The 72,089-nt window shown below is 33.7% G+C and overlaps 1 protein-coding gene and 1 pseudogene across 1 annotated transcript; both read left to right on the forward strand.

Annotated features, from left to right (window-relative positions):
- Window positions 1–5,656: 5,656 nt before the first annotated feature.
- Window positions 5,657–42,272, forward strand: LOC149578394 (3-hydroxyisobutyryl-CoA hydrolase-like protein 1, mitochondrial). Its single transcript, XM_089800285.1, is given in 2 exon segments — window positions 5,657–5,999; window positions 41,641–42,272. Coding segments are annotated over 2 exon segments (975 nt in total).
- A 4,978-nt stretch (window positions 42,273–47,250) lies between these two features.
- LOC149578395 (3-hydroxyisobutyryl-CoA hydrolase-like protein 1, mitochondrial pseudogene) lies at window positions 47,251–55,751 on the forward strand (annotated as a pseudogene).
- The last annotated feature ends 16,338 nt before the right edge of the window (window positions 55,752–72,089 follow it).

A 72,089-nucleotide genomic window follows, 5' to 3' on the forward strand; every position in this document is an offset into this window, starting at 1 on the left:
TAAAAAGTGATGAAGGTATATTCAAAGTTACAAGAGTAAAGCATACAAATGTTTGAATCTTGTTACTCACAAGGTTATAGAGAGTGTACATCTAAAAGTTAACAAGTTTGTAGAAAAGAGTGAAGAAAAAAGTACTAAGGGACCCGAAGACTACAAAATTTTTTTTTACTTTGAGCTTGGTACTTTACCAAAGATACAATCAAATGTGATTGGGCAACATTATATTGCACAACTACAACATATTATACTACATGAATCATCTAATTCTATAGTACAACATGACTGGCAGCTAGTACAACATGAGTTCAACCAGAGCAACCTGAGTTGGAGATAGTTCTAATAGAGTCTTAGATAGAGGAACCTAAGTCATAGACTAAGGGAACCAAGTCTCCATGAGTGGGAATAGAGTAGAGTTTAGAAATTTGTAGAACCATTGAGCATGGTGAACCAAGTGAATCAAGTCCAGAATGTAGAAGATAGGTACATGTACTAGCTAGATATGTTAGAAGGCATCATACAATTAAACAAATAGTTGGAGATCATATATGAGGCATAATGACAAGGAATAAACTAAAAGGTACATATTTGATTCCTAAATTTGAACCTACAGTTGCTAAAGATGTATTGAATAATGAAAGTTGGATAAAGGCATTGAATGAAGAGACTAAAAAAATTGAAAGGAACAATATTTGGACTCTTGTTCCTAGACCCAAGGATAAAAATATAATTGACACAAAGTGGGTATTTAGAAAAAAATTGAATGAAAATGGTGAAGTATCAAGGAATAAGGCAATGCTAGTGTACAAAGGATATGCTCAAGAAAAAGGAATAGAATATGAGGAAATATTTTCTCCTATTACTAGACTTGAAGGTGTTACAACACTGCTTGCATATGCTATATTTAAAGGATTCAAAGTATATCAAATGTATGTAAAATCAGCTTTCTTGAATGAAATTCTAGAAGAGGAAGTTTACATTGATCAACCTAAAGGTTTCATTGATCCAAATAAAATGGACATGGTCTGCAAGTCACACAAATGTTCATATGGTCTGAAACAAGCTCTGAGTGCATTTATAAAAGGCTACATGGATATCTGGTGAAGATTGGCTTTCAAAGAACCAATGATAATAGTAGTCTATATATTAAAGGACCAAAAAATAAGATATTGTTGGCACAAATATTTGTGGATAATATAATATTCACAAGTTGTGATGACTTATGTAAATCATTCTCTGAAGAAATGAGGAAAGAATTTTAAATGTCAATGTTGGAGAGATAAAATTCTTTGCTAGTTTTCAAGTTCATCAAATACTTAGAAAAAATATATCAAGGAGATATTGAAGATCTTTGGAATGGAAGATTCCAAACTATTTGTAACACCTATGTCTACTGGACATTAAATATCCAAGAATGATGATTCAAAGGAGGTAAATCATACTACCTACATATCTATGATTGGGAAACTTCAGTATGTTGTTCATACAAGACCTGATATAGCATTAGTAGTTGTTATAGTTGCAAGGTTTTTTGTAATTCCAAAAGAAAATTGTACAATGGCAATCAAAATAATCATGAGATATCTAAAAGATACTCAAGACTATGGTATATGGAACAAGAAAGGAGGAAACTTTGAGTTGAAATCCTTTACTAATGCAGATTGGGCTAGAAGCATTGATGACAAGAAGAGCACCAGTGGAGGAGCATTCTTTCTTGGAAAAAGGTTAGTATCATGTACAAGAAAAAAGAAAAATTACATCTCTCAATCTATAGCAGAAGTATAATATGTTGATGCAACAGTTAATTATTCCAACATAATTTGGATCAAGCAACTATTGTCAAGAATGAAGGAAGAAATCAAGGATCTAGTGATCATCTACTATGATAACACAAGTGCAATCAATATATCTAAGAATCCAATGATGCACACCAAGACCAAACACATTGCAATCAAGTATCATTTTCTAAGAGAATTAGTTCAAGATAAAGAGGTAAGACTAGAATATGTGAACATAAAGGAGCATGTTTCTAACATATTCACCAAACCACTACCTAAGGATGCATTTTTGTATCTCAGAGGAAAGCTAGGGATCATTCCCCTATTTGATGCTCACTAGACTATAGATTAGTGATACATCAACCAAACTACATTGAAGATCTATAAAGTTGATGCGAAGAAGTTAGAGCTCACTGCATATGAATTAGTACATCAGATACATTATAAAATCAGTGTATCAAGTCTTTGGCATTTGATATCAAAAGAATTGAAGGAGAGTTTGATGAATTAGAGGGATAAATTTGTATAATAGCAAGAGGGAGAAATTGATTAGATGGAATCTAGAGATAAGATGTTAGAGGGGGAATCTAAAAGGGAGTTCTCATGATTGAAGAATTAAAATGAAACTAAGCATATTATAAATCATTTTATTTGCTCTAAGTTTTCCTTTCTTATTGCACAGTAGAAATGTGTCACACTCTAAACCCTTCTATCCAAACAATTCCATGAGTTGGAATGTTCGGATACCGGCTTAGAGCTCCCTATCCATGGAGTGCAAGAAGCTAGTATTCAAGCATGAAGGCTCTCATCCAAACATTAGAAAAGTGCTTCTTGCTAGTAAACCATGCAACAAGAGGTTCTTTGAGACAAGAGCAAGAGTGCAAATATCTTCAAGGAATCCCTCAAGTATGCAATGCAAGATGGAAGACTAAACTAGAATGGAAATGCAAGATGCAACTATGCTAGAATATGAATGAGAGTGTTACAATACTGTTATTTAAACTATGTCAGATTATTACAAGAATGAAAGCTAAAATAACATGAAACGATGCTAAGAATGCCATATGATCTTATGCTAATATGATGGAATGAGAGAATGTAGAAAAGGAGTGAGAAGTTCTCCACAAAGCTCCCAAGAAACCTATTAGAAAACTTGCAGCATAACAATATTCAAAAGATGGATCCTTTTAGGGGGAAAGCTCTCTCCTTTTTAAAGTCGTACGGATAGTAGAGATCAAGATGAAGATGGTGGATGATCAATGGTGGAATTCAAAAATAGGTATGATCCATGTGTACACACAAGTCAACCAATAGAATATAAGTTGACTTGTCATATAAGACAAAAGTCACAAAGCCTTTTCTTTTAATTGCAAAATAGAAAAAGGACTTTATGTGTGCACTTTAAGTGGGTTAGAAGAATGGGGACTTTTATTTAATTAAAATTGGACATGTTCTTTTAATCAAATAATGAACTTAAGATAGCATACTCAAACTATAGGTTATAATCAAATAAATTGATTATAAGCAATTTGGTCTAGGTAAATGATTAAATTAATTTAGCCAAAATGCTGAGAAGGGGGCTAATAGTCTAGATGACTATTTTTAGGTGATTACATTTTCCCCTCTTTGACTAATGTGTGATCGATCTGGGAACACATTATGTCAAAGAAAATCGAAGCCAAGTAAGCGGTGATAGATATAGATATCTGATTCCAAAGAATGAAATGCAGAAATAGATAGCAAGTCCTGAATACACAGCTTGATAGCAGTAGTACTGAACACTAGGAAAATGATGTTAGGATCCAAAAAAAATTCTAACACCTAGCAAAGCGAATAGATCGAGAGCAAGTGATAAAGTCAAACAAATGCTCCTAAGAAATAGATAGTTGTAACAATCAGCAATAGAGTATTTCTACCCCCTTGGGATTGAAATTGAAATGAGGTAAGAGGAAGAAAAAACTAGCTAGACATGAGAAAATCAAGATATAGCAATGTCTGATATGACAGATAAATGATTAGAACCCAAGAATGACTATAGAAAATTGATAAAATGCCCCAGTTTGACTAGAGTTGACCTTGAAGGATATAGCATAAAAATTAGGTCAAATCTAGTAAAAAGATGATTTAGATGTGAAAAGGTGACTAGAAGTAGATATGAAGCATAGAAATGATGAAGACATGAACAAATGAAGATGCCGCAGTGATGACTTAAAGATTAGACCTCAAACGGTCAGCTAACTGCTCAAAAGAAGGTAAAATTTTAAAATGTGATTTTGACCATCAAGATGAACTCAAATTTTGATTTCAATCCTGAAAATGGATCTAGGATGTCGAAATTAGCTAGGGGTGCAATTTTTGTGCAATTCTAAGGAGTTTGAAAATTAAGTCAAAATGAGGTTGCAGGCTATAAAAGGGGTCCAAGTGTCATTTTCACTATTCATTTGTCTTTTTGTGATTTGAGAGATTTTGTGTGGTCCACATAGCATTTGGGCTAAAGCGAACATTCCTCTTCATCGACACCATTTCGAGCACAGCCAGTTGCACAACTAGCCAAAGCGATATGGGGCGCTAGTAAGTAACTACCTTTTTGTCTCTTTTTTGAGCTTTTTGTGAGCTTTTTTGCACATTTTAAGGTTTTTTGAAAAAAATTCATGCGATACTTTTAAAGTATCACACGAGCATGAAAAAACTATCACGTGACACTTTTTTTCAAAAAATACATCGCACCGTTTAGAAAAATGTGTCGCCTCGGCTATACTCGAATGTCGCACAACATGGTGCGAAATGTCACACGACATAAAAATGTCACACATCTTTAGAAAAAGTATTGCACGACACTATTTAAGCAAAATGTGTCACACTCTTTATGTAAAAAGTGTCACACAGATAGTTTTGTTTTTTTTCTTAATGTTTTTTTTTCGTCATGTGACTATTACTGATGATTGCTTGTTTTACCTGGATAGGAGGTATTCTCGGCATTACAGATTAGAGCTCCCAGGGTGGTTGGTTTACACATTGTGGAGCATTTGAATGATGAGGATTAGACTGTGCTAGTGGCTATGGGCTTGCATTGGGTTGTACAGATGCCCCATATTCGAGAAAACCATGGTTTTCTGTCTACACTGGCAGAGAGGTGGCATAGCGAGCATAACACCTTTCACTTACCGATCGACGAGGGATCTATTACTTTATAAGATGTATATCACATTCTACAAGTGCCATGCCATGGCAAGCTGGTAAGTTTCTTGATTAGTAGTTTGTTGATTTAACAATTTCAATGTTGGATGCCAGGTGTACTGATGTCAAGTTTGATGATGGCACAGGTGTACTATGATATGACCCCAACAGAGGGGCAAGCATGAGTGCAGGAGCTATTCCAGGATGTGACCATTCTGGACCATCACCTGAGTTGGGAGAGATTGATGATTGAGTATGGATATGATTATCCTTTTCCCAGCTTGTTATGCTCTTTGGTAGCCTAGGCCCTGGTGATAGACCAAGGCCAGAAGGGCTTCCCACTAGGATGGGGTTGACTAGTGTATAATCTGACCTCCCAACCATGTAGGATGGCATGGGGGCCTACCATACTAGTAGAGATGTACCATGAGCTCCATGAGATAGTATAACATGAGGGTGGGTCATGGGCATGTAGAGCAGTGTTAGCACAGATCTGGGCTTGGGAGCACATCGATGTGATCCTACCACGAGTGCAGCCACAAGAGCGCAGCCAACCTTATATTTTTTGCTATAGAGGTTTCATCCCACAGAGGCATAGTGGAGATGTGACCTATTATCGATGCATTTTTGATGAGGTGATGGCATTCACATGGTGACCATACTGGGAGTTTTAGCGATGGTCAGATTGATGGGAGTTAGACTACATGTGGTATAGCAGATTGCTAGTGGGTCAGAGCACAGACATTGTGGAGCAGTTTTTGATCAGTCACATATGGTGGCAGTTTACAGAGTGGCAGGTGGTATCAGTGAAGACCACTACCTATGCTTGGATGTGCATAGATGAGGGATTGGGATGGCTACCGATGTTGGACTATCAGACAACAGTTCGAGATACAACAGTGCTAGTGGTGACTCCTTGGGATTATTGCCTAGATGTGGCAGATGTAGGGGCTGATCTAGGGTATCTATATGAGATGCAGAGACACCCGTTCCCTCGATTCACACATCCAGATGCTGCACCTATAGGAGTGGGAGGTGGAGGCAGAGGTGGAGGAGGAGGAGGTGAAGGGAGAGGGAGGGGGAGATGTGGTAGGCAGATGGAGGGGGAGAGTTCCCGAGCAGCGCAGAGGAGGATGCAAGCGTAGGCAATGCAGGAGGTGAAGGAGTCATTAGAGTCTGATGGTGATGATGGTGGGGAGGAGGAGGTGCCCTTGAGGAGATGGTGAGTTGTGAGGGTAAAGGCACCTGCAAAGTAGCCATCAAGAGGAGAGGAGCAGGGTGCGATGATCCATGCCTTGGAGGTAGCTCAGGTGACCATTGTAGTACGGGATCAGTAGTTGATGGATGAGCGAGCACGAGTAGATGAGCTGCATCGAGAGTGGGATACTGCGAGGTGAGAGGCAACACATCATGGTGCATGAGCTTCATATTATTATGCCACCTATAGGAGTTTGGTACCACCAGGACAAGGTCTTCCTAATTATTCAGAGTGAGTGGGTAGATCAGAGGGTGTAGTGCAGGCACCGAATAGGAGACAGGCTCCTCCACCAGGGCTAGCACCAGCCATAGAAGGTGGCAGTCAGACATGACATCGAGTGATAGTTGATCTTTGATTTTACCTCATGTATTTTTGAGACATATATCTAGATTTTGGATCTCACATTTGTATATGTACCATAACACATTTGATATATATATATATATATATATGAGATACTGAGTTTATTGATATTCTTGTGTACTTGTCTCAAAATGTATGTTTCAGCTTTCATGTGGTGTTTCAATTTTTGTTTTCAGCTCATGTATGTGTATATGCTAATGTATATTGATTTTGATCTCTCATATGGATGGTAAATACTTAAATGTTTTTATGTGAAAATATGTGACACTTGGATAGATCATATGTGATGATTTTGGATTAACCCCTTGTGATGATAGGATAGCAAAGAAATGTAGCGAAAGATTAAGGATGTGAAAAGACATGAAGAAGCAAAAGGTGAAAGCAGCTAGTGTATATGTCTGCAAAAAGGATAAAGAGAGAGAACTCTTCCCACATGTAGGAATGTGCACCTAGATTAAAAATGACATGAATTTAAAATGCAAGCTACTATGCAAAGTGGTTTACCAGCAAGAAGTGCATAACATTTAGACTCTTAATTTCATTATTGAGCGTTGATTAGGGACATCATGAGATCATACATCCATCACTAGTATAACTATGAGGATATGAATATGATCGATATTAGATAGGTATGTGGAAATCCAATCTAAGCATCATAGACATGTAAGTCAAGATAACTATGCGATTAGATTCCCTAAGTTTAATCTGGCAATATTACACCTGTATCAAGGCATAAGCACCAAGATAACCCCCGAGTGTGGTCTTGCGAAATAGTCAAGGATGATACATTTGTAAGTCAACATGTTGGATAGGACAAGCATAAATGCTTACAACACTATAGACAAACAAAGTATACCCACAAGTAGAAATCAAGAAAGTATGTCCCATGCCCCTAGTCTTCTAGTCAACGACATCCTCGAAAGACTATTAGGGAGGGAACACATGGCAAAGAAACCATCATAGATAGCACACAAAGTAGATAAAGATCAGCATAGCTCAGTTGTTTAAATGTTAAAGTGCGTTTGTGTAAGTCACTTGGCCATTTCTTCAAGACTTGATTCTAATAGTGACAAATATTGTGACATTGGAGACCGTAGGTAAACTATCTGAAAAGTGTTGAGAAACACTTGATGTCAAAGTGGGTGGGGGTAGTGTTGAGAAACACTATTTTGTGAGTTGTCAAAGAAACCCTAATGCACAAGAATACCTCAAAAGGCTAAGTAGATGCCCTCAAGACAAGGACAAGAAACAATTCCAAGCCAGGAAATGTGTAGCAAAGTGGATGATTGAGACTGATAGACATAGGTGCGAGGGTTTCAAATAGCGCATGTTTCCAAGTTTTCACTACTTAACAGTTTTTTTTTTTTTTTTTGAATTTTGAATTTTGAATTTTTGAATTTTTTTGGTGATACATCAAAGTGCCTATTGCTAGATTTTCACTAAGATGATCATTTTTTCAGGGCATTTTCTGATTTTTAGGATTTTTTTCAGGATCATAGATATATACAAGATAGTTGAGTAGAAAGCCTCTAAGTATAGAAATTCTTCAAGTGTAGGATGTTGATAGGCTCTGCAAGTTCTTCACCCTCTGAAGTAGACAATTGATAAGCACCAGACCTGAATGTTGTTGTGATAATGTAAGGACCCAACCAATTAGGTTCAAATTTCCCTTTATGCTCTCGATGTTGCTGATTTTTTGGATTCTCTCTAAGCACGAGTTCACCAACTTGGAACTCATGGGGGTGAACCTTCTTGTTATATTGTGTAGACATGTGCTTTTGATAAGCTCTCATGTGATCAAAAGTAGCCTTGCAACGTTCATCTAGAGTTTCCAATTCTTGTACTCGCATAGCTCTATGATCTTCATCGGTTATTAACCCATGTAAGGAGACACACAAGGAAGGTATCTCAACTTCTAATGGGAGAACAGCCTCAAAGCCATAGAATAGAGAAAAGGGTGTAGCCCCTATAGGAGTACGAATGGTGGTCCTATAGGCCCAAAGTGCCGAATTTATTTGCAACTGCCAATCTTTCCCAGACTTGTGAACTGTGCAGTGTAGGATTTTCAGTAGTGTTTTATTAGAGGCCTCAGCTTGGCCATTCCCTTGGGGATAGTTAATAGAGGACCAGTGTTGCTTGATTTGAAACTTTTTGCATAGCTACTTTAAGTCCTTATTCTTGAACTGCCCTCCATTATCTGTAACAATAGAGGATGGGATACCATATCAGAAAATGATGTGATTCAGTATAAATAGGGCAACATGTTTGCCTGTAGTAGAAGATAATGGTATAGCTTCAACCCATTTAGTGAAATAATCCATTGTTGTGATGATGAATTTATGACCGCTAGATGAGCTTGGATGAATCTTTCCTACCAAGTCAAAGGCCCATTGCTGAAATGGCCAATATTTCACAGAAGGGATTAACTCTCGGTCGGGAGCATGTATCAAGTTGCCATGGAGCTAACATTTCTGATAGGACTTTGCATAGCACATAGCATCAGCTTGCATGGTGGGCTAGTGCTTGCATGGTGGGCTAGTAATAACCTGTCCTAAGTAGTTTTTGGGCAAGTGCAGGGCCATTAGAATGTACCCCACAAATGCCATCGTGGACTTCGGCAAGTGCCTTCTCAGACTCTTCTAGCTCTAAACACCTAAGCAACGTTCCGTCTAGACCCTTCCTATACAAGTCACTAGAGACCAAAATGTAGTGTGAGGCATTACAAAGGAGTTGGCATTTTTGGTTGCGTGTGAGGGTTTTGGGAATAAGCTAATCATGTAGGTAGGAGAAAATAGCCACATAGCGGGAGGAATCATGACCCACAATAGTGTAGATCACCTAGTTATCTGAGGAATCATAGGCTGGATGACGTAGTTCTTCCACCAGGAACTCAAATTGCAATTCATGTTCTTGCAGTTGGAGGATAGATGCTAAGGTGGCCATAGCATCAGCAGCCTTGTTTTCTACTCTAGGAATCTATTGGAATGTTACAAAGGTAAACTAATTCCTTAAAGCATCGATCAACTTTTTATAAGGGATCAACTTGTCATCCTTTGTTTGATATTCATTATTCACTTGGTTCACAACCAGTTGAGAATCCCCATAAATGTGTAGCTCAATTATTCACCATTCAAGGGCCATTTTGATCCCATTTGTTAATGCTTCATACTCTGCAATATTGTTTGTACATGGGAACAATAGTTTGTAGGACTTTGGAATTGTATAATCATGAGGGGAAACAAACAAAATCCCTGCTCCAGCTCCATTTTGTGTGTGGGATCCATCAAAAAACATCTTCCATGTTTTTTCAGTAATGTACATGATCAAGGCATCTGGAAACTCAATTTGCATAGGTGCTACATCTCCAAGTGGGAAGTCAGCCAATTGGTTAGCTATGGCCTGTCCTTTGATTGCCTTATGTTCGACATACTGAATGTCAAATTCAGAAAGAATCATCATCCATTTAGCAAGACGACCAGTAACTATAGCTTTACTTAACAAATATTTCAAAGGGTCTATCTTAGCAACCAAGTGAACTGTATGGGTCAACATATAATGCCAGAGTTTTTGGGAGGCAAAAACTACAGCAAGGCATGCCTTCTCTATACTTGTATAATTTAGTTCATAACCAACCAAAGTTTGACTGATATAGTATATGGCTCTTTCTTTACCCATCTCATCACTTTGGACTAAGAGTGCTCTTAGAGAAGAATTCGTAGCTGAAATGTATAGGATCAAAGGTTTTCCTAGAATGGGTGGCATCAAAACTAGAAGTTTTACCAAGTAGCCTTTGATTTGATCTAAACTTTGTTGACAGTCACTGCTCCAAATATGGGTAGATCCTTTATGCAGATTTTTATTGAAAGGTTGAGCCTTATCAGCTAATTGAGAGATAAATCTTCTTATGGATTCTAGCCATCCTTGCAAACCTCTAAGCTGACTGATAGTTTTTGGTGGAGGCATATCCATGATAGCTTGGACCCTTTCAGGGTCAACCTCAATACCTTTTGCCGAAATGATATAACCTAGCAATTTTCCAGAAGTGACACCAAAGGCACATTTTTTTGGATTTGGCCTAAGTTGGAATTGTTCCATATAGTCCAATATCAAACTAAGGTCTTTGAGATGTGTGTCTCATTTCCTTGATTTTGCCAATGTGTCATCAACATAGTCTTCCATGTTTTTATGCATCATATCATGAAAGATGGTTGTCATTGCTCTTTGATATGTAGCGCCGACATTTTTAAGCCCAAAAGGCATGACATTCCAGAAAAAGGTACCCCATGCACATGTAAAAGCTATCTTTTCATGGTCTGCTAGAGCTATCTTTATTTGGTTATACCCAGAAAATCCATCCATGAGCGAGTAGATCTCATAACCCGCAATCATGTCCACTATCATATCAATGTTTGGTAGTGGAAAGTCATCCTTGGGGCATGCTTTATTGAGATCTCTAAAATTAGTACAAACTCGTATGGATTTGTCATGCTTGGAGATAGGTACAATGTTGGAAATCCACTCTGCATAATCAATAGCCCTAATGAAGTTTGCATTCAATAGTTTTTCTAACTCTGTCTTGACCAGTAGGGCCACATGTGGATGCATTTTTCTCAACTTCTATTTGACAGGCTTGACATCTAGTGAGATTGATAAGTGATGCATGATGAGATCTGTATCAAGCCTTGACATATCAGAGTATGTCCATGCAAAGTTGACCTTCTTATCTTGAAAGAATTGAGTAAACTATGTCTTTTCTTTGTTTGACAAAGATTGAGCTACATGGATAATCTGAGGACATTCTTCTATACCCAAATTGATAGGCTGTGTAGTTTCAATGAGAACCAAAGATCTATCTTGGAAATAGCTTGGCAGACTACCAAGTACCTCATCTGCAGGTGCCTCAGAGAGGTTTTCACCATTAGATATGCCTTTATTTTTACTTTTTTGAGGATCAGACACCACCATAATGTGGTTTTCGCCATCTAATCGCTTATTTTTCCTTTTAATTTTTTGACTGAGGTACATGATATTTGATTCTGTCATGTTAACTGTGTGTTTCCTGGTGGAAGAAATGACAGGTTCAATTGTGTTTAGATAACAAGCGATCTCATAGTCATTTTGGAAAGACAATATTTTAGGTCTTTGATTTTGGATAGACCAATCTATGAGATTTGGGTGAATTAGCGAGAGTGAGGGGGAAGTTTCAATGTGATTGACATAGAAGGAGTCATCTTTGGTGACCTGTGAAGTTAAGCCTATAGAAAATGTCGCAAAGGAGTCTAGCTTAGGAATAATCCTAGAGGAACTAGCATGATTCATTGAGACATGTTGTGAGTCAAAATCATCTGACCCCATACTAGATCGTTCAACTACATTGGGTTGGGTTGTATAGGCATGAATAACATCCACCCCTAGTTCACAAGATGCATCAGAGAGGCTTTCCCACTCATACTCATGAGAATCTGTACTTTGATCCCTAGCTATGAGATGAGCAATATTCTGCCTAATTCGTCCTCTATTTATGTCCTCAGAAGTAGACCCTTATTTTTCCTATTGTTAGGAGGTAGAAGCTTTTTCATTATTAGCAGTCAATATTTCTTCTCCCCAAAGGAGAGAAGTGAGAGGAACAAAGTCTTCATCTTGTGAAGTGGTAGCAAATACTAGAGGGTCATCATCCCCTGATTACCTAGACATGAGCAATCTTCGATCATAGGTTGGTATATCATTGTTTAGCCCAAAGCCTAGACTAGTGGTGTCTCGAGTATCACGACCATGAGTGTGACTTAAAGGTTCAACTAGAGCATTCTTACAACCAGTTAAGGACCCGTGGCCCCGGTAGCCCATTTTTGTCAGAAATTTATAGCCTTTTCCATATCTTTTGGGAGAAATAGGAGTAGTCACTGTAACCTCCTCATCTTCCTCTTCTTTGTAGATCTAGTCCCTAATGACCTGTTCTTCCTTTTCTGCTTCTAGAGGTATGGAAGATTGCATAAAAGTTCCAAAAAGTGTCATAGCAGAAGCAGAAGAGTTCTTTGCAATAGTTGGTTTCCTATAGGACCAAGGGGAAATTGGTAAGGCAGAAATATAGTCCAAAGTGTACTCACCCATACCAAGGCTCATCATTTTCAGTTTTTGTTCGCATTCTATGAAAGATGGTGCTAGTTCATGAGAAGAGTGATTGTGTGGGACTAGTGTTTCAGCAACAGATAATGTGTTGATAGACATGGAGTTGTCACTGGGGACAACTACTTCAGTACCATTAAAAGGGAACTTAATGCACTGATGGTACATAAAGGGTACTACTTGCATATTGTGAATCCATGGTCATCTCAACAACAAATTGTATGCAAGTGGTATGTCTAAGACTTGGAAAATGGCATTCTTCTCAACTAGACCAACTCTGATTGGAAGTACAATTAGACCTTTAGAAGGCTTTTCGACCTCATCATAGGCCTTTATAGTGATCTTGCGATTAGGATCAATGGCAAATTCAAACATGCCCAACTGTTGGATTAAATTGAATGAAATGATATATAACCTTTCACCATTGTCTATCAGGACTTGGTGGACATGGGTACGAAATATTTGAACTCCGACGTGAAGAGCAAGGTTATGGGGATGACTGAGAGCTCGGTCATCTTCTTTAGAAAAGGTGAGATAGAGAGGTGAGGAGATGTGGTTCACCATAGCTTGGAATTTTTCTACATCAATATCTATGGGAACATTGGCAGAATGTAAAGCTTTCTCAAGGATATCCCTATGCAAAGGAGATAACTCTAGCAATTCAAAAATGGAGATTTGTGCTTGTGTGCATTGCAATTGGCTAACAAGATCATAGTTGGAGATTTTGGAAGTAATTGGTTTCTTAGATGATGAAGCATTTTTAGGATTATTAGCAACTTTTAGGACAACCTTAGATTGCCCCCTAGTGACAGCGTTAAGTGGTTCACCCTAAGAAGATGAAGACTCAACCACTCGGAGTACCACCTTAGGTCTAGTATTAGTATGATCTTGAGGAGTGGATCATGTCCTTAAGACCACTCTTGGTTGTTCATCTTCAGTGTCATAATTTGGCCAGTTTTCATTGTTGGAGCTTGTCATACATATGTATTCAACGGGCTCAAGCATGCCTATAACATAATCAGTGTTAGTGTAAGCATAAATGATTTTGGCATCATGATTCTTTTTGGCAGCTACCCTTGAGGTCTCACCCTTTTCGTATTCAAGTAATGGTTTTTGGAAAGCCTTATGATCAGCATTATTAGGAAGGCCATTTGTAACAACTTTGCCAGCTTTGATGAGGTCTTGAATTACATCTTTGAGTTTGAAGCAATTTTCTGTGTTATGTCCTTTACTTCGGTGATAGCTACAAGTATGATCTTCTCTCCACCATGGAGGTCTAACAGGTGGATCATAAGGACATGAGTTGTCTGGTAAGGTAACCAATTTGTTTGCAATTAAGGTTTTTAAAACCACTTCATAAGGTTTGACCATAGGTGTGTAAACACGTCGCTTCCTCACAAATTTAGAGCCTTTGTCAAAGGGTTGCACAGCTTTGAACCTTCTTGTTGTTTTGTTGCATAGATGGCATTGGAAAGGTTAAATGTAGGCTCCTTGGTCTTAGGAGTGTCCACTACTCTGTCATTGACAACATACTTGTTTTTGTTCCAAGGTTTTCCTTTGTCTTTACCATTTCCATTGTTAACTCTATCCTTGTTTATGGCAATGTCACCTCTTTTGATAGCAACATCTTCTATGTGATATGTACTTTCGACCATGGTGTTGAAGGATTTGAATAACTATTTTCTTAGATCAAAGTATAATTCGGTACCAGCATATTGACAAAAATGTCAATTTTTTCAGCCTCAGGCACTTACCGAGGATATCGAGAGTATAAAGATCTCCATTGTTGAAGGTATATTGCAAAAGTTCTCCTAGTTTTTGTTTGATGTTGAATAAGTCTAGCATAATCACAAGATGTTGAATGTTGTATGAATATTGCTGGATAAAGTGTTGTGCAAGTTCATCAAACATCTTGAGAGGGGGACTCAATTTGGTAAACCATTCCATGGCTTGTCCTCTCAAACTTCTGGGGAACAGACGCATAAGAAAGGTGTCTTCATGTATAAAGTCCATGCTAATAGCATAGAAATGTCTTACACGGTCATGAGGGTCACCATTTCCATCATATTTGTCATACTTAGGAACCTCTATATCCTTAGGAAATGGTAGCATGTATAGACTCCTATCAAATGGAAGAGCGCAAATTGATTCAACAAATGATGTTTTAGGTGGCTCTTTTGAAGTTTGTAGTTGTGCAAATTATTTCCTTAGTTCTTGTATTTCTTCTCTTAAGATTTCAGCCTCAGTGGGATCTCATTTTGGAATAATATGCTCAACATTAAAACCTTGAGGGACTTTTCATCCCCTAGCTGCCATGTATCAAAAGTATTGGTCTCTATTTTCCTCTAAAGCTCTGAGCATTAGTTTTTGGGCAAAGCCATCTTGTTGAAATTTGATCACGTCTTCGCTAGTTACTTCTTCATCACTATCATGATGAGATGGTTTAGGTGAAGGACATGTGCTAGTGGCAGCTCTTGGAGTCCTTGGAGGCATGTGATTACTATCATTGTTCTCAAAAGGATTTCGAGGACAAGTTCCTTTATATCCTTCATAGCACACCTGATTGTCAGTTTCAACTTATTGGTTTTCTCTCTCCATAGCGTATATAGCCTCCAAAGTCTTTTGGTTTTCACATGCTTGTTCTTCTAATCACATTTAATTTCATCAAGGTGCACCATAGTGACTATACCACTCATATCTTTAGGTGTCTCAAAGGGTGTACCAAACAGATTTTCAAAACTATAAAGTGGGTTGTGCCAAATGTTGGCCGTTTGTGTTTGAGCAAATTCAAGATTCTTATCACAAGGTTGCTTATGAGGATGTTTGGGTGGTGTTTCCAATTGCTTAAAAATGAAAGGCGTGTGGCTACTATTACCAACTTGATATCTAGTTGTGACCAGCATGTAAAGAGTTGTCTTTGCTTAGTAGGACAAGAAAAGTGAGCCGAATTTGAAGCTTTTACGATCAAGACTAGTCACTTGTCAAAATGTGATAGATGGCTTATCAAATAGTGCTCAAGATCTTACAACACGGGTGACTCGAGCTGAGCGGACAAGCAAGAAGCTCAATAGTGGATAGCTAGAATAAAATAATAGCTGAATTTTGACAAGTGATTCATCAAGACATTTCAAGACTTACATTCGACAAACTAAACCCATCTTTTCAACCTAGGATGAATTCTTCACACACTGATACGTAGCCAGGATCAAGGGTGACCAACGTGACGCTCCTTAGACCAAATAAATCCAATTGCAAACTCTATTTTTCACCCAAAATGACTCTAGGTGATACTTTCTCAAAAGGAGGGAGGCATAAGTTCAGTAAATAGTGCCGCATGACAGAATTTTAACAAGGGTGCTACACTTTTTTTCTAAGTGACAGATATTTGAACTGAGTGCGAGAGAATTTTAATGACAGTGCGACAAAATTTACTATCGACATTCGGTAGACTTTTGTGTAAAAATATGTCGTGCGATATTTCTCATGAAAGCGTGTGATAGAGTGCCAGTTTTGTGCAAAAAAAAGGTCAATTTTTGGTTTGAAGTTCATTTCAATTTGTCAATCAGATAGTTGTTTCAATCAGACAGTGTTTCGTTTCAGTTTGTATTAGTAAATAGCAAGGTTTGCAAACAGTAAGTGTTTTAACCTTGTCAACATGCATTTGGGATATCAGAACGACCTTCCTAACAACTTTTTATTAGAATGTTTATGTTGCAAGGACATTAACACTGGTCAAAACATAAAAAACAATAGCCAAATAATCTACCTTAGAGTAAAGGTTCATTACTCAACAACTTGGCCCATGCTTGATGCTCCTTTGCCTCACACCAAGTGGTTTTCCACAAGAGATATTGGATTTGTCATGGAAGTTCCATAAGCACAACCAAGGGAACACATATGGTGAGTGTAAATCTTGGGGTGATCTGGGTAGTCCACTAGGATCGATCCTTGACCAAGAAGTTGAGCGACTAAAAAGGGTAGTTACTAACTTAGGGTTTTTAGATCAGGCTTTTGTTCATAGTGTTCCTCTTGCTCCCAATTATGGGACACCTCACCTTGTGATGAGTAACCGATCTTGCAACCACAAGAGTACCTTAAGCATTCTTGCCTAGTGATCTCCCTATGGTCGAAATCCCATAAGTGATCACACTAGGTGAAGACAAACACTACCTCTACCAAAGTTTTGTGTCCTTGGTAGCCTTGAGTTTATAGTGGGTTGTAGAGCCAGGTAATCGGCTTGTCCCCACTTGGGTCATTCCTCTCATGTTGTCTGAGAGCAGGCTCTCTAAAGGATTCTAACTACACAGAGTGGATCAACTTTCGGAAGTCCAGATTTCTGGTTCACCACAAGGGTGAAGAGCATACTCTCCTATTCCAATTGTTTTCTCCCAAACATGCCAAGAAGATTTAGTTACCCCTTTCTTTTGAAACCAAATGGCAAGTCAAGATTTCTAATTCACCACGAGGGTGAAGAGCATACTCTCCTATTACCAAAAGACTCCAATCACAAGTTTTATGTGCCTATAAAATGAACAATTATTCAATGCCGCACATGGAAATAAAAAATCAAGCAAATTTGGGTTTTATGCTTTGGGTAGCCCTGCAAACAATGTTAGTAGCCCTTGCGCATTTGAAGCTTTGAATGCGTTCTTTTGTATGCAAGGTTTCAATTTTTCTTCACAAAGAGGGCAACCTGCAATCACAACTCGTTAGCCCACAAGTTAGCACAAAATAATCACAAAAACTGTGAATTAATCCTCTGTATAATAGCCTAGAAATCTGCTTAAAAACAACAATCAACCAGCTAAGAAGAAATTTGATCAAATCCCTCAAGGAACGAGCAAAAAAATTTCCAAGCGTTAATTTTTTTGTTGAACAAATGTCGTACAATACTTTACAGCATACCAGGGCAATACTTTATGTTCAAGCGATACTTTTTTCTCAGTCATGCGACAGAGTTTTGCACAGAGGGTGACAGAATGCAGGTTCAAGTGTGACCTTATTTCCAAAAAATGTGTCGCATGACAGTATTGTGAACTGTCACACAATACTGGAAAAATGTTGCCCAACACTACGACTGTAAAAAAAAAAGAAAAATGTAGAGCAGTAAGGGAAATGCAAACAAAAATAGGAAAATGCAGGGCAAAACATACAGTCCAGCCCCACGATGGGCACCAAAAATGTACACTAGAAATGTCACACTCTAAACCCTTCTATCCAAATGATTCCATGAGTTGGAATGTTTGGATACCAACTTAGAGCTCCCTATCCATGGAGTGCAAGAAGCTAGTATTCAAGAATGAAGGCTCTCAGCCAAGCCTTAGAAAAGTTCTTCTTTCTAGTAAACCATGCAACAGGAGGTTCTTTGAGACAAGAGAAAGAGTGCAAATATCTTCAAGGAATCCCTCAAGTATGCAATGCAAGATGGAAGACTAAACTAGAATGGAAATGCAAGATGTAGCTATGCTAGAATATTAATGAGAGTGTTACAATACTATTATTTAAACTATGTGAGATTATTACAAGAATGAAAGCTAAACTAACATGCAACTATGCTAAGAATTCCATATGATCTTATGCTAATATGATGGAATGAGAGAATGTAGACAAGGAGTGAGAAGTTCTCCACAAAGCTCCCAAGAAACCTATTAGAAAACTTGTAGCATAATAATATTCAAAAGATGGATCCTTTGAGGGGGAAAGCTCTCTCCCTTTTAAAGTCGTACGGACAATAGAGATCAAGATGAAGATGGTGGATGATCAATGGTGGAATTCAAAAATAGGTATGATCCATGTGTACACACAAGTCAACCAATAGAATATAAGTTGACTTGTCATATAAGACAAAAATCACAAAGCCTTTTCTTTTAAATGCAAAATAGAAAAAGGACTTTATGTGTGCACTTTAAGTGGGTTAGAAGAATGGGGTCTTTTATTTAATTAAAAGGGGACATGTTCTTTTAATCAAATAATGAACTTAGGATAGCATAGTAAAACTATAGTTTATAATCAAATAAATTGATTATTAGCAATTTGGTCTAGGTAAATGATTAAATTAATTTAGCCAAAATGCTGAGAAGGGGGCTAATAGTCTAGATGACTATTTTTAGGTGATTACACTTATGACATGTTGTGTTGTCATCAATGCCAAAGAGGGAGATTGTAATAATTATTCAATTGTATATTGTCATTGATGTTACATAAATATTACACTCTAACCAAGAACTACCTATAGTAATCAAGCTTAGAAGACTTTAGCATTAGTTGAGAAGAAGTTCAGTATAAGCCAAGTTTAGTGATGTAGTATAAGCTGAGCTAGGTCAGTCATTGAAGGATTCTTGTGTAAACTGAGTTAGGTCGGTTACCAAAGAATTTGAAGCATAACTCCAACCAATTTTAACATTAAATTTTATTAACTTAGGATAATGGTCCATGATAGGTCCACAATAATAAGATAATCTTTTGGAATTTGAAAAGGAAAAACAAGTATTCTACAAATAAAATTATTAGATAGATAACTAGAAAATATAAACAAAGAAAATGTATTTGTCGGTGATGCAATATTTCTAACAGCCCAAGGATTCTCCTAAATCAATCTCACAAGAAAATTTTATTCATGATGGTACCTTCAGATAGTCCATTATTCCTCTTAATGATGAATATAAAGAAAAGGCTACTTTGGCATGGTTGTATAGAGGAGTAGATGAAGGACAAGAGGTGAAACATTGTGAAATCTCACCTAAAAAGTATGGAAAAAGATACAAACTAATGTAGAAAATGAAATTCAAAGGAAAGGTTCATGTTTAAGAAAATGATGAAGGATTAGTGGAACTCATTAAAGCTAAATTCAAGAATCTTGAGGAAATAACATGTCTAGGTTTTAGGATAGTGTCATTTTACTTAAGAGGAATTATGAGGAAAGCTCATATGAGAAATATCTATTTCTTTATCCTAAGAAAATCTCCAATTTACTTCATGACCATATGGAAAAACCCTAATAGGTAAATAAAACTAAAAGATATGGTAGTTCTAAAGGGATAACTTTATTTATATAAATTACACCAAAACAACTACATGTCATACAAATGACTAATCTAAAATACCAAGGGGAACTCTATGCACCTCTACACTTTCAAAAGGGTGAATCTAGTCAAGAACAAGTGATGGAAGGAATTGAATAGACTAATGAGAAATATCAAGAAGATGATGAAAGTGGAGAATGGGTACTAGGACTATAGGTGGTACTTCAATTGGCCTCTAGATAGTCGAATGGATTCCTAAGTATATTAGTTGGGTCACTATTTGAAGCAACTATAGAAAAGGATATAGATGTTTTTCATAGCTATGAGAACAAACAAAAGTAAGAGAAGGGTTTGGTATTAGATGAGATGAGTTAGATTATAATGATATTGATGTGTCCTTCTCTAACAACGCTAGATTTTATGGTGATTTTTACCTTTGGATGAAATTTCTCTAGGAATAAACTTGCTATTCCAAGATTTTGGTGATCTTACCATGAACTAACTCAAATCAATCAATTCCTCACCCCTTATGCACCCTAAGCTAATTGATGGAAAACCCAATGATGAATCCATTAAAGTCCCTATGTTCTAAAATGAATATACTATAGAGTGTTACCTTAACACTATAAAAAATGTAACACCTTCCACTAGTGAACCAACAATGAATATGGTAGAGGAAGAAAACAAATATATTACTCTCAAAATAAAAAATAAAAAGAATAAGTAGTTTGATAGCAAAAATCATATTGTGTCAGTATCAAGACATAAAATAATAAGAATATATATATATATATATATATATATATATATATATATAAAGGTAAAAACCTCCTTGAGCCATCTAATGATGAGATGTTTGATGTCCTCATGAGTCACTACCAAGAGGGATCACAATTATAATAGAACCAATAGAGCCATACACTAGGAGCATAAGATAATCCACATATTATACACATAGCTCAATCCATGTTAGAGGAAGAGAAGAAAGAATTCATATATTTCTTCAAAGAGAAAAAAACAACATTTCCATGGGTATATTCTGATATGTTGGGTTTAGACCCTAATCTAATCATGCACCACTTGTTTTTTTCACTTGGAGTCAAACCCATGAAGCAAAAGCTAAGAAAGATGCACCCTCATGTAGAATTGTTGATCAAGGAAGGACTAGAAAAATATTGAAGGTATCATTCATAATAGTTATATATTATGTTGAGTAGATCTCTAACATTGTATCAGTATCAAAGTTAGATAAATCAATAAAGGTATGTACAGACTTTAGAGACATGAACACAACATGTTTGAAAGATGATTTTTTGCTCCTAAATATTTATATGATAGTGGATATGACTTTAAGTTATGAGATTTATTCGATAATGGATGAATTTTATAGATATAATTAAATAAAGATAGCATATAAGATCAAGAAAATATCACTTTCACTTGTTCTTGGGGAACATCTTGTTGGAATATCATGCTCTTTGGTTTGAAAAAAATAGAGTCAACATATTAGCATGCTATGATGACTATTTTTCATTATATGATATACAAAATTATGGAGGTATAATGTCTCATTAGGGAAGCCAAAAAAAATTAACCCATTGTGTAACAATGATTACAAAACACTATGTTTTCTTAAAATTCTATGCAACGCCAAGATAACAATGTGGAAGCATATAACTCATACATGTAAAATACACATTGATTATTACAAATATAATTTCCATTTCTCAAAGGTTCTGTCACATTGAATCATATTTGAATAATTATTTTTAATTAGTTGAACTAGAAGTACAATGTACACATCAATAAATGAATAGCATAACATAATATTATAGTGAATACATAAGTAAAAATGATACAATGAAGTACATCTAAATACACATCCACTGCACATTTTGCAAGATATGTATGATAACCAAATACAATACATCATCACATAGGATCTCAAGATACAAATGCATGGTACATATATAACATTTGAATAGAAAGTCACCAAGAAATAGGAATAAAATTGATACAACTACCACAATATATCATCTAACATTGGTGCCAATCTATGGAGGACCCCAATGGTAAGAGAGTCACTTCCTCCCAACCTCGTAATAACCTAATTAGGTGTACTTCCACCATATATAAAATCCACACACAAATATCAAATTAGGAAAGGGATCCTAAAAGATCTCTCTAGCTCAAGGGTACCACAAATTACTAATAAAGAAAAGGTAGCAAATATTTAAACAATAAAATCAATCAAAACCAAACCCACATACCAAATTAAACAACCAAATATGAACTCCAAAGAAAATACTAAAACCAATGAAGAACAACCACTAAAAGAATAGAAACTTTCACGTCAAAATATAGATCACAAAAATAATAATAACCAATGAATAAATATTAACAACCAATATATACCAACCACCAATAATAAATAAAACCCAACAAAAGTAACATTTACCTAAGTCAAATAAAAAATCTATGGAGGAGACTTGTGCTACATATTAGGAGTTTCATCATATGGTCAAAGTACTTGAGTTACCCTAGACTAGTCTCTTTGATGAAGGGTATTCCACTCAACAACATAAACATATAATAGAAATAGAGAGATAACAAGTTGTGAGAACATAAAGTTGGGTTCATATTATCTCCAAAAGTATGAAATTACAAATTTTAGAAACACAACAGGCAAAGAAAATAATCTTTATTCTATAGTGACCACCAAAAACCCTAGACTTCCCTAGACAACCCTATGAGCCTTCTTTATATAGACAATTTTCCACTTCCCAAGAAGGTTCTAGAATTTTAGCCCAAGACCCTTAGCCCAACCGACCATACATTATTATAATTTTTCATATTTTATTAGAATAGAGTCAATCCAAATAATTTCATTTTTTATAATTTTAGGTGGCACAACTTTCAAAGACCAATAATCATCAATCATTACTTTGATTGAATATTATTACCCATTTTAAGAAATGACACCTCCTAAACTACAATCCATATCTCATGCAAGCTCTAGTTAGCTATAGTTGGACCCCTTTTTAGAGCCTTTAATGTTAGAAATAGATAATACTAAGAGGGGGGTGAATCAGTATTCTATAAAATTTTGCCCACGACTAAACATTGTTACTTACTTTATAACATTAATATGAAAGTAAACCAACAATACTCAATAGTAAATATAACCATACACATAGGGAACTCATAACACCATTATTTTTTAACTAGGGAAACCCTGGCCAAGGGGAAACCATAGTGGGGATGATACCCATAAGATGATTCACTAAGCAATAGGATCCTATTAAGGATATTGGCCCTATTAGGAGTCTATGAAATACATATAGTGTCTCAAGTCCCTATTAGGATACTATGCCTTGTTAGAAGCCTCAAGCCTATTAGGAGTTGGTAGAACAAATATAATGTATGCAAGAAGAGCCCACTACCCTAACATGCAATTATACAATTCAATTCTTCACAAGATAGATATGCATACAATACTTTCTTTACTACTATAACTCACACTTGCTCTGATCATACATTAGATCTTGCATCACATAAGGCTTGCATAATATTTCACATCACATCAACAAAATCTCATGAGTTCTTACAACTAAACAATAACTATACAATATAAGATCTCTACTTATACCTTGCACATTCACAAATTACTACACGATCAGCTTCCATGTCTTCACTTACTTGACATAATATAAAATAACTTATGGATTATTATCCACATAGTTGGGTCATCATAACTTAGCAATTATTTTGTAACCAAAATAATTCCTTAAGTCGTACATCTTTGTTTACTGATATGCTATGTTATGCTCTATTAAATACTTGCACTGGTATTTTAACCATAACTTGTGTTGTACTATACATACACATCTAAACACTTAATAAAATCATCATGATATTGTCATGGAAATTACCTTAACTATTCATAAGCTAACTCTCAACGAGTTGCCCAAACTCTTAAGATCTATTCACTATACTGCTACAAATTGTCTAAAACTTAGACAATTTTCTATCTCTAAAAGCATAAATGAAATGCTGACTAAATGTTTCCATAAATGAAAACCATCAAGACATCTATCTAATCATATTTCCAATAATCTCCCCCTTTTGCATTGATGGAAACATTTGGGAAAATTGGTGAAGTCCCAAAATTATTTCATACATGTCAAAAAAACAAAAATAAAGTAACTACAAAATTGCTTTCAAAACATAACAATTTTATTATGTTTAGATGAATCATTATATTCCTTATCACTTCTTTACATTGATACATACATAAGCTCCCCTTACATATACATTTAAATATATACAATATTCTCTACATAATACTCCCCCTTTGACATCAATGACAAAGGTGTCAAAAACTAGATAACAAAATTTGCTACCTATTGATGATCAACTTGTCATTCTAGATATATAATCTGCAAAATCAAACTTCATCCTATCTATATCCTTCTTCCAGTTGCCTTGGATTGTATCTAATATACTAATGAGTGCACAAAGTGCATAAGATGCCGCTTTAACTGCACTCAAGTCAGTATAGAAAAATTTGTCATAGGTTGTCTTCATTGCAAGATATTCCTCCAACTGCTTCTACAAAATGACAACTTTGGGTGTCAAATATTCTCTAAAAATAGAGAATCTCCTTGATACCTTCTCCTTTTCAAACTCAATGTTTCTGAGAGCATTGTGAATCTTCTCAATTTCAGTTTTAGAATCTTCAATTCTAACCTCTAGTTATTGCAATCTAGTAGTGAGTATCTAAAGCTCACTCATATGGCCTTTGATCTTTGCATCAAAATCTAATAAGTAATTGTAAGACACCACACACTATTTATACAACTTCTTACCCTCATCTAAGCTCTCCCTTGGTTCCTTTATACATAAATCTAAGATTTTCATATCATTTCTAACATTTGTGCATACCATGTCAAACATTGATGCATCATGTTGTGTCTATGCTTACACAATTACTACTCCAACTAAAGTTGTGAACTCCTTGTCAAAGGTCTTCATGAAATTGTTTGCCTTAACTTGCAAGTCTAGATTTGCTACAATTGTGGAAACTATCTTTTGCATCTACTCTAAGATATCAGCTAGAATCTTCTCCAAAGATTTTATTGATTTTTTTTCCTCAAACAACTTGCTCAAGGTGCCCATTAGCTCTTTCTAATCTTCATCATCAGATGGACGAGGTATTTTTGTTTATGTTCTAGCTATTGATACCACTGAAGGTATAGTATCCTTTATCTTTTTTTCCTCTTCTTTCTTCCTCTTCTTTTCCTCTTCTTCTTTTCTCTTCTTCTCCTCTTCTTCTTTCTTCTTCTTCTCCTCTACTTCTTTCTTCTTCCTTTGTTCATCTTCTCTCTGTTTATTTTCCTCTATTTCTTTTCTTTTTTGTTATTCTACTTCTTATTTCCTCTCTTCTTATTCTTCCTTCCTCTTATTATCTTCCTCATCATCTGAGTTGATTTATGCAATAATATTGCCAACAATAGATTGGACAAATGTTACAAAGGGATTTTCTTTGACATCTACTATTATGTGTGTACTATCCACTTGCATGGATTCAATACCCATAACAATGTGAGGTGGTGAAGGTGTCTATTGTGTCTCCTCTACTTCTTCCTCATCACTGGAAGGTGTATCTACTTGTGCATACACTGGACTATTAGCCTTAGACTGTGCACTCACCTTAGGTACCAAGGACATCAATTTTACTATAGCCTCCTTTGCCTCTTGCCTAACTTCCTCATAATTGCCTCTCATAAGAATAATTTCTCTTAATTTTATTCCTCTGCAACTTTTAGCTTCTCAAACTTTACTTCACACTTCAATTCACTATCAAATTGCTTTTCAATTCACTGAAGACACTTTGCATGAACAAATGGTACACTCAATCTTTGTTTCACTCCTTAAATCATTTCAAATTGGACTGTGCATTAAATGCATATCTACCAAAAATTTGAAATATCATCTTTGTTTACTAGTGAGCTTGATTTATGAATCTCTTCTTGCTCTAATCATATCAAGTTTTGTACACTTGACCATAGCTTCCTCTCTATGTTTTCTACCTTCTGTTAACTATGCAACTTCCAACTCTCTCTTTCTAATATTAGTTTTGACCAATTGATGGTCTACTACTACTAGAGCTACTTAATTCAGGTAGGATGAGCCACAAATAATCTATGACTTCAACTTTCCATCAGGTGCATCAAATTATTGTTCTTCCAATATTATATGTGAACTCTGTAGATTACAAGATTTCATAAATACTTCCTTGAACTCATCAACATGTTCCTTAACTACTTTCTAACTGTTATCACTTTCATTCTCATTATTTATATTATCTTTTTTATTGTTCCTTCTATGATTAGGATTCCCATTAAATTTCCTTCTATCCATTCTACACAATCTTGTTGTGTGTCCAAAGTTGTTGCATAAATTACATATAGGTGCATTCCTCCTTTGATTGGTTGCATTCTAACTTTCTAGTGCTCTACAATTTCTTGCAATATGTCCAAGATTGTTACATTTGTAACAAACAATCTGCTTTCTTTCACCATTAGGTTTTTCTCTATCATCAAATCTATTTTGAGATCTCCCTCTTCCATTACTTATAGGGTTATTATTCCTAAAAATTCTATTATTCTCATTGTTACCATCAAATTTAGGTTTCTTACAATCTATTGATCTATTTCCATAACCATGATAATTCTAACAATAGAGATTTTTAATGGGTTTGAAGGACTTACCTATGAAATCTCTCTTCATGTGTCCAACTTCATTACAAGTGAAACACCTACCTTTGAATTCATCTCTTACTTCCTTGGATGGTTCATCTACTTGCTCTAGTTTCTTAGGTTCATTAGGTTTAACTGTCAAATCAATAACTCAACTTCCTTTGATACTGCAGTAGATGTTCTTGATTCTACCTTACTTAGATCACATTCCTTAGGGGATTCAATAACTAGATTTGTCTCTCTTCTAATTTCAACTTTCTTGGTTGATTTCTCACCAATTAGATATCCAAGTCCTATCTTTTCATAAGAAGGTCTCTGATGAAATATCTACTAATCTATCTTTTCACTACTAGAATAAAGTTTCTCTAACTATTTTTTAGCTTGTTTCAATTCTCCTTTAACAATAATGTTGTTCTTTTCTAACTCAGCATGTTCAATCTTGATAGTATCTAATTCAAATGTAACTTGACTTAACTATGACCTAAGCTTTGCATTCTCATTTTTATGTCCTAGTTCACTAATGCCACCATTTTTCTTAAGACTTAACTTGAGGTCAACTATTTTCACTTCATGTTTCAAGATCTCATTTTCCTTCTAAGATCTCCTATTACATCAATGTCACTGGTATGTGCAATTGGTTCCTTGCCAGATTCTAAATTGTTAATCTTGGCTTTTAACTTGCCAATGTAAACTTTTGCATCTTCATACCTATCTTTTAGGTTATCTCTTTCTTCAATAAGAAGATCAATCTATTCAAGAGCTTCTTCTAGTTTTTTCTTTAAATGTTCCATATTCATTGGGATCTTACTTAAGCTTTCAAAATTCTCCAAAGTAACTGGGCTCTGATACCAATTGTTAGAAATAAATAATACTAAGAGGAGGGTGAATTAGTATTCTACAAACTTTTGCACACAACTGAATTTTGTTAGATTCTTTATGACATGCATATGAAAGTAAACCAACAATGCTCAATATTAAATATAACCATACACATAGAGAACTCAAAATACCATTATTTGTAAACTAGAGAAACCCTAACCAAGGAAAAACCTTAGTGGGGATGATACCCACAAGATAATTCACTAAGCAATAGGATCATGTCAAGGATATTGACCCTGCTAGGAGTCTATGAAATACATAGTGTCTTGAGTCCCTATTAGGAGACTAGGCCTTGTTAGAATCCTCAACCCTATTAGGAGTTGGTAGAACAAATATAGTGTATGTAAGAAGAACCCATTTCCCTAACATGCAATTATACAATTCAGTTCTTCATCATATAGGTATACATACAATACTTGTTTTACTGTTATAACTCACACTTTCTCAGATCATACATTAGATCTTGCATCACATAAGGCTTGCATAATAGTTTGCATCACATCAACAAAATCTCACAAATTCTTACAACTTTACAATAACTATGCAATATAAGATCTCTACGTATATCTTGCACATTCACAAATTACTACACAATAGGCTTCCATGTCTTTACATGCTTAACATAATATTAAATAACTTCTGGATTATTATCCACATAGTCAGCTCATCATAACTTAGTAATTATTTTTTAACCAAAATAATTACTCAAGTTGTACAGCTTTGTTTACTGATATGCTATGTTATGCTCTATTAAATACCTACGCTGGTATTTTAATCATAACTTGCACTACATTGTCCATACACATCTGTCCACTTAACCACATCATCATTATAGTGTCATAAAGCTTTCATTAACTATGCATAAGCTAACTCTCAATGAGTCATCTATACTCTTAAGATTTGTTCATTGTACTACTATAAACTATCTAACATTTAGACAATTTTCTATCTCTAAAAGAATAAATGAAATGCTAAATACATGTTGCCATAAATGACAACCATCAAGACATCTATGTAACCATATTGCCAACATTTAATGCCTTCAAAACTAAGTTCAAATTTTTTGTACTAAAAAGTCTCAATAACTTCATAAATACACTTGGTATTGCAATGGATCTTTACAAGTAAGTTGATTATAAGACTATAAGATACTAGAAATATGATGAAGAAGGAGAAGTGAGTAGTGAATAGGAAATGAGGAATTCAAAATTCAAATACCAAGGGAAGCAAGAAGATACAAGATGGATCTAGATTATTTGAAAATGGTGGCCAACAAGGAATAACTGATGGGGTCTATCAACAAGGGATGGATCTTTATGGTGTCGATGCCTAGGGACTCAGGGTGGGACCCAGTCATGCATTCTTTGATCTGTTTCAGATAGTCTATGCAAAATATTGGTCAGGTCTATTTGGTGTCAAACTAGCCATTAAGTCCACTCTACCCCCCATGAAAAAAATTTCAATGTTGAGCTAGCCTTTTTTGGGTTAGAGAACCCAGACCAAATCATTGACTTGAATATCTCTCAAATGGATAACATGCTCATTTGGTAGTTCTTGAGAGCTAGACCAAATATTGAGATTGCAAAGACCTTTGTAAAGAGAAAATGGGTTTTAAAAGGGCAAGTTGATGTGGCTATATGTCAAAAGGAAGTTTATCTTTCTATTTCTCATGTGATGAAGATCGTAGAAATATATTTTGTAGTGGACCTTGGCTAATTGGGAAGAACACCATGATCCTACATAAATGGGGACCTCATCTAAGCCTTTAGGATGAAATGACAGGTCAAGCACTGGTTTGGATGAAACTACTAGGTATGCCCTTGGAATTTTGGGTGGAAGATGTTTTTGAGGAATCACAAACACTTTTAAAGAGCTTTTTATGGGCCTAGTTATGGTGTTGAGGAAACAACTTACATATGGAAGAAATTGTGTTGGTATTTTTCAAGGTATGGATATCCCTAAATACATTGTGCTATAGTCAAAATGAGGGACATGGGTGTAGAAGATTGAATATGAGTCCATCCCATTTACATGTTTCCATTACAAAAAAGTTGGACACTGCTCAAAGAAATGGCCTAGTAGCACAAGTATCCCTAAGAATTTAAAGAAAGAATGGGTCAAAAAGGGCATCAAGGATTCTGATCCTAAGGGCCAGACTCTAACAAATAATGAGATAAAAAGTGATTCTAGCAATAATTAATAGAAGTTGGAGGAGAAAAAGAGTGATTCTAGTAGTAATGATTAGAAGTTGGAAGAGCCGAAGAAAAATGATAATGATAATGAAGACCCATCCTTGATAATAGATCAAGATTTGGGTTTAGATAGGGAGTCTTCTCTGACAACCTCTCAGATTGTGAAGGATTCCTATGAAGAGGAAGTCCAAATCAAAATAGAAAATACATTAGTTGATAAAGTAATCTATGATGTGAGTATTATTAAGAGAGAAATGTTAGGGGCTAGCTATGAAAATCATGTTACTAGTACTGAGATGGACTTTCAGAATGCCCAAAAGTGTATTGTTCTTGGGGCTAGACTTTTTGAGTGCTCTTGGACTAATTCCAAGATTAGAATGAAGTCACCCCAAAAGGTTGGAATGCCAAATATTTAAAAAGTTAGTACCCCCAAATGGGGGGACCCAAAAGATATTGATCTAGATTTATAAGGATAGGATGAAAGTAATGGAAATGGTTGGACAATCATTGTAGAAAAGAAAAGAAATAAAAAAAAGAAGAGAAGATAATTAGAAGATCAAAAAGGAGAATGTGGTAGTTGTTATAAATACCAGGAGTAATAAAATAGTGGATGTTGGTTATACTTACACCCTGCTAGGAAGGCATTCAAATTTTAAAAAAAAGAACTATGGGGGTGAGTAGGAATATAGTAGATGGTAGTCAAAGAACCATCCTAGAGCTGGGATCATTCCAAAAGTAATGAATATCATCTCATCAAATGTTAGAGGGTTGGATAACCCTCATAAGAAAGATATGGTCAGGAATATGATAAGGGACAATAAACCAGATATGGTGCTTCTTCAAGAAACTAAGATGCCTAAAGACAAAGTTAAAAATCTAAATTTTTTAGTAATAGTAAAACCATAGGGGTTGATGCTGATAGGGATTTTGGAGGTATAGATGCGATCTGGAATTATAATAATATCAAGGGGGAGATTATATCACAGAGCAATAATATGGTGAATGTTAGATGTTGGAATACAAATGATGGTACTTCTTGAGTCTAAACTAATATCTATGCTCCTAATATGAAGTGGGGAAGAAAAGTTTTTTGGTCTAAAATATCTAATCAAAGGAGGGACTTTTTTGATGAGGGATGGGTTATTGTGGGAGATTTAGATACTCCTTTGAAATAAAATGAGAATATGGGAGGAAGCTAGCCTAATCTGGACAACTGAATTGATCTCGAGGATTTTATTGATGAACACCCACTTCATGATATTGATTTACAAGGTATAAACTAAACTTGGACAAATAGAGATCATGAAATTATATCATACAAGTTAGACTTGATAGGTCCCTAATAAGAAATGATTGGTTTCAAAATTACACATGCCCTTTATTAGCTAATGTGAGAGCAGGGTCTAATCACTATTCTATTTCTCTTTTGGTTGATCTTGTCTCTATGAAAAGGAATTTTCCCTTTCATTTTGAAAAAATGTGAACCTTACATCCTAGCTTGGAAAATCTTAAAAAGGAATGGTGCATTATTAAGGTTGAGGGGACAACAATGTTTAAAGTCATGAAGAAGTTGAGAAATGTTAAAGATGACATTAAAAGATGGAATAAAGAAACTTTTGGTAACATTTTTTACTACAAAAGGAAGATTTTGGAGGAGCTAAAAGAGATACAAGATAGTATCTAGATGAATGGTTATGAGAATGTGGCTAAGGAGGAGGAGGAGGATGCAAAATTGGTGGATTTACATGACAATATCACTAAAGAAGAGACTTTCTGGAGGCAACATTCGAGAAAGATCTTTTTAAAAAAAGGGGATGGAAATACAAAGAGCTTTCACATGACCACAATGAAATATAGAATGGCTAATAGAATTTCTAGAATAAATTTGGTTGAGGTTATTACTAAGGAAGAAGAAGACTTCAGAGGTGAAGCTACCAATTATTTCAGTGAGTTATTGAAAAAGGATATCCATCTTGATAGGAATAAGTAGAAAGATATCCTAGACTGTATTCTTAAAATATTGAATGAAGATCATAATAGAGCCCTTTTTGTTATTCTTTCCAAGGAGGAAATTTGAAAGGTTGTCTTTTCTTTTAAAGGGGACAAAACATTAGGCCCTGGTTTTCCCTTTCTTTTCTTTCATACCTATTGGCATGTCATACAAGAAGATGTTATTAATGGTGTCAAGGTGTTTTTTGCATCTAGGAAACTTTTGAAAGAGTTGAAGACACATTCATTACTCTGATACCCAAAAAGCAGGGGTCATATAGTATGGATTAGTTCAAACCTATAAGTCCCTATAACTCTTTTTATAAGATTATTTCTAAAGTTCCTACTTTAAGGATTATGATTTGTCTCCCTTCTTTGATCTCGAGATAGCAGAATAGCTTTGGACTAGGAGGATAAATCCTAGATTCTATTATTTATGTCCATGAGATTATCCACTCTTTGATGAAATCTAACAAAGAAGGGTTCCTGCTAAAACTAGATTTGTCTAACCTATGATGGGGTGGACTAGGACTTTCTAAGATTAGGTATGTAAACTTTCAGTTTCAATGATAGATTCTTAGATCTCATTCATATTTTGGTCTTTTTGCCACTTTCTTGATGTTGGTTAATGGGTCCCTAACTCCTTTCTTTTGAGCCTCACGTGTTTTAAGACAAGGTGACCCTTTATCTCCTATTTTATTTATCTTAATGGCATCATGTTTAAGTAGATACATTGATAAAATGGTCCAAAAAGGTGACTTGTTAGTCTTAGACCCTCATCGAAGGATCAAATTTGTTCTCACAAGAAATTTTTGGATGATTCTATTGTGATGGGTGAAGCTATGGTGAAAAATGATAGAAATTTTAGGAAGGCTCTTGATAAATATGGGGATGCTACTAGTCATCTTTTTAATTGGATTAAAAGTTATATCTACTTCATAAATGTGCATGAGAATAGGAAAGAAAAGATCAAGAGAATTATGGTTTGTGAGGTTGGTAGTCTCCCAGTGTGTCATCTTTGTCTGCCCCTTTGCCTTGATCCCCTTGATTCCTTTTGGAGATCCTTGATAGATAAAATTTATAACAAGCTTGTGGTTTGGAAAGGATCTCTTCTTAGCTAGGCTAGTAAGATTATCATGTTAAAAATTACTATTTAGAACATCCCTCTATATTCTCTCAGTTTATTTAAGATTCCTAGGAAATATGTTGATATTATTGAGAGAATCCAAAAAAAAATCCTATGGAAAGCCATGAAAAAAAAGAGAGTAGCTCTCATAGCCTATGAGAAGATTTGCAAGCCTATTAGAAAAGGGGATTTGGAGCTAAGAAGAATTAGTAAAATGAATGATTATTTGTTGACTAAACTTATTTGGAGATTTTTTTATGATGATGGAGAATGAAAGAATATTTGGAATAACAAATATAATATGGATAATGGGAGTCTTCACTATTTTCTTAATAATGACAATGCTTGATGTGGATCCACAATTGGGGAAAATGCTCAAAAAAACAAATAGATGGTCAATAACAGGGTGATATGAAAAGTGGACAATAGTGAGACTGTCCAATTTTGGGATGATATATGTGTGTTGGATCTTCCTCTTAGTACTTATAAACATTGGAATGGCTATATGATGTCATGTAAGATGGCTTTTGGTACGTATGTTTCTAATTATTGGGAAGATGGTAAATGGGTGGAATTTACTAGAGTGGATTTATCTCTCAAGGATCTAAACATTATGTTGAATGTTGTCTTTTTAATTGAAGAGGAGGATGTTGGACTACCCACCACCAGTCTTCCCATTTGGGATTCATGACATGGCTTAACTTAACCACCTCCTATGTTCTATAAGTCTAGTGGTTGTATTAGGCATTAATAGGTCAATCTTTTGGTGCAATGGTAACTATAGCTTGTAACAAGTGGTATCAAATCTTGGTCATAGGTTTGAATCCCCTTAGGTAACACTAAGGGGGGAATTTTTGGACTAACCACCAGCCTTCCCCTTTGGGATTTGTGACATGGCTTAACCACCTCCTGTGTTCTATAAGTCTAGTGGTTGTATTAGTCATTAACAAGTCAATCTTTTTGTGTGATGACAACTCTAGCTTGTAGCAAAGGATTCTCTTATTTGGAAGCTTAACCCCAATGGACTATTCTCAATTTCCTCTCTATATGTTCAAAAAAATTAATCTTGTCATGAACCTTGTTGCGTGAAAGCCTAGTTCAAGTGCACGACCCTTAAAGTTAACATCTTTTTTTGGATTTTTCTGCAAGATAAAATTCTCAGCATGGACAATTTAAAGAATAAAGGTTTATGCCTTTTTAATAGAAGCTACCTTTGTAAGGAGGAAGAGGAATTTTTTGACCATATAACTTTACATTGTTTGTATGTCAAAAAGTTGTGGGATAAGTTTCTTAGACTCTTGCGTATTGAGTGGGTCTTTCCTAACAATATCCAAGATTTTTTTACAGCTTGGAAGTCTCCTCACAATATTATTATTATCAATATTTGGAACTTTATCCTACCTAATTTCATTTGGGATTTGAAAAGAAAGGAATGATAGGGTCTTTAGAGGTAAGGAGTCAAATTCCAACCAATTTTTTTGCAAGATCACGAGGGCGGTGACTGAGAATGTTAGGATGAGTGGTAAAGATCAAGAGCCTAAACGTGACTGGGAGACTATCATCATCAAGAAGAGGAAGGTGGATGGCCCTCATCATCTTCACATGGAGCAAAACCTTAGAAGAAATGCTAGATTGGACTGTCCTCCTAAGGGGTGGTATAAAATCAATTTTAATGTTGCTTCAAAGGAAAACCCAGGGATTAAAAGATATGGGATCATTATTATAGATGAAAATGGTTATAGTAATGAGGATATGGAGATCCCTATAATTAATCAAGAAAATCATATAGAAGAGGTTGGTGTTGCATTACATGGTCTCTTGTTTTCTAAGAGTAAGAATCTTGAGAAATATGGCTTGAAGGGGACTCTTTAAACATCATCAACTATCTTAATAAGGTCACTACCCCTTCATGGACTATTCATAATATTATGTACAAATCCATAAATCTGATTAATTTCATTGATGAATTTTTTATTACTCATAACTATAGAGAAGCTAACATGGCAGTTGATTGGGCCACTAACATGGCTTGTAAAAGTCACATGAAGATTATATGCTATAATGGTAGTTACATCCCTATTGAAGGCCCATCTCTAATGGAGTATGATTAGATGGGTAGCAAAAAAAAAATTCAAAAAATGATTAATTTTACAATGAGGTATAATTATGAGGTTAGTTGGAAAAAGAATTTTTGGTTGGGATACATTTATGATGTGATCACTTACTTTTTGTCACACAGTTTATGGGTGCTTTTGGAGAACCAAAGAGATAGTTGTTTCTTTGAGGCTATGATTGTGAATTTCTTTTCTTTTTCTAAGGAGATAGGTAATTTTAGCAAGAACAAAGATATGGGTGGTAGGAAGAAGAGATGTAAGCCTAGTAATTTCTTGGAGTGGAAATAGAAACTAGATGTCTAGACCATTCTGGAAAGGGGCAAGATTATGGACCACCTTGAAAAGCTTAAGGGTAATAGTCCCTCCATCACTAGATAATTTCTCAAAACCTAGAAGAGTGGAAGAATTCTTGTGGGGAATCAATGCATGGAGATTATTGAGGATGTTATTACTGAAGCTACGGGTTTGGAAATGGAGGGGATCAATTTCTTCAAGGATAGAAAAGTTTCAGACAGATTTTTTGATGCAAATACAAAGTCAAACTAGGAAAGAAAAAGGTTGGTTAAAATTAGTAACTCTTACTTTAGCCCTAAAAGTATTTCTAGACCTTGGAGATTTCTTTTATTTGTTTTGATTGAGTACATTACCCAAGATGGGCACTATTCCAAAATTTATGGTCATCATTTAATGTTGGTGAGCCATTTTAGGCATGGGGTTAGGATTAATTTCCCTTTTTACCTCATGCAATCCCTAGACAACACTATTCTAAGCTAACCAATTGACCCAGATGGGGACATTTCCTGTCATGAAGGTCTTATAGTTTTAATCATGAATTTGTTTAAAATGAAGAAAATGGAAAAGCCTTGTATGTACGAGAATACTTTTGAGGATTATGAAATGGAAGGGAGTGAGTCTAAAGATTTTTATAAGGATGAAATAAATGAGGAGGAATTTTAGCTAGTAAAGAATAAGAGGAAGAAATTTTCTCACCATGGTTTTTCTTGTAAGAATGAGAAAAGGAACAATGATGAGGTGGATTATGAAATTGATTTGGGTACTAATGAGGAGATTATGGAGAAAAAAGGTAAGAAAGGCAAAAGGGAAAAAATTATGGAAATTAGTGGTATAAGAACTAAATTCATAAATAAAAAGAAGAATACTAGTAGTTGTATGGATATTTCCTTGAATGAGGAACCTTTGTCCTATAAGGGGGCTATGAACATTAAGGGTAAGAAGAAGAAGCCCAAAAGGGATCTCAATTTAAACTTGGAAGATAACACTGACAATGTTAATTTTAAACCAGGGGAGGAAAATATGAGATAGAGCTTTGATACTAAAGATCATGGGAATGTGACTGGTGTATTTGGCAACCTAGGTCGAATGAGGAGGGATATTGATTTAATTAAGGACCAAATCTAGGATATCTAGAGGGAGTTTGAGCATCTCAGTCAAACCAATAGGGGGGAGAGAACTTTGGCACCTGAATAGACTTACTGATCTTATTGGCACTACTAAGAATGTTACAAATATAATGAAAATAGTGCACCCCTAGAGGAGACAGTCAAAAATATGGACAAAATGGTGAAAGATTTGTAGAAAATGGTTGATAAGTTGAATAGCAGAGTCATGGATATTGAGAATGCAATGAAAAAAATTATTGAAGAGAGTTACTCAATTTTAAAGGCCAATGCTGAAAACATTGAGATTCTCTTGGAGAAGCTAGAATAGGGGAGAAAGGATCATGGTAATAAGGAGCTAAGGCATGATCAAGGACCTAGTAAATGTACTAGGGAAAGTTCAAAGAAGATTGAGGCTATAGAAGATAAAGAGCTTGACAAGCTAAGGGCTTCTATAATTAAAATGAATATTCTGGCTGATCAGGTTGCAGACCTATTAAAGACTTTCTAGCTATTCTTTTGATATCTTTCTTTGGGTTTTTTGTTTTCTTTGTCATTTTCCCTCTTGTTGAGGGTTCTTGGTTTTGGTGGCTACTATTTTGGGTGTTGATGCATAGTTCCATTTGGACTTTTAATGCTTATATACTTTTCTATTTGTAAAAGGTTTTGAGTCCTATCAAAATATATTTTTACTTAATTAAAATTTTACCTCCATAGATGATATTAGAAAATTATGATCTCAAATGACCAACTTGCTAAGTAAGCTTCCAGAAATAGAAAATATACACTGAAATAACCCTTATTGAAAAGATAAAACATAGATATTTTTGGGTGATGTAAGATTTTCTTTACACCTAGGATGCTCCTACATCACTCTCACTAGACCTAGACCCTCAAGCATTGAGCTACCCTTTAATGGTCACTCTAGAACCCAGGCTCTCAATATGACCCATGCAAAACTAGAATGCCCTCTCAAGAAGAAGAGAAATACTAGTCATACATATTAGTAGGTATCATCTCATTGTCATCCTTAGCCTATAAAAGCACTCAAGGTATGGGTAAAGTAACATCTCTATGTATATTTTTAATGTTTTTCTAAATATTTTAAATTACTATGTTATCACTCATTACACAACTCATAATAGGTTACCCTGGAACTAGGCATTCTAGGCCTTAGACCTCTATTGTAATTTGTATGAGTGAATGTTAATACCTATAGCTTGACACAACACTTCAATAATTCATTAAATGAAAGGATAGATCAATCAAATAATTCAAATAGATAAACATGATTAACCAAAAAAGATGGCCTATTGCCTTTTATCTAATGAGTATAAATTCTGTCAAATTTTTATAGTTTTTCAATGATTATATATGACTATAATGAAGGATTTATTATGAATGCAAGTTATTCTATTTTTGTATTTTTGTATGAAAATAATAGGAATTTAATCTAAATGATAAATAATGATCTATTATGTAAGATTAATCTAAATGATCTCTATAAATCAATTATCTTCAAAGGTTATGCACAATATCTCTAAAGAAAATCCAACATGGCTTCACTCTTTAATTGCACATGATAAATAAAAGATTAGAAACCTAGATTTATAGGTCCAAAGGTTGAGTTAGAGTTGATTTTGAAACAAAGCACCTCTTGTTGATCAGATGCTTTGGGAGGTGGAAGTAAAGTTATACTTTTGATTTTGAGTAATTTTAGAAGATAGGGTTGTTAACTAATCTATCTAGTCTATTAAGATTTGTTAACAACTTATGGATATTTAGAATTTTCTAATGATTCAATTAACTTTCTTTTTTTATTTAGGCATAGTTGAGTTGATTTTTTAATTTTATTTTTGGATTAAACTTAGCTTTTCACTCAAATTTTGTTTATATCTTTTTTTTGGTCAATTTTGATAATATTTGTGAAGAAATTGAATATTTTTCTCAATTTTTAAATATTTAATTCAATAATTGATATTTTTAGAGATTTAGTTCAATTTAGAGATGAAATTGAATTCAAGCTTGATTTGATGAAGATTGATTAATGACAAAGATAACTAACTTTGGCCTTGACAGAAGAAATATTGATTGAAAAATATATCAAAATATTTAGTTTGATATGGATTATGATGAAACTAAATGTCTTCCCAAAAGATGATGATAAATAACTTATTTGATATGTGTCTAATGAAATTAATCATTGTCATGAGTTAGATTTTGAACAAATAATCATATTGATAGGTTTCTAGTGAACTTGATTATAGTTAAGTTACTAATAGGGATAATTGACTTGATATAGGTCTTGATGAAGCCAATGACCTGGTTGATAAGACAATATCATATTGATATGGGTCTCAATGAACCTAATTAATATATTCCTTGAGATTTGATTTAGATGTTTACCAAAGTGGTTTGATATGGGTTTTGATGAAACCACTCATTCAAAAAGATTAAATAATCCTCAACTTGGGATTTTGATGAAGTTGAGAGAAGTGCAAAAATATTATAGGGTATTCATCTTTATATGGGTTTTGATGAAATTAAGATGCCTCTGGTGATAAAATTTCCCTGGCAATGGGGACTTTGAAATTTGATTAGGTTGATAGATTGGTTGGTTTAATGAAGGATTATGTGATGATGTAATCATCCTGCCCCCTCGAGAGTAAAATCAAAATGTGATATGATGGGATGATGGTCAAAATAATTGGATAAAAGATGATGATCATAAATAATATAAGAATGATTGTATATGATTCTTGATGATTTACATAAGATTTTGGGTGCATTCTAACTGATTTTTTAGGCCTATTTGACCAAGTTTGACCTTGGTTGACCAAAGTTGATCTTTTATGATGAAGTTCAAAATATAATAAAAATTTGATTTAATCTTGTTCTTGTATCATAATGATTGATTGCACAAGTGGTTGACTTTGTTGGCCCTAAATATTTAAATTGCAATTTTGATCTATTCAACATCATCAGAATTTGATTTTGATCTTGAACATGGTCTCAAAATTGTCAAGTTAGGTAGGAGTGAGTTTCATGCAAATCAGAGCACTTTTGAAAATTAGTTCAAAATCTATATAAGGCCCAAAAGGGTAATTTTGAATTCATTTCAAACCTTTGAATTTTTAAAACCTTCATAGAGAGAAAAATGTATGTACCCATGGAGAAGGATCATTTCAAGTTATGGAGGTGGAACAACCACCTAAGGATGTACTCAACACCTATAAGTAATTGATAACCTTCTTTTTAATTCAAATTTCTCTCATTTTACTCAATCTTTTTTTAATCATTTTAGCCATTTTGAGTAGGTTTTTTCATTTTATCATGTAAACAACCTATTTAGTCATATGGGGTGGTGAAAGGTGTTGTACAAAAATTTAGAAACAACATAGTTTTATATTTTAAGCCTCTAGTATTGTCATCTTAAAAATGCCCACCTATTGTTCAAGATTCCCTAGAATAAGTAACTTTGTCATCGCGTCCATCAAGAATTATCGTACAATCAATTTTAGTCATATGACAACCAATATTTTTTTATAAAATCCTTTACAATAGTTTTTCAAACCAATTTTTTCATTCCAAAAATAATGAGCATTTTTAAGGCTTGTATACTCAAATTTTCTCCATTTTAATTGTAGATTAGGCCATTGTATAGAGGCTATATTCCTAAAACAAAGAAAATCGTTTGGACCTTCCAAAAGAGTATTTGTAATGGTCAAGGGTTTTGGAGGTCCATTGACAAGATTTTGAGAAAATCTCTAAAAACCATAAACTAAGGCTTAATTGGAGCTCATTCCTAGTAAGTCTACTTTTCTTGTTTGTGGACTCTATTAGATTAGACTTTAGGAACCTAAAAAATTGAACTAAGTTGTACTAGATATATTTAGGTAGGATACTAAGAGGGTGGTGAATCAATACCATATAATTCACACTTTTCAACTTTCTAATCATAAAACAATACATTGTATTTCACTTTTATTGATATATGTTGTATTGTTGATTAGTTTACTAATATTCAATAACTTTGTTAGTACCTGACATAGACACAACTTTAAAACTTCAAGTGAAAAGTCTTTGAACCACTTTGAACTAAAGTTCAAATTAGTTCAAAGAGGTTCAAAATGGTTCAATATGCTTATGCAGATTCAATGATCTATTCCAAGAGGTTCATTCAAAGGTTCGATGGTTCAAAATTAATCAACATGCAGATTCAAAATCAAGGATCAGGTTCAAAATTATCAACTCCAATGGTTCATAGTAGAGGCATAAGAATCATTTGATCTAGGTTTATATGACTTCACAAGAGGCTTCATAAGTTTAGAATAGATTTCAGTTCAAGTGTTTGGTGATATCATTGTCAGATTGTAAATATGGAGGCATTTTATTTTACTTTTAAAAATCTATCCATCAAAAGGGGAGAAGATCAAAGGCAATCAGGTTTCATTTTTGGATTCAATTCAAATCATGAAGGGTTGATGAATGTATCAGATTCTTGGAATAGTTTATCTTCATTTAGATCATATTCGGAGGATGATTGTCTAATTGAGTATTGATAGTAATGAAAATGAATGATATATCTATCAAAATATATTTCAAGCATCTAATAATAAAAACATAGAGCTTAGGTCAAGCTTCTACAAGATCACTCACCTATGGAAAAGCATTTTCAATGGGGCACTTTGATTATATCTAAAGCAGTTTGGATCTCTTCATGAAGAAGTTTATTGAAAGTCATGGTTTAGCATGGAACAAATCAACATTCATTCCTTCCACCTCATAGGTATATGGGCTCATAATGATAATCAAGCACATTAAGTAGATACAATTAACATAAAGAATATATGTGTCACTCAATGTATATGGAAAATGTTACTATTCCACCAAGAGCATACTTCACCCACATTTACTTATGTGTAAAAGTCCCAAGTTGCCAAAAATAATAGAATGCAGAAGGAAAATCCATGAAGGATGAAGAAGCTCAGGTTTCCAAATCAATGAAAAAGAATCAAAAGATTCATGTGCAAAAAAAAAGAAAATTATACATACATACATATATATATATATATCCCAAGTGCCCCTCAAATTTAAAAGCATAGACAAAAGTACAAGCTTGGCATCGAGCCTCTCAAGACATGGTGTGGGTGTGGACAATGAAGCAACATAGATTGGAAAGAACAAGAAGGAATAAGATATGACATGAATCAGTCCACTAAAGATAATTAGATCAGATCCTAGTGATGATTCTTGTTATGCTTATGAAGGCAATAGGAAGCTTCTCTGCTATGATACATACACTGTTGTATACATCTAAAAGGTTTGACCCCATCTTTGAAACCCATGCCCTGTAGAAATTTGGAGTCATCTTTAGTATGTTGATCCCCTTCATGAACTCAAGTTACATGTTTTATGAAAGACATCTTCAATGGATTGTATTACACACCGTAAAAGGGTATAGATGATAGGGCTTTCTACAGTGTGGGAGACGTGAAAATTTATCAGTTGGCTAATAAATTGAAAGTGGAAGAATGTAAAGACTTCTTCAATAATGCCTATTGATTTATGTAAATTTTTCAAACCTATGTGAAGCCACATGTGGCATTATTAGATGGGTTAACAATGGGAGGAGGGGTTGGTATCTTTGTTCCTGGTACATTTCATGTGGTAATCGATAAGACTATAGAAATGCTTGTTGTTGGTCTTGCAACACATTTTACTGTTAGAAAAATGATTAAATGGATTGAAGAGTGGATTGGATCATTGGCAATAGAGGACCCATCAATGGTTAAAACTGCTTTGGAAGAATATTCTGATGTTGTCATGCCAGATGCAAAAAGTTGTCTTCAAAGAATGGATGCTATTGATCATTGTTTTTCGAAGAATATTTTTGAGGATATCATATATGCATTAGAAATAGAGTTAGCTAGTAAAAGTGATGTATGGTATGCAAAAATTATTGGGAAACTAAAAGAAGCTTCTCTAGTGGGCTTAAAATTTGCATTAAAATCTATATGCAAAGGCAGGTTCCAATCATTAGATCAATGTTTAGCTTGTGAATATAGAATTACATGTCAGTTAAGAGAACTCTAAAAATAATGTTGTGTGTAAATTGGAAGATGTGCATAATGATGGTGCTCAAGAATATGTGTCAGTCGTCTAAGTGCTCTCAGTCAAGCAATTCATATAATTAAATTAACAATCCTCGTTTAAAGTTACCTAATGGTATATGATGACAGGTGTTCCCGAATGAAGATTGGGAAAGAAGTAAATAATATCATAATGTTTTAATAAACATTATATCATCTTTATTGGGTAATGTTATTTAAATATCATATGAAGATAGAAAAAGTTGATGACAACTTGACAGTTAAAAGGGGCAATTTCAAGAATCAGTTTTGATAATTAAAGATGATTTGATCTTATGAAAATAAAGTTGAGGAGTCATCAGAATGGTGGGAAAAACATAAAATTTATCAAGGAAAACCAATGGAAAGGGTAAAGAAAATTTCCCGAGAATGTGAAAAGAACCAACTAGGAAGGAGTAGTTATAGAAACCAAAGGAAATTTTCATGGAATTCTATTTAATCGGGTAGAGAAAATTCAAAAGGGGGTTCCATCTTTTCTCTCCAGTACTGCAAACTTGGTGCTACAACAAAGAAGGAAACTTTTCTAGCATTAGCCCATTTTCTTGTGAAGATCATGAGGAGCAGAGCCAAGGTTTCCCTTTCTTTCTTTCTGAGCTGTGTGTGTTAGAAATAAGAGAGTTGTGTTTTGCTTGAAATGTAGAGAAAAAATTTAGATTTCATTAATGGTGATTGTAATAGCAAATGCATCTTTAAGCTTTTAGAGGAGGAAGACTTGAAAGTTAATTGTATAATCTACTTTCCACTAATCGTGATCTTTGTGTCACTTTAGTTTTCTCTGTAATATGCTATTACATCTGCACAGCTTTGTTTTTGCACTTTCTTAGAAGATGGATAATGTGTTTCTTAAATTTTTCCTTTGTAATACGTTAGGGTGAATGGGCTTTATATCATTTACCATTTATTTTCATGCATTAGTTTAGGTTTTTACATCTAAAATGTATTTACAGATAGATGCTTGATATCCTTTTGTGCTTTCTGGTTAAAAGCATTCACAAATTAATTCATTGAATATCTCATACGGGGAGCTATACTTGATAAAATTTAGAGGAAAGTTATCAATCCAATGATAACCTATCCAACTAATGGCACCGATTTGTCCTTTCACTTGGGCATTCAGGGTCAGATTTGCACACATTTCCTCGGAGGACAATCTGTTCACTAACAAATTTTTGGAGACTCTATTTGGGAATCAAAGTGAAGATTTAAGTGCCTAACATTTTCTTCCTCAATTTTATAATTATCTCTGTGTGTAGGAGATTGGTGATTCTATACAAAGACCATGCCGAATATGGAAGTCATGAGAAAACAAAGGCTAGACCCTTCTCTCCAAGAGCTTTGTCAAATTCAAGATAAAGTGTTATGTGATTTTGTGGACAGATTTAGAGAAAGTATTTCCAAGGGTATCTAGGAAAACATAAGTTTTGTAGATGATGCAAGATTTTGGTTGCTATGGAAAGGCCTCTATGAAATATTTCATAAGTTGAAAGATTTGCAGAATCTTGAAGAGAAGGTGGCCCAGTTGAAGAAGCATTTGGAGGTAGATGATGATGGACCTCCTGTTATCTCAATTTCACCTATGTATCTTAATCTTCTTGTCATGAATTACCAAGAGGTACAGCTAGAGTTACTCCAACCTCATGCTGATCTAGTTTCAACAGATGAAAATATGTGTGCCAACAATGGAGAAAGGTTAAGAAATAATGAGGACATCTTATCTCAAGATTTTTCTTCATCCCATGTAGAAATTTTTTAAGTAGAGAAACATGGTGATCATTCTTTGGTTGAAGATTCCGGTGAAATTTTTTCCAGTGATGCTTTGTTTGAAAATGAATCTTTAAATGTCACAAAAGATTGTGAGGGTATTGGTTCTTTGAATGAGAATGTAGAAAAAGATCCTTTTCTTGAATCTTTTCATTTTAAAAATATTGCAGCAGAAAATCTTGTAGATAATGCTAATTTTAATGGAGGTCATTCAAATCTTCTTCCCCACATCTTGAAAGTTTCAGTTTCAAGAATATTGATAATCTTCTTATTTTAGAAATCTCGATTCATGAGAATGTAGATAACTTGCCTCCAAATTTTCAATCTTTCACCTTTGATATTAATCATCTTTCTTTTAAAAGTCTTCTTGATGAAATGATTTAGAATAAAATGCAGTTTGAATATGAACTTCCTATGGTTATGAAGAATGAAGATGATTCCTCATGCTTGGAAACTAGTAATTAGCCCATGCAATGACTTGTTCCATTTGATGATGAAATATGTAACTATGACAGGGTGAAAGTGAATGAAGAAAAGCTTCTTTCTCATTATGAAGATACTGAAATTAGTACTCAATTTGTAAAATGTCTAGCTGAAGCATCACTTGATCAACACGAAGAAATCATTGGCAAATTTTTGTTATATCTTCAGCCGAAAGATCTCTCTCAAACCAGCCTTTTTGATGCTGATTCAATTCTTCATTGAGATGAGACAAAGATGCCTTTGGATAAAGACACCTTTGTTGAATTCTTGGTGGAAACAAAGAAATATGAAGCTGAATTTCAATCTAATGGTGACTCAAATTATGTATTGGAGAATGTAATTCTCAATGAAGAAGATGAAATCATAGACACATTCTTGTTATTACTCAGGTCGAATCATTTCTTTGATGATGCCTTAGGTACTTGTTCAGATTAGTTTCAGAATGAAGTATTTATTGATAATTTTTCTTTTCATCCATCTATGCATAATGTTGCTGATGTAGATTGTGGGAGAAATAATAAGATATGTGATGGCACTCTGAGAAGAGAAAGGGATAGAATTTGTGGCATAATCGATGGTAGCTAGTTCCTTGAAAGAAATGAAGAAGACATATCTCTAAAGGTTGATCCTATGTTGAAGAAGGCATAATTATGGCTGCAAATTGATCATGACCATGCACAAGAATTGAATCTTCATGACAATATTTTTGAGTATGGTGCATCATCTTTTAGTGAGGTTTTTACATTTTATGTTTTTCCATTTAAGGAGGAACCTAAACTTTTGAATGTGAAAGATCAATTCTCAAATGAAGGAGAATACTATGATGAGTTGTGGCTTTTTAGAAAAGAGAGTTAGGATCAACATATGCATGTATCTTTTCAGTTTGAAGTTTGGCATTAAAAGAGTCATCATCAAGCAATGGTTTGGAGCTATTCTATTGAGGTACACTTTGCTGATTTAGAAAGGCTCATATTTCTCTTAGCTGGTAAATGGATTCACTTAACTTCTTCTTTCTTTCAATATTTATGGTAGGTCCTCTTCCTACATTTGTAAATATTGTAAATAAGTTGTTGTTGTGCATAGTGTAGTTGGAATAATGTGGAAGCCTCGTGCTTACTAGTAGTTTAAGTGTGTGTTGTTAATTATGATTTGTTGGTTTTTCCCTACTCCCCTCCACCCTCTCTGCAAGTAGCTCCTAGTCTTCTTTTCTTGCTGACTCTATTTACCAAAGGTTCAAGGCACTCATCTTTCCCAGAGATTGTTGGAGTTCTCTAATTTTGTATCAAAATCAGTCCCTCAGTTAGAGCCCCTATTAGTACCTGACATAGACACAACTTTAAAACTTCAAGTGCAGAGTCTTTAAACCACTTCAAACTAAAGTTTGAAGTAGTTCAAAGAGGTTCAAAATGGTTCAATTTTCTTATGCAGATTCAATGATCTATTCTAAGAGGTTCGTTTAAAGGTTCAATGGTTCAAAATTGGTCAACGTGTAGATTTAGAATCAAGAATTAGGCTCAAAACTATCAACTTCAATGGTTCAGAGCAGAGGCATAAGAATCATTTAATCTAGGTTTAGATGACTTCACAAGAGGGTTCATAGGTTAATAATAGATTTTAGTTTGGGTGTTTGGTGATATCATTGTCAGATTGTAAATATGGAGGCATTTAATTTTATTTTTAAAAATCTATCCATTAAAAGGGGAGAAGTCAAAGGCAATTAGGTTTCATTTTGGGATTCAATTCAAATCATGAAGGGTTGATGAATGTATCATATTCTTGGAATAGTTTATCTTTATTTAGATCATATTTGGAGGATGACTGTCTAATTGAGTATCAATAGCAATGAAAATGAATGATATATTTGTCAGAACATATTTCAAGCATCTAATAATAAAAATATAGAGCTCAGGTCAAGCTTCTGCAAGATCACTTGCCTATGGCAGAGCATGTTCAATGGGGCACTATGATTATATCCAAAGTAGTTTGGATCTCTTCATGAAGAAGTTCATTGAAAGCTATGATTTAACATGCAACAAATCAACATTCATTCCTTCCAGCTTGTGAGTATATGGGCTCATAATGATAATCAAGCACATTAAGTAGATACAATTAACATAAAGAATATATGTTTCACTCAATGTATATGGTAAATGTTACTATTCCATCAAGAGCGTACTTCACCCACATTTACATATGCATGTAAAAGTCCCAAGTCGCCAAAAATAATTGAATGCAGAAGGAAAATCCATGAAGGATGGAGAAGCTTGGGTTTCCAAATCAATGAAAAAGAATCAAAAGATTCATGCAAAAAAAAGAAAACTTATACATATATATATATCCCAAGTGCCCCTCAAATTTAAAAGCACAGACAAATGTACAAGCTCAGCATCGAGCCTCTTAAGTCATGGTGCAGGTGTGGATGATGAAGTGACACAAATTGGAAAGAACAAGAAGGAATAAAATATGACATGAATCAGTCCACAAAAGATAATTAGATCATATGTTAATGATGATTCTTGCCATGCTTATGAAGATGGTAGAAATCTTCTCTTCTATGATACATACATTGTTGTATAAATCTAAAAGGTTTGACTCCATCTCTAAAACTTGTGCCCTATAGAAATTTGGAGCCATCTTTAGTATGTTGATCCCCTTCATGAACTTGGGTTACAAGTTTTATGACTAACATCTTCAATGGATTCTATTACACACTGTTAAAGGGTACCGGTGATAGGGCTTTCTATAGTGGGGAGACATTGTGAAAATTTATCAGTTGGCCAATAAAGGGAAAGTGGAAGAATGCAAAGACTTCTTCAATAAAGCCTATCAGTTTATGTACCTTGTTGGTGTTGGAAATATTCAAGATATGACAAGTTACTGAGAGCAGAGGGGTGAATCAGTAACCTTAAAAGTTTTCTTTAAATTTACCACACATCCATCTATGCTACTGCATACATTAGTTTTGAAACATAGAACATTCTTTGCACAAAACAACACAATATTTTGGTGACCCAAAAACCTTTCAAATAGAAAGTGAAACTGGGGTGGGGATGATATCCACAAAACTTCAATATTGTAGCATAAAGTTGGCTTGTTAAGGCTTACATTGACCACTTCTAGTGCTTTTCCCTATTAGGAGCACAAAGGACTACTAGGTCCACCTTGTTAGAGGATTTAAAAACATACAATGAAGTATGTAATCAGTTAGGAGATTTATACAAAGACTATTAAGTCTACCTTGTTAGAGGATTTAGAAAACTTATTCACCTATTAAGATGAAGTAGTGGATCTACTTACAACTAATTACCGATAAGATCCTTTATGCATTGATCACCTTATGTGATGAATATAACTTTTCTACCTTTGTATTGACCTTGTTGTATTCCTTGAACTGCTATTGAAAATCCTTCACAGATATTTTCAAAATTAGTTCACATTACTTCGCTATCCCTTCATACATATTTGATATCTATAAATACATCTTACATATATACCTTTTAAATTTACAAAATTGCAAGGTCGTCCAAGATACAAGTGAACAAATACATTACAAAGTCATCCTAACAATAAATAACTCGGGTTCACTGAACTAACTTGGTGACCTTCTGATACACGGTGTCCACTGCATTACTCAACATCATCATGCACTCAATAGAAGTGAAGACTCAATCCATACTAATCACTCAATTTAGTTCTAAACTCAGTAACCACTGGTGACTCGATAGATGTAGTGTCACAAGGTAGATACTGCACACTGAATTTACCCTGCTTTACTCAGTAAACACTACTTCTTCCAATGCTTGGTTTACACTAAATCTCCATGATACAAACTTACTACTTAGTAGACATTGTGAAGCACGGTAGACACTAAGAAACTTAGTAGACACTATTGGTCTTTACATTGCCTATATTTACTCGATAGCTTCAAGAATGCTTGGTGTAAATTGCATAACTACTAAGCTTACAAGGTAACCATTGGATGCTTAGTAAGCATTCAGAATTGAGTAAGTGTTGTCACTAATGACAAAAATAATCATAATTCCAATAATCTCCCCCTTTGGCATTAGTGAAAAAAACACTTATGAACCAAAATTTATGTTAACTGACATTCTGATTTTGATTTACCAATATCTCCCCGATACATATGGCATGCATAGCTTTTATCTGTACATATGTTAATTTACTTTTATTTCTTCACAAGTCTCTTTTACTCCCCTTTTTCTCTTCTCTTGTTCATCTCATACTCCCCTTTTTTGATAATAATGCCAAAGAATATATAGAATAAATTCAAATAGAGACACCAAAATGTGAGAGAAATTTGGAGTGTACGTTGAGAATAAGAGACAATGTCTTATCCCAATTATCGTGCAAAACTTTGTAAGTGGAGAGAGCCACTTGAACTTCTATAGAAATTTCAATCATATGATTTGCTATAGAAAAATGATTGTCTTGAATCAATGTTTTTTAAAAGGCAATATGTTTCTGCATTTGGTCGATGATTGGAAGGATCATATTTTGGATGTCAATCAATGTAGATCTGATCTTGGCTACTTCTCTAAGTAATTCTCCCTAGTTTCTGACAAAAATTTCATCTTCATGTGATGTGAAGAGCTTGAACTATGGTCAAGCTATAACTTTTAAGCACTAGCCTTCATTTCCACATCTATCTTATTTAATTTTTCTTTAACATCCTTGGTGTACTCAGTAAAATCAGAAGGCTTGCCAAAAAGTAATGTTACATTTGTAAAAGATTGCTCAAGGTTGCTCAAAATTGTGGATAATTCTACCTTCTTTATTGCAATGTGTTCAAGCACCTTATTGTCAAATTTATTCTCTTCCTTTTCAATGAGCTTCTCTTGTCCAGAGGTGTCCTCATTGAACTTATTTACAACCTCTTCTAATTGTAACAAAATTTGTTGAGATGGATCAACATCAACATCAATAGCTTCAGTAATTATATTTTTGGCATTCTTGATTATTGTGTATTCTTTGTCCCTCTCTTCTCTTAGCTGCTTCTGCCTTGCCTTTAGCTCTAAAAGTTGACTGACCATTCTCTTTTTATTGGTTGAGGCAGTTTCTAAATCTATCTTAGGAATAATAATTTCTTTATCCAAATCTAAATCTTCATCAATTTCCTTATCAGTAAGTAGAAGTTTTAGAGAAGTCTTAGGTTTTACTTCAGTGCTTACTTCCTTGGATTTAGAAATAGAAACAATAGTTGATATAGATGGACTAGCAGAAAAAACTTGAATTGGTCCAACTGGAGGACAACTGAGAGAAGTACCAACATATCCAAAATTAATGTACTTCCCAAAAATGATGTACCAATAGGTATAATTGAAGTACTAACAAAGATTGGTGCAGTCAGAGCTATGGTAGACAAAATTGTAGAATGGGCTGTTGAACTTACTATAATGGAACAGAAAAAGTTGGCACAGTTGATGATGTTGTGATTGATTTCTTGAGTGTTGATGAAGAGGGTTGTAGCTCAGTAGATGAAGTAATTGATACTTCCATAGAAGATGCTTGGAGCTGTGGGTGGTAGGAGGAAATGATATTTTTGATGTAGATGCAATCAATCCTACTAAAGTTGTCTCCAACCCTAATGATGTTGCCAGCTTAGGTGGAGAGTGAGGAAGGGAAGCAAAGACTTCTATTGTAATCTTCATTGGGTCATCTTCTTTGTCCTCTTCCTCCTTGTCTTCCTCTTCAACTTCTTCCCCTTTCCCTTCATCATCAACCCTTAGTGCTTGATAATCTCCAATATCAATAGTAGCACATGGAGTGTTGTCATCTTCTTCATCATCACCATCACCATCATCATCCTTGATCACAACTGGATCATCACTAGGTTTATGCAGATGATAGAAATTCTTCCACATGTTTTTTGAATCTCTTACAACATGCTCAATGTCCTTAATTAGAATCAAACATGTGTGAAATCTAATCATCATTTTACCTTCATTATTCTTCATGGATGCCTTTACTTCTACCTCAGTGAGATTTGGTAATAGATTCTTCAAGGATTGTTCATAGATGTCTTTTTCTATTTGTGTGGTTGATTCCCACCTCACTTGCAATCTTACTAATAATTTTTTTGAGATCTAAGGAGAAATCTAGTCTGGGGAATACTTCCACTTTCCCATTTTGGTGAGTACTAGCTCCTCAATCTACATCTTCTTTGCATCAGTTCTAGTTTCAAACTTTAAAGCTTTGAAGTTTGTGATGCCAGCTCCTTCTTCCATCTATTTCAACCTTTCTTGGAAGGTAAGTTGGGGCTTTTTGAATACTACTTCATCTTTATTTTTTCCTTTGCCTCTCCTAGTGAAAACAGTTGTGGAGACCTTTGGAGATTTAGTAATGATAACCCTCCCTTTCTTCTTTGTTGGCTCTACCTCTTTTTCTAATTCTTGCTCTTCCTCATCTTGTTCTTGATCCTCTTCTTCATCCTCTCCTTTTCCCTTGGTAAGCATTAAGGGATTAGTGATAGTTTTCATCTTAGCAATCTTTCTCTTACCTTTGCTAATTGCTTGAGGTAGCTTAATTTCTAATTCAATCCTAGATTTTGCCTCATCATAAGTACCAAAAATTGGTTGCTTGGGATCTATAAGCTCATTTACCAGTGCTTCAATGATGTCCCTAGCTTCATCAATATTGACCTCATAAGGGAGAGGTTTCACCCATGCAACTCAGGGCTTAACTACTTGAATGTATACTCTATTGCAGTCTACCATGAAACATACATCATCTTTGTAGTTCTCAACATGTTTAGGAGGAATCCTAAACCTGTTGTTCATTCTTTCTTTGAAGCCTTCAAAATAATTATCCATTATACTGTCAAAGTTTACACCCATTTCTACTATAAACTCATTTATCTAATACAAAATGGGAACATCCTTTCTCCATACGTCAAAACCTTTGGATGGAAAGAATTTTTGCACGTAAAAGAAGAGACATGTTAACAAAGAACTGAATTTGCAGGGATTGTTCTTTGATGACTTGATGCTATCCATATTCTTGTTTAGTTGCCTTAGTAGTAGCTTTGATAGGTCATATTCCAAGTTTTTCTTCACAATTTTGAATGCTAAATCAACTACCTCACATGGCACACTATTCAAATGACTACAACTGTAAATATTGTGAGCAATTACATGAATTTTGAACCTCATCTCTACGTCAGTAATAGTGCTAATTTTTAAGCCTCTACCATCCCACTCCGCTAGGGTTTTCTTTTGGAGTTCATCCCAACCTAGGGTTTTGGTGGATTTAGCTTTGCTCAGAATGGGAAGGCCAGTAATCTTGTGAATCATCTTTTTGGTGATCAATATAGGCCACTCCAACCATAACTAACCATTGTGAACACGGCTAAGAATATACCTAATCCATTTTATCTGAAAGCTTCTTGGCAGGTGTGATATGTGAGTCAACCCTTTTGTTTCCAAATGCTTGTGCTTGGGTTTCAATGAGCCATCAACATGCATTTCTTCTAAAGCACTATCCATTTCTAGTGTTCCTATCTCTTGAAATGAACATTTAAAATTAGTGTGAATATCATTAATCAGAAGTACCTTTGGTGGAATTTGTGATTGTGTGCCATTAGGGTCAATTGCCTCTACCACTATAGGAACTAACTTGAAATTTAGTGCTTTCCATTCTACACCCTTCACCAACATCTATGATCCTATTTTCACCTTGCTAGTGCTAGTGCTTCTGGATGCCATTGCTACTTGGCAAGTGATGGAAATCTTCAAACAAATTCCCTAACTACAAATTTTCTCAAAATCTCTTGAAATTGCTTGAATGTACCTGGAGACCTCTTTACTCTGAGGATACAATGAAAAATGGAGTTGAATTTCCCATTTTGATGAAAAGTTTGCCATTAATGCTAGGTACCATACTATTGAAGTGCGTGATAGACTATCATCCATTGACCTAACTTGGAAAGAGTATCAACTTGGTAGATGAATCAAATTCCTTTTACTCTCGACCTTGCTCGGTAAGGTCTTTAATCATTTCCCTTAATGGAGTCTAATGCAATCAATGAAAGATAACCTTTTTGTGATCCTGGTGTATCTAGAATACTGATTGGATCATTTGCATTCCTCATATTTCTTGGAACTGCTTATGATTTCCTTGTTGAGTATAGCTCCAACACATTCTTAGGAATTTAGTTTGAGGGGGATGGAGTGACCCACTTCTTGAGTGACTTCACTTCCATTATCTGAGCTTGTATCTTCAGTGGATTTAGGAATCCATTGCTTCTTCATTTATTTCCTTATGTTGTCAGCCCTTGCTTTCTTTTAATCTTCAATTTTTCCTATATTCATGTAGTTTTTAGCTATATGAATGAGTTTAGTGCATGTGTAACACCTTATAGTAGTGTCTTTCTTCCTTAGGTGATGCCTTGCACAATCTATACTAGTGTGTCCATATTCTCCACAATAATGACATCTACACCAGGTATTGTAGTCCCATCTAAATATTGCTTTTACAAGTTGTTCAGCTAGATTGAATGATTTGGATCTACATTGAGATGCTTTGTGACCATGCTTTTTCCATTTGTGACAATTACCTTCAAATTTTGGTTCATCCTTGCATTCATTGGCTTTGTGACCATGCTGATTATAGTTATAGCACTTTCCATTGAATTTTCCTTTTCCATTGCTCTAGGATTTGTTTGATGTATGACCAATTTTCTCACAATGATTGCATGAGGGTTTTAGATTCCTTTTTGTACCTTGCTGGGAAGATTCACCTTGTTCTTCATTGTATCCAAGTCCTACTTTACATTTTTTCTTATGAAGATTCTGCTCGTTTTGCTGGATCAGTTGATTCATGTCTTCTTGTGATTTCAACATTCTTTCATTGATTTATTTTTCAATATTTAGGTCATTTTTTAATTTTGCAACACTTTTCTGTTCACATCTCAGTTCTCTCAATATTCTTTCATTAATTTCCCTTTCATAATATAGATCATTTCTTATTCTTTCAATTTATGCTTTGAGAATCCTAATTTCTTCATTTGCTCTAGAGATTTGATCAATGAGCTCATCATGCTGATTGGATTGATTTTGTCTTTCATTATTTCTTGCCTCCAAGTCTTCATTTTCCTTATTCCTTTGTTCCAAAATTCCACATAGCCTAATTGATTGGATTTCTTGTTCTCTTTTGAATTTTCTTACTTCTTCCTATAGAGAGCCATTCTTTTCTAGGAGTTCCTTGATTGCCTCATTAGCTTCATCTAAGTTTCTTGATGGTAAAAGGTCTTTAATATTTTCTTCGACATACTAATGGTCATCCATTTGTCTTATGAGTTCCTTCCTTCTTTTCAAGGATTGGGAAAGAGGCTCCTTTGCTTCTTTGAGTTGAGCTATGGCCATTTCTAGAACTAGCTTTTCATTTTCAATTGCCTTGTCAAGTCTAAATATCTCCATTTGTCTTTTAGATCTTTGCTCAAGCTGCCAAAATTTTGTCTTGAGAACCACAAAGCTCTGATACCAATTGTTGGAAATATTCAAGATATGATATGTTATTAAGAGGGGAGGGATGAATCAGTAACCTTAAAACTTTTCTTTAAATTTACCACACATCCATCTATGCTACTACATTCATTAGTTTTGAAACATAAAAAATTCTTTACATAAAAGTACACGATATTTTGGTGACCTAGAAACCTTTCAAATAGAAAGTAAAACTAGGGTGGGGATGATACTCACAAAACTTCAATACTGCAGCATAAAGTTTGCCTATTAAGGCTTACATTGACCACTTCTAGTGATCTACCTTGTTAGGAGCAAAAAGGACTGCTAGGTCCACCTTGTTAGAGGATTTAAAAACATACAATGAAGTATGTACTTGGTTAGGAGATTTATACAAAGACTATTAAGTCTACCTTGTTAGAGGATTTAGAAAACTTATTCACCTATTAAGATGAAGTAGTGGATCTACTTACAACTTATTTTTGATAAGATCCTTTATGCACTAATCACCTTATGTGATGAATATAACTTTTCTACCTCTGTATTGACCTTGTTGTATTCCTTGAACTGTTGTTAAAAATCCTTCACAGATATTTTCAAAATTACTTCACATTACTTCGCTATCCCTTCCTACATATTTGATATCTTATGATACATTTTACATATATACCTTTCAAATTTACAAAATTGCAAGGTCGGCCAAGATACAAGTGAACAATACATTACAAAGTTGGCCCAATAGTAAATAACTCAGGTTCACTAAACTGACTCGATGACCTTCTGATACATGACATCCACTGCATTACCCGACATCATCATGCACTTGGTAGAAGTAAAGGCTTGATCCATACTAATCACTCAATGTAGTTCTAAACTCAGTAACCACTGGTGACTCAGTAGATGTAGTGTCACTCTATAGATACTGCACATTGAGTTTACCTTTCTTTACTCGGTAAACACTGAATCTCCATGACAAAAACTTACTACTCGGTAGACACTGTGAAGCACGGTAGACATTGAGAAACTCTGTACACACTACTGGTCTTCACATTGCTTGTATTTACTCGGTAGCTTCAAGAATGCTCAGTGTAAATTGCATAACTGCTAAGCTTACAAGGTAACCAATGGATGCTCAGTAAGCATTTAGAATTGAGTAAGTGTTGTCACTAATGAAAAAATTAATCATAATTCCAACAGTTGGGACCTATGCAAAGCCACATGTGGCATTGTTGGATGGGTTAACAATGGGAGAAGGGGTTGGTATCTCTGTTCTTGGCACATTTTGTGTGGTAACTGATAAGACTGTAGAAATGCTTGTTGTTGGTCTTGCAAAACATTTTACAGTTAGCATGAGGATAAAATGGATTGAAGAGAATATTGGATCATTGGTGATGAAGGACCCATAAGTGGTTAAAACTACTTTGGAAGAATATTCTAATGTTGCCATGCCATATGCAAAAAGCTATCTTCGAAGAATGAATGCTATTGATCATTATTTTTTGAAGGATACTATTGAGGATATCATATGTGCATTGGAAATAGAAGCAATTGGTAAAAGTGATGCATGGTATGCAAATATTATTGGGAAACTGAAAGAATCTTCTCCACTAAGCTTTAAAATTGCATTAAAATCTATACGCGAAGGCAAGTTCCAATCGTTAGATCAATGTTTAGCTTGTGAATATAGAATTACATGTTGATTAAGAGAACTCTGAAAAGGATGTTGTGTATAAATTGGAAGATGCACATAATGATGGTGCTCAGGAATATATGCCAGTTGTCTAAGTGCTCCTAGTTAGGCAATTCATATAATTAAATTAACAATCCTCATTTAAAGTTACCTAATGGTATATGATGACAGATGTTCCTGAATGAAGATTGGGAAAGAAATAAATGATATCATAATGTTTTAATAAACATTATATCATCTTTAGTGGGTAATGTTATTTAAAAATATCATATGAAGATAAAAAGCCAATGACAACCTAATAGTAAAAAGGGGCAATTTCAAGAATCAATTTTGATAGCTAAAGATGATTTGATCTTACAGAAATAAAGTTGAGGAGTCATCAAAATGGTGGGAAAAACATAAAATTCAATAAATATTATCAAGGAAAACCAATGGGAAGGGTAAAGAAAATTTCCTAAGAATGTGAAAAGAACCAACTAGCAAGAAGCAGTTACAGAAACCAAAGGAAATTTTCATGGAATTCTATTTAATAGGGTAGAGAAAATTCAAAAGGGAGTTCCATATTTTCTCTCTAGTATTGTAGACTTGGTGCTATAGCAAAGAGGGAAAATTTTCCAACATTAGCCCATTTTCTTGTGAAGGTCATGAGGAGTAGAGCTAGGGTTTCCCTTTCTTTCTTTCTGAACTGCGTGTGTTTAGAAATAAGAGAGTTGTGTTTTGTTTGAAATGCAAAGTAAAACTTTAGATTTAATTAATGGTGATTGTAATAGAAAATGCATCTTTCTTCTTTTAGAGGAGGGAGACTTGAAAGTTAATTGTATGTCAAAACTTAGAGTTTCAGCAATCTACTTTCCACTAATCATGATCTTTGTGTCACTTTAGTTTTCTCTGAAATATGTTGTTACATCTCCACAGCTTTGTTTTTGCACTTTCTCAAAAGACAGATAATGTGTTTCTTAACTTCATCCTTTGTAATATGTCAGGGTGAATGGGTTTTGTATCATTTACCATTTATTTTCATGCAGTAGTTTAGGTTTTTGCATCTATGTTGTATTTACGAATAGATGCTTGATATCCTTTCATGCTTTCTGGTTAAAAGCATTCACAAATTAATTCATTGAATATCTCATATGGGGAGTTGTACCCAATAAAATTCGAAGGAAGGTTTTCAATCCAATGATAACCTATCCAACTATTGGTGCTAATTTGTCCTTTCACTTAGGCATTCAAGGTCAGATTTGCACACATTTCCTCGAAGGACAATCTATTCACTAACAAAAAAAATTTCGATAAATTAAATATACATTAATAAACTTTTAGATAGAATAATTACACAAAAATCATAACATAATATTTTGGTCTCACAAAAAACCCTTTGTTAGAGTGAAAAACTATAGTCTAAATGATACCCACAACTCAAAATTGCAATAATAAGGTTTTTGATTAAGAGCTTACATAAATGTCATCTTTTGAATGGCCTCACCCCATTAGGAATGATTTATACCATACTAGAAGTATCTAAAGTCCTACTAATGACTATGATACCAAGATATGTTATCACACTTTTACAGTGTTCACCCAATAAAGGGATTTATAATAAGTTCATTATAGAACTTCTAAGTTTGACTAAAGACTACCCAATTAAGGGATTTCACAATCTTATTGCTAAACTATTAGGAATAAATCAACAACAAAATTGACTTGTGATCTCTTTTTCCTAAAGCTTGTCAATTTATGCTCCTTCTATGCTCTATAATCCCTCAATTATTTACTCTTATTTTTTAGTAACATGCAATGGTAATATCCTTTACATTGCACTATCAACACTTCTTTACTTTTGTGTGATCATTGTTATATCTTTTCCATCCTTAACACTTCCCTAATCCTAATTATGGTTCCATAATATATCTTCTTGAACCTTCTATACACCATTTTGACTTTTAATTTCATCATTACTTGTTTGCTATATCATTCTAATAAACTTTATTTCATTTGCTACTTCATCCTCAAATTCAACACTCAAATGTTTTCACCTTTATTTATAAACTATTTTGAATTATTTCTTTGCAAATTTCCATCCATCAGTCATTTGTCTAGATCTAATGAATCTTTTGTTGTGATGATAATACTTCTAAATTTCCAAACTATTTTGTTGTTTATTGATAACTCTCATGTTCTTTGATAGTGTTTCCATTGCACCTATTAACTCTATCCATATCTTATGCACCAATAACTCTCCTTAATTCTAATAGTGACTTTGGTTCTCCTGTAAGAATTATTTGTTCACCTCTATCTCTCCCTTGTGGTTTTCCTTATATGATTTACTTGTTTGGTTTGCTAGCAATGAAAACCATAGCAAAATCTTCATTAATAATCTATAGAGGGTTTTTTCAAGTAACAATATTCCCCTTTTTTATTGATGGAAGAAAATATTTGTATCAAAATTTTCATATTATACTTCTCGCCCTATCTACTTGCTTTACTATAAGCCTCATTCTCCCAATTTTTGATCTTATTCTCCCTCTTTTTGGTAGCAATGCTAAAGATTGTACTAGAAGTAATTGAGATTTTTACCAAAAGTGTTTTTACCCATTTTTATTTTTATTTCATGGTTTTGTTCCATATCTCCTTGCATTTTTAGTACATTGATGTTGTTTATGACTCTAATTATTATTTTTGTGATGTACTTATACTACTTAGTTCTGGCATTTTGTCTTTGTAAGTTCTTGTTTATGATCTTGTAAGTTCTATCACTTTATGTACCTGCTTTTTGTCTTTGTCAGATTACAATTTCTTCTTAGCTTTTTTTTCTAAGTTCTTTGTTATTTTGATTAATGCTAACAATATCCACAAACTTCTCTAATTGACCAATCCTTGTTAATTATGATTTTTCAATAGTAATCTTAAAAATGTATGAAATGTTCCTTTCAAGAATTTCTTCTTCTGCATTCTCCTTATCTATTTTTCCTTTTCTAACCTTCCTATGTAGCTTTTGATATATACCTATTGTCTTTGTGGTTCAATTTGTTTGGATGCTCTTTAAATAGTATATTTTGGTCTCTCATCAAGATTTTCTTTTTCTTTTTCTTATTCCCTCTTTATTTTCTCTTGCTCATCTATAACATCAATCATATTTTGCAATGTTATTGTAACTTATACTTCCTCTATTTCAACTATTTGTTCCTTTCCCTTCTCAATATCTATTATTTTCTTCTTGATTAATACTATTTCTATTTTTTCATCAATATATTGTGTTATGTTGGTAGCATGTACTTCCTCCTTAGTTCTACTATATGTATCTATTTCTTGTTCTTCTTGATTTGTTTTTTTTTATTCATGTTGTTTTTCCATTTTTCTGTCTTCAATATCATATGTATAATCTTAAATTTCAATCTATTAATTGTCTTCCCTTATCAATGTGCTAGAGCTAGTAGAACCATCATGTTATTCCTTGGTTAGGTGTATGTTCATGCCCTATATTTCTCATAATTATATATATTCCACCAATCCATATTCTTGTGGTAAATCAACATCAAATATTGTTTCCATAAGTGTAGTGCTTCATTGTCTACTTTCTCATTGAGTCCTACCAATATCTATTAGATAATTGAGAGGGGGGTATGAATCAGTTATGTCTAGTTATCATATAGTCCCTTCAAACATTTTAGTACCAACAAAACATCATAAACATTATCAAAAATCACTTGTTGTAGTCATTCAACTTAACTTTTTCATTCACTTCTTTATAAATGATTATTTCATTACTCCTTGCATTACCGAGTGTCAATAAACTTTCTAGTTATTACTTAGTGATTACTTAGTTATTATCAAGTTACAATAAACTATAAAAACATGTAAAACAACTTGCAACTCAAATAACATTCACACATTTGACACCATGATTTTAATGTGGAAATCCTATGAAGGGAAAAACCACCTGGGATTGGTAACCTAAAAATTTCACTCTTTTGAAGCGAGCTCTGTTAGGATCCAACCTTGTTAAAGGTTACATACACATTATTAATGTGACCTTGTTAGAGGATATCACCAAAAAGTTCATCTAGACCTTATCACTCCTTATGCCTAACTATAGAGTGGCCTAATTTAAAGGACTTATAGACACTACTAATCAATGTTACCATATATCCTTTTCATGGACTTGTTAGCTCCACTCGGTTATTTTGAGATTTTTTGCTACAATGGTTAAATATTAACAATAGAAACAATCTCTTAAGAATTAAAAATACCTTTTCTTGTTTGGATCTTTGTTCTTGCTCTTTTTTCCTTCTCTTTACTCACTCAATTGATTCACTCTTTCACCAATTTTGCTTCTTATCTTTCCTTTTCTTTGCTCAATTCACCTGGCTCAACAGTTTACTCTTTTTCCTTCAACAACCTTGCATTCATAGAAAGATTCAATCATATCTTAACCAATATCATTAACTCTTTATCGACAACTTAAACTATCTTGAACTCTTCCTTAAATATTTTTCTCATTATTTCCATATTCTTCCATCTTTTTTCACTTAATCAACATCGTTGATCTTAGGTTTGTATTAAAATTCCTTCATATAATGAATCTAGGAACTCTGAAAATATATCTTTTATAGAACTTTGTGCCCATCCTTACCTTCCTTCAATTTCCATCATCATATCCTTCTCAAATTTTTCCACCTTTAGAACTTGTAAAAAAAATTGACTCATGCCTTAGACCATCCTAAACTTTCCAAATTTCCATCCAAAGTTGGCCTTAGATTCCAATTTTCCAAGCTTGTTCATCCGCTAGTTATTAGTAAACATAACATTTACTCGGGAAACATAGAACTTAGTAATTACTAATTCACTCAAGAAATATTATATTTCCCCTTTTTCCATGTCAATCACTTGAGTAGTAGTATAGTCACTCAATGAATATAGTCTCCCATCATTAACCTTGTCACTTGATTAAGCTTATGTTTTTCAATATATTGCAATAATACATGATTCTAAAATAATCAAAATAATAATGCATTATCATTATCCAATCCATTCAAGTGCCCATTGAATACCTTGTATAAAATTTTTATCTTATTCATACTTTCTTCAAATCCTCTTTATCAATCAAATGATATGGCACTCTACTATGTTAGCATAATGTCTAGCCAATTATGACTTTGACATCAATGACAATATAAAAATTGATATGACTCTTTTACATATATCCATAGCATCATCATCTAAGAATCTCTCACTATCAATTACATTATTAGTTAGGGCTAATAATATTTTGATTATACTATTTTTTATGTGGGATTTATTTTCATACTTTTAAATTAATAAATAAGTTTCTTCAGCACTTATTTTTGGTTTAGTGATTATTAGTATTCTTCTCTAGTTTAATTATCTCATTCAACAGCTTCATCCATTGTACTATAATTTTGTCAAGTAACTCTTTGGGAATATTACATCTAAGCCCATTTGGAAATCTTATAAACATGTAGAAATGTGATAGTATTGCTTCTTTTACAGTCTTCTTATCCTCTTCTGACTATGACTTATACTTGATTTCATGTGTATGTTTGACAGTTCCATATTCTTTTATTCCTTTAGCTATATTTTTAGTTGTTTTAGGAAGTTTGTTTCTTGTATGTTCTTTTGTTTCTTCATTTCTATATCTCCTTGTTCGTGTACATGTTGAGGCTTTGTGTCTTATTTTTCTCCTTGGCTAAGATGTAGTATCTCTTGCAATTTGTGCTATTTTCCTTCTTCCAAGTGTACTCTCTCTATATTTCTCATTATAAACCTATTTCTTAGCTATTTTCTTCTTTATTATTGCATATGTTGCAAGTGTTTTTGTATATTTATGTCTTCTTGTGTTGTTGCTCCCTACACCTATCTCAACTTATGATTTCTTTTGTTTTGACACTATCTTCCTATACACTTCCTCATATGTTCCAAACTGTCTAGCTTCATTATCCTTAGGTAGAATCAATAGTTTATCAATACTTTCTATTAGTTTATTTTCCTTCTCTTTATAACTTGATAGTTGTAACTAGGATGTTCTTGGCTCCATGACTTTGATAATGCACAAATGTGTACTAACCAAAAAGCATATATCACTCTATTTTTCCATGACATAAGGTGGTCTTTGATACCTTCCATATATTCTCCCTTTAAATTTTTTGAAATAAGAAAACATAATTGTATTCTACATTCCTCCTAATTCCTTAATGTGCACATTAATTTGATAGATGATTGGTTTGTCTAATTTCCAATTTACTCTACGAGTACCCAAAAAATAGCTCTATACATAGAATAAGATACATAGCAAAAAATCTTCAAATTATAATCCTTTCTTCTTGATTTTTCTCAGCTTCATCATTAATGGATTACTCATCATCTATGCTAGATCACACCCATTTCCTTCTAGCACCTCACAATACTTTTTCTAATTGGATTGCTTGATAAGCTTTGTGACTTGTGACCATTGATGTAAATTTTATTTCCTTATTCAAAAGGTTTCCTATAGTAAATGTATTATAATATTCCTTGTACTTCACCCATCCTTTAATCTCTACTTTAGGTTCAAGTATCCTTGTATATTTTCTTCTTGTAGCTGATAGACCAATAACTAGGTGAATGATCTCTTTTGTAATTTCAATTGTATTTTCTTCTTCTAACAAAATGTAGTTTCTATGTATTCAACACAACACATATTTGATCCAATCCTCTTCAAAGTTATTTGGAAACAAAATGTGAGTTATTCCTTTCATTTCTAGATGTTGAGATTCTTCTTTTAGTAGTACATCCTCATCATGTAATTTCTTGTAGGCTTCATCAATATTTGTATCTCCAATCTTAGTATGTTGGGATTTAATATACATATGAATATCTTCAGTGAGTATGACTCTAGACGATATCTAGGATAATGCTCTAGCTCTATTTACTTTTGCATATTTTGAGTGAGTGTCACTATTGCTCAAGCTCTTTCTTGCAAATTTTCAATCAATATAGGTGTATTCACATTTTTAGCCATAGTTTTGTTCATAAGCTTCAATTTTTCTCATAAGTTATGTTCAGCTAGGGTTTGCAAACTTGATCAATATTATATCTTCAAACTTTCTCTTATGATATGAATCACTTTCTAAATTGCAATTACACACTAGATCTTTGTGATGTGAATTAGTTTCTAAATTATAATTTCCTATATATGGTAGTAAAGTGTTCAATGACTCTTTGTATTAATCATTAAATACTATAGATGACAAGATTCCTTTAACTGATCGAAGCTTAGTCACCAATAATACTCTTCATTTTGATAGATAAATTCTCCATTCAATAACAAAAAGATGTTTTATTAATCATAATGACTTTGTAGTAGTCTGATTTATCTTCAACCTAACTCTATATAGATTAATCACTAACTAGTTGGTGCAAGAGAACCTACATGAAGAGTTTTTCTTTTCAATTCCATTTCCACATGTACATATTATACACTCAAAAAGTGTCACACTCTAAACCCTTCTATTCAAGTGATCCCATCAATTGGAATTTTTGAATGTTGGCTTAGAGCTCCCTATCCATGGAGTGCAAATATGTGCTTTAAGCAATATGACTAGCTCTTAGCTAACCCTTTGAGACACAACCTTTTTTAGTAAACCATGCAATGGGAGGTTCTTAAGACAAGATCAAGAATTCAAGTGTACATAAGAACTCTCAAGTCATGTAATGAAAATATGAACTAAGCTAGTATGAGATGCATAATGCAGTTATATTAATCAAATGAGAGTGTTACAAATTCATGCTATTGAAACTAGGTGAGCTAGATTATTGCAAAAGAGAATCTATACTTATATGAATCTAAGCTTATTAATATTCCATGGTATGAGAGAATGAGACAAGAAAATAGAATTTCTCCACAAGCTCTCAAGAAGATTGACCAATAAATCTGTAGCATAACAATACTTAAGAGTGTGGATCTTTTGAGAAGGGCAGAGCTCTTTCTTGTAAAGGTGTATGGATGGTGGAGATCAAGATCAAGATGATGGATGATCAAGGATGGGGGTTGACTTTAGGAATGATCCATGTGCAAGAGAAAATCAACCAATGAAAAGAAGTTGACTTTTCATGTGAGAGAAAAAGCCTTTTCTTTTAATTTATAAATAGAAAAAGGACTTTGTGTGTGCACATTGAGTGGGTTAGAAGAATAAGGTATTTTATTTAATTAAGAGAGGACATGTTATTTTAATCAAATTATATGAACTTAGGATAATATAGTCAAACTATATGTTATAATCAAATTAATTGATTTATAGCAATTTGGTCTAGGTAAATGATTAATTAATTTAGCCAATATGCTGAGAAAGGGGGCTAATAGTCTAGATGACTATTTTTATGTGATTACTCATATGTCCATCATGCATTAGGATATATTATGTTATTCATATTTTATATGTTGTGTACATGTCATCTAGACTTTTAATTGAATTTAGTTATAATAAAGGCTAATTTTGTAAGACACTTACATGATTTGGCACACCTATAAGCCATCATGTTCAAGTTTTCAACTAGCTTATAAGAATTTAATTAGTTAATTTATTTAAACATTAGGATAAACTAAGTGTTTTATAGGGGCCACACAAATAGAAATGCATGGTAGTTTAATATTGCTTGCATATTACAAAGTTGCACTTTTACAACTATAAAATTCTAGTAGTTTTAGAAGTCTAAGAGTCTTTTAAATACATAAGAGCTCAAAAATCAAAGAGTCACATGTATATATGACTTTTTGGTCTAATTATATCATATGGAAAATTTATGAATGACAAAAAAAAGGTTTTTGGACAAGTTTGGATATAGAAACAAAGATAAATTTCTAATTTTTGATTAAAAGTTTTTTGTTGTCTAGTTCCCACATGTGTGAGAGGCCTGGTTAAGGTCAAGAACCTATATGATTATAAATATATTTTAATTATCTTTCCAATGAATCTAGTTGAAGGTTCTAACCCTTCCGTATGTGGGAGAAAACTGAAATGTACTAAAAAGTGGTTGAAATTTTGGGTATTATTTTTCACATTTTTTTGTTGTTTCCAACTTTGGCACTTGTATGTGTAAAATGATAAGGGCTTGAAACATTTATGAATTTTTATAGGTTGAAATATATTTCAAATTAATCAAGTTTGAAGTCTTGAGACATAGTATGTGTTAGAAATGATAAAATCTTTGGCAGGAGATCTGAATTTACTTCGAAGCCAATGGTTTTGCAAAGAAACTTGTTTATCTCCTGTTACATCCAGCCAAACACAATTTTGTTTTGGATTTAAGAAGTATGGAAAGTATATTTTAAGGTTTTAAATTTTTTTTTTTTTTGGATTGAACTTTATTTATGGTAGAGAGTCCTAGTGGGTAGTTTGCTTACTTTCTAGGAGGAACAATCACATAAAGTGTTATAACTCACATGCATGTTTGAGTTAAGACTTGAAATTCAAGATTTAGTATAAAATCAATTTCTTCTAACTATTAAAAAAGAATTGGGGATTAAAAATCCATTTTTTTGCACTTTCTTCATTAATGTAGCCTAATTAGGCTTATTAATCCACTTATTTTGTGAAATCTTGGAAGAGAGTTGTGGAATTTTGATATCTCTACACCACGACTTATTCTAAAAAATGTTTGAGCTCTAATGTTCTAGGTATTTTTAATTATTTTAATTAAGTTTCTAGTCCTGATCATTTACTTACTTTCTTAGTTGGTGGATGAATTCCCTATCCCAAATGACATAGGGTCTTCCATTAATGTGGCATTTTCAACCTTCTTTATCCATATCTTCTTCATTTCTTCTCAATCTTGTTCCTAATTCACAATTTTTTGGTGTTCTTATTGGTATAGAACCAATATCTATTATTGTAAATAGTATGTCCAAATTTCAAGCAAATATAACATGGAAATCTCATTGCTCTCCAAGGTTACAATTTCTTTCTTCATTTCCTTTTTTGCATTATGATGTCATATGTCCCTTCTTTCAAGATTTGAAATACATAATAGAATTGTTACCTACTTTTCTCATATAGTTCAATAATTTTTAGGACTTTCTTGTCTATGTCATCTTGGTTATGCATTCCTTAGCTTTGTGTCCATAGTATTTACATTTATAATTGTATCCCATGAAGTTTTTCTTAGTATTCATACTGATAGTTCTAAATCTACATTCATAAGCTTTATGTTCAAACTTGTTGAACTTGTAACAATAGCCAATAAAAGATGTTCCTCTTGGAGTATCCAATTTTCTACTTCTACAATCATTTGAATTATGACCAAATTTTCCACAATTATAACAGGTGGGCTTATATGGATTCTTTCTTTTATTTGATTCTTCAAGGGTCTGATCTTGTTCCTTAGTTCTAGATTTTGATGATTCTACAATTCCTATTTTATTGTTATTGGTATATCCCAGTCTAGTTGTATCACCCAATTTACTTTGTCCTTTTAGTTATTCATCAATCTTCTACATGCTTTGTTCACACTTTTTTAGTCTCTTATTGATGTCATTTTCCACTTTCATATTGTTCTCCAGTTATTCATTCTCTTGCTTTGGTTTTTTATTTTCTGCTTGTAGTTGTATGTTCTTATCACATATACCTTCTAACATTTCATTTCACACTTGGATCTCTTTTCTTTGATTCTATAGGAATGAGTTCTTATCTCTAAAAAAAATTCAACATCTCTCTTCTTTGTTTCAAGGATTTATGTGGCACTCTTAGCAACTCTCATCCTTTCCAATACTTATGTCATTCTCAAGGTTTGAATTTCTTGCTCTTTCTTCCTTTGACTAATCTATTCAAGTAGTTCATTATTCTATCTTTAAAAAATATTATAGTAGCATCAAATTTCTCTAAATTGACACTTCCTTTAGATAATTGTTCAAGATCATCAAGGCTTATTTGTAACTTTTCTAACAGTTCCTTCCTTTTGTAAAATTATGTTTTAAGTTTGTTCTTGAGGTCTTGTATTCATTAGCATGCTTTAGGTATTCCTCTAGTTTCTTATGATATCTATAACTTTCCATTCTCTTAGATCTACTCTCAAGTTATTTAACCTTCCTCTAAAGAACCAATGGTCTAATACCAGTTGTTGGAAATATTTAGGTAGGGTAGCAAGAGGGGGGATGGCGGGAGGTGAATCAGTACTAGAATATTTTCACACTTATCCAAATTTCTAATCATAAAATGATACATCATATTTCACTTTTTCCAATATCTTTTGTATTGTCAATTAGTTTACCGATATGCAATAACTTTTTTCCTATAACTAGAATGTAAAGTAATAAACTTGTAGATACAACAAAAACAAAAAATTCATAACACTATTTTGGTCTCACAAAAAACCCTTAGTTAGAAGGAAAATTGAAGTGAGGATGATACCCACAACTCATCACTGTAGTAATAAGGCTCCCTGTTATGCTCTTACATAAAAATCATCTTCTAAATGATTTCACCCTATTAGGAGTGATTAATAATCTATTAGAAGTGTCTAAAGTCTTGATAAAGACTACTCTATTAAGATATTTTATCCCACTCATACAGTGCTCACTTGATAAAGGGATTTACAATAAGTTTATTCCAAAACTTCTAAGTCTGGTTAAAGACTACCCAGTTAAGGGATTTCACAATACTATTGCTAAATTGTTAGTAATAAATCAATAAGAAATTTGACATGTAATTGGTTTCCCCTAAATCTTATCAGATCCTTTATGCCCCTTCTTTGCTCTCAATCCCCTAATTCTTCGCTCTTACTTTTCAATTACATGTAATTGTAATATCCTCTTCTTTTTATTATAAATTGTTGTATTCTTTTTCTTGATCACTCTTATGTTTTTCTCATCCTTAATACTTCCCTAAACCTAATTAGAGTTCCATAATACATCTTCTTAAATCTTCTTTAAATTATTTGATTTTGAATGTCCTCCTTAATTATTTTCTCTATCATACTAATAAACTTCATTTCCATTTGCTAATTCTTCCTCGAATTTAACACAAAAAAATATTTTCACCTTTAATTATAAATTATTTATAATGATGTATTGTCATGTTTCCATCCATCTTTCATTCATCTAGATCTAATGAATCTTTTGTCATTTATTAATAGCTCTCATGTTCTTTAATAGGGTTTCCTTTGCACCTACTAACTCTCTCCATACTATGTGCATTGATAACTCTCCTTTGTTCCAATAGCAACTTCAATTATCCTATAAGACCTATCTATCACCTATAGCTCTACCTTGTGATTCTCCTTATATGATTTACCTATGTGCTTTATCAATAATGACAACCATATCAAAATCTTCATTAATAATATTCATGAATATTATGTAAAGCATTTTTTCAAGTAAAAAGTTGACATTGATGAGAACATGTAGGGTCATTCCTTGCCTAAATAGGAAATGGATACACTTGGGTAGGTTTTGAGAAAGCACATGAAGAAAACCTTGGTTAGAAGAATAATTTCACTAGTTTTCCTTGGTAATCTCTAGAATAGGGTTTGCAGGAGGATGAGACCATTAGATAAAGAACCTAAATCTTGATGATTCATCCATTATATTGTGGGAAATATCAACAAGTAGGTTTGATCTTGTAAATAAACTAGAAAGTGTTGAACTTCTAGAGCCTCCCTATTATAGTGATATCATAGCCTAAAAATTTGGGTAAGAACAAAAGTTTATGTCAGCTATAGAATCAATGGGGTAGACCAATATTATGACTAATACAATGGAGAAGGATTTCTTAGGGAAAAGCTTGAGCAATTAGAAAAAAAAAATTGGAGAGGTAGAGACAAAAATTGATGAGATAAATTGGAAGTTATTAAGGAGGATGAGGTTCCAAAGCTTGACCCTATCCTACTTGAAGAGCCATTCCTCAAGGCCCTCAAAGTAATGGGAGGTAAATCCCTAGAAGGGATACCAACTTTTAGAAAAAATATGTAACTTAATTTAGTGATGGAATGGATTGAATCAGTCAAGAATCCTTTTTGCTATGAAGGCTAACTGAAGCACAAAAGGTGAAAGTGGCCAAATACAGGTGGAGAGGAGAACTTGGTGGAAGTTTTTCCAGATAGAAAGACAAAAAGAAGGTAAGAATCCTATTGCCACATGGAAAATAATAGTTTCCAAGATTAAGAAATTTTTAAGTATCATTGGATTATGAAATCCATTTACACAAGAACATAAAAAATTTGAAGCAAAAGGACCTTGGTGTAAGTGTCTACACTAGGGAGTTTCAAAAAATATTCTTAAGGTCAACAAATATAGAATATGAAGGTGTAAAGATAGCAAGGTATCTTAATGGACTAAGATGTAACATCCAAGATTAGATCAATCTACTAATCCCTACTATAGTTCATAAGTTCTAATAGTTGGAAGATAAGGTGGAAGAGAACAATGAAAAGTGATAGGAGAAAAGTCATAGAGGTGGAGGTAAGGAACAGATAGGTCATATAGGTTTCTATGGAGGGAGAAGTGTAGGTCAAAGTATCCAAGAGGTTTCTAAACCATTAGAGTAGATTGGAGACTCCAATAGAAAGGAAATATATAGAGGGAAGTGATTTAATAGAAAAGGAAATTTTGGAGGATTAGGTAGAAAATCACACTTCTCAATAATGAGGTGTTATAATTGTAATTAGTTAGGACACCCTACCTATAGATCCCCTAATAAAAATTACACATCCCAAGGATGGAATAGGAGAGATAATTACACATCTCATGGAGGGGATAGGAGAGATAATTATGTAAAAGAAGATGTTATTAGAAATATAAGAGTAATTAAGAGGGGAGGGGTAAATTAGTTACCACTAAAATAAATCCTAGATTCCTTAGATGTCAATACAAATCAAAACTTAACTTAGTTGTAACTTGGTAAACACATAGGAAAAATGTTGTAACTTGATAAACATTGAAATAGCTTAGCAAATGCTTAACATGAAAGTCTTTAAGATATTATCTATGGTTAATCTTACTTTAACTTAGTTGCATACATAAATATCATGAACACAATTGATACCAAGATTTTAATGTGGAAACCCAATTTGGGAAAAACCACCAATTGCAACTAGTTACTAAATTTTACTCTTCTAAAGTGAGCCCTATTAGGATCCAACCTTGTTAAAGGTTACAAAACACACTATTAGGTTTGACCCTATTAGAGGATTTAATCACCCTATTAGGAGTGGCCTTGTTAGAGGCCTTTAGATTCTTCAATCAAAATACCACTTTGTTAGAAGATTTACAAATAGTTGTTATCCCAACTCTGTTAAGAGATTTAGATCGCTACTACAATAGTTAGAGAGTAACAATGAGATGACCTAATTTTTGATGCAAGTAAATGGTTGATTATAGATCTCAATTTTGGCTTGTATACTTGATCCTTTTAAAGTGAATGTATCTTTGCATCTCAACAAGGATATTCCGCTTATCATTCTAATTCACTTCCTCTAAGCATCATCAAATCTTCAATTATGTTCCACACATTCAATCCTCAACTTGACCTTATATTTATATCTTATATATTTTCAAGTCATCTTGAATATAAGTTAGAAAAATTAATATTCATTTTCTCAACTAGCTAGAACCAATAAACAAAACTATTGAACTCAATATCCTAAAACAAGAAAAACCTTCATTAGTCGACCCTGCTCACTAGATACTAACTCAAAGTGATTTTTCTGTGTTAACCTAGTGAACTCAGTCAACACTGTATATTCACAAAGTTCCTTTCATAACTAAGTGAGCTCAATTAACATTGGTTCCATCCAACATTTCATTCATTCTCTGAGTGAGCTCAGTTAACACTCAACTTTTTCAAACTTTACTTTGTCACTTGAGTGAGATCGGTAGACACTATCTTTTGAAATAGCCAAAATTTGGAATGCTCATCAAACATAGGAAACTATCTTCAATACCTAAGTGAGCTTGGCATACACTGATTGGTAATGATATGAAATTTTTTGTAACATCAAAGACAATACACAATTAATCAATTGTTTCCAATAATCTCCCTCTTTGACATTGATGGCAACACAACATGTCATAATGCAATGAAATTTTAGAGCAAGAATAAAGTAAGGAATATATCCTTAGTTTCAACCTGATTCTCACCCATGAGAACTCAACTCCCTTGATCAGTGTGAACTCCCTCTAACTTTAGTTCCTTCCTCTGTTAGAAAAAACTCTACCTTTGGTATCTTCTTCTAATAGCAAGCATCTGCCTTTGATATTAGACCAAGTTCATTTTCCTTCTTTGACATTTCTTACTCTTGATAAAAAAATTATGAGATATGACAATAAACTTCTCCCTCTTTGAAATCTCATTCCAAAGACAATATTCAATTAATATCAATGCACCTCATGTACTAATTCATTTGGAATATGTCCTTGTCAATACTGCATCAACTGACTGACCTTCAACATGGTCTAATTGATGCATCACTAAACTGTATTTAGTGAGATTTAGATAGTGTAATGATCCCTAACTTAGCTCTTAGATACATAAATGCATCCTTAGGTAATGGTTTAGTGAATATGTCTACAATTTGTTTTTTAGTATTCATATATTCCAATCTTACCTCTTTATCTTATACCAATTCTCTCAAAAAATGATATTTTATAGCAATGTATTTTGTTTTGGTATGCATTACAGGATTCTTTGATATATTAATTGCACTGGTGTTATCATATTATATAACCACTAGATCCTTGATCTCTATCTTCATACCTAACAATAGTTGCTTGAATCAAACAATATTAGAATAATTAATTCTTTCTGCCACATATTATGCTTCTATTATGGACTAAGACATACAATTTTCTTTCTTGCTTGTCCAAGACACTAGTCTTTTTCTAAGAAAGAATGCTTCACCACTAGTGCTCTTTCTATCATCAACACTTCCTACTTAATCAGCATCTATGAGTGCTTTCAAATTCAAATTTCCTCTTTTTTTGTACCATAAACCATAGTCTTCAGTATCTTCAGATATCTCATGATTCTTTTGATTTCCATCATGTGATTTCCTTTTGGATTTGTTAAGAATCTTGCCACCATACCAACCACTAATGCAATATCAAGCCTTATATGCACTACATACTACAATTTTCCAATCATTGTTCTATATGTCATCTAATCTAACTCCTTAGAATCGTGATTTTTGGAAAGCTTATGTCCAATAGACATAGGAGTTTCAACTGATCTTGAATCTTCCATTCCAAATTTCTTTAGTATATCCTTGATTATATATTTAGATTGAGTAATGTAGATACCATCTTTCTTCTACTAGATCTATAATCCAACAAAGAATTTTATCTCCCCAAACATAGACATCTCAA

This window comes from Cupressus sempervirens, chromosome 1 (genome assembly GCF_028749045.1).
Source record: "Cupressus sempervirens isolate cs-2001-9-10 chromosome 1, ASM2874904v1, whole genome shotgun sequence".
Classification (NCBI taxonomy): domain Eukaryota; kingdom Viridiplantae; phylum Streptophyta; class Pinopsida; order Cupressales; family Cupressaceae; genus Cupressus; species Cupressus sempervirens.